This window comes from Triticum aestivum, chromosome 2B (genome assembly GCF_018294505.1).
Source record: "Triticum aestivum cultivar Chinese Spring chromosome 2B, IWGSC CS RefSeq v2.1, whole genome shotgun sequence".
Classification (NCBI taxonomy): domain Eukaryota; kingdom Viridiplantae; phylum Streptophyta; class Magnoliopsida; order Poales; family Poaceae; genus Triticum; species Triticum aestivum.
In genome coordinates, this window is record NC_057798.1 from 733,455,038 (window position 1) to 733,526,416 (window position 71,379).

A 71,379-nucleotide genomic window follows, 5' to 3' on the forward strand; every position below is an offset into this window, starting at 1 on the left:
GAGAATTTCCTAGGGCTGGAATTCTGGCCGCCAGATATTTTGACTTGAAACACTGAGGCTCAACTGGTTGGGGTTACCTAATGTGCGTACCACGCACGCCACCGAAGGACACGAGCTCGGTTTTTATTTTTTATTTTTAGGATCAACACGAGCCAAGGTCTGGCTGGTACGCCGTTGGTCCTACCATTTGAGAATACGAAAGGAACCTTTTAAATTGCCGAGCGAATCTATGTGTATTACAATACCCGTATTTTCCTTGCAAATACTAATCTCAACATGGTAATTGATTTATGACGATTGTTGAATTAGAGTGAGTTTGTGATATAGTGATCTCAACGTGGATTTCACATTTCATGGTATCCCTAGTAAGTTTTCAATGCAAATTCAAATTTAAAAGATGAACAATATGGAGGTGAGAAAACTTTGTATGTATCAAGCATATGACCACACACACACAGAGAGAGACACACACGCACGAACACAAAAACAATCCAATAAGTATAGTGCATCTATTTTTCCAAACCATGAAGGTATGACACGAATTCAAAAATACTCCTTCTATTCCTAAATATCAGTCTTTTAGAGAGTTCAACAAGTGACTACATACGGAGCAAAATGAGTGAATCTAGACTCTAAAATATGTCTATATACATCCGTATGTGCCAGTCCATTTGAAACCTCTAAAAAGACTAATATTTAGGAACGAAGGGATTAAAACGTAAGACATCCATGGTCCTCAGTTCAATATTTAAAATGAACATGAAACTGAAACATGAATATTAACTCTAGTACTACAGTACATGCAAATGTTGTGTTTAGGCGGAGCTATGATTGTCGGGGGTCAACCCCTCGACCTTAGATAAAATTGTGGAGCTCTGTTTAGGGTTGTTTAGATTATATTTGTCCCCACCCTCCCAACCACCGATTGGTTGTGCACCCCCCACCCCTCCTCCTCGGGAGAATATCATGTGCCCCCATGCCTTAGATGCTATATGCCGATACGAGTTGCTTGGAGCCTGTAGATCTGAGATATAGCAGCTCACATGATGTGTCTTAATATTTATGCAGGAAACCTTGATGAGTTTGAGAATTGCACACAATTTGTACAAAAACTACTCAGATGCCCTTTGATCCCATATCAAGATGAAGGAGGACATCATATTCTCCTGTATGTAAGAATATCATGTGCTACCACACCTTAGATGCTTTGGTGATACAAGCTCTTCGGAGGCGTTGGGTTTGTGACCCAACACCTCCTCGGTGGTTCGAATGGTTTTTTGCAGAAAAGCCCCAAAAGAGTTCAGTCACTGCTTACAAGCACAAAGACTGCTCAGATGCCATTGGATCTCAGATCAAACAACCTCCAAGCTTGTATCACCGTAGCATCCAAGCTGCGATAGCACCTTATGTTTTCTCGCATGGGAGAATATGAGGTGCTACCGCACCGTAGATTCTATGGTGATACGAGTTCACTGAGATCTAACGGCCCACAGTAGGGGGTTTGAATGTTTTTGCAATATACAGCTGATAGAGTTAGGGAAATGTGCAGAAAGTAAAAGTACTACGCATGTGCCATCTGATCACTGATCATACGACCTAGATGCTCATATCACCATAGCGGGTAATTAAGATACAGGGAGAACCTAATAAGAGCAACGGGGAGCCATTGGATCGAAGATGAAGTGGCACACACGAGGCCTGAATGTTTTATTTGCAAAAAAAACTTTGGAGAGTTTGGAAATTGCGCATAATTACAACGACTACTCCCAAGCCATTGGATCTCACTTCCAACGGTGTAAAAACTCGTATCACCATAGTATCTAAGCTACGGGGTGGATGTCATTTTTGTTCGTAAACTTGCAAAATAATTGTAATCGTGGTGTTACTTGTCTAACCGTGCAAAGTGTTTGTTCAAAAAAACCATCCTACACTGAAATATCGGAACAACACACGGGGGTCCCATTTGTCATTAATCAAATTCGGACCTAAAACTAACAAATCTGAAAGACGAGATTCGAACTGGCAACTTGGACTACAAAGCGTAAGTCGATAGCCTGAAAAAACAAACGGTTGTTGGCTTTGTCCCATAACTTGATTTTATACAGTACTTGCGTTGAGTAGAGTAGAGGGAGTGCCTCGTTAACACATGCATGACCGTTGTCTCACTTACTGGTGGGTCCCATGTCTGCGATCTCAATCTCTATTCTCTCCATCGTCTAACCTTTGCACGGGCACACACGAAGAGCGGCGCTAGCTTGCCGTGGTGTTATTACAACTAAAAAAGCTTGGAAAATAGAAGAATCGCCTAGAACAAGAGACATTGTGGCTGGTCGAGACGGAGATAACCACATCTATCCTCCGTGCCACGTTTGCATGATGAAGCTGTGTGGCTAGTGGGGTGTTTTCGACCGACTGGCTAGGTCCCGAGGTAGAACCATAGGTACTACGTCTGATACAGTATATTTTTACACGCACATTTTTCCTTCGTGCCGAGACGTGGCACACCCTACCGCACGGTTTCGGGGTCCTCCCGGGTGGTGCACACATATATTCTTCCTGACGTGGGACGCCCTACCGCGCGTTTTCTGGGTCCTCCTCTGTCATAGCACCGAAGCAAGTAAATGAGTCGTCAAATCACGAAAGACCACCTTTCCTGTCGAGTACATCAGTGAAGCATGGTGGCTAGCTAGTTGGGCTAGTTCGACCGATTAGCTAGGCCGCCGCCACATTTATTTTTTCACCCCTTTTTTTATCTACTTGCCGGCAGGTACATTTAAATATCCACCGCAGCGTTGCTCTGGTATTTGACGGGAGCAGGCGCGGCAGCATTTTTAATTTTTTATTGACGGGAGCAGGCGCGGCAGGATTTTTAATTTTTTGATTGACGGGAGCAGGCACGGCAGCAATTAGTCACGATGACTCCGCCTGTAAAACCCACTGCTCCCTGATGTAAGAAGTCGTCGACTGGTGTTTTACCGTGGTGAAAACCAAAAGATTCTCTGCTCCTCGGCTGGCTCCCTCTGCCTTCCCATAGATTGCATTGTCTTTAAGCCGTTTCGCCCCCTTTGCTTCCGCTCCCCATTGCTTCTACCTGGTGCCATGGCGGCGCAGCAGATCATGGAGTCCGAGGTGAGGCACCTGACACAGGAGCTCCATGCCAAGGATGCGGAGCTCAGGGCCAAGGACGTGGAGCTCCGTGAGCTCAAGAAGGAGAGGAGTGCCATGCTCCTCTGTTATGTGCGGGAGTTCATGGAGCTTCAAAAGTGACAGGCGTCCACCACAAAGATGCTCGAGGCGTCGGCGGTGTTGCTGCAGAAAGCGGGAGATACGATAGGCCATCAGGGGAGCCGGCTGGAGCGTGAGCAGGCCAATCGTGACGAGGTCCAGGATTACCTCAGCCACTTGGTGAACCAAGTTGCCACACACGTGTTGCGGCTGCGCGATGCCTACCGTCGTGCCAGCGCGACGATGCCGGTCGTCGGGCTAAACCCGTTCGACCACCCGGTTGACTTCAACGAGCTGCGGCTTCCTGACCTGGTCTCCTTCTTCACCTATATCTCCGAGGACCTGAGCCATCTCCGTGTGATGGTGGGGGCTGAGCTGGACAAGGAGGGGTTGTGGGCTGCCGTCTTCGTTGCCGGGCAAATCCTTTCAGGGCTCCATCACCGGAATCTATTCGTGCCATTGGACGCCGTCTTTGATGAGCTGGCTCCCATCGACCGGGAGCGGGCTCTGCAGGCGGTTGCACCCTGCATCACCAATGTCGTGCGCCTCGAGAAGCAGAGGGACTTCGGTGGTGTTTAGGCGCCCTCTGCATGGGCATGTCCATGTCTCGGCGCAACATGACCGTTGGATCAAACTCAGACGGTGCAGATCAGTCACTGTAGCACAAAGCGTGTGGGTGTGTTTGGTTGCATTCTCATCTCAATATAGTTGTTTCCTCTTTGTGTATTTTTGTCAACCTACTAGTGTGGACTCATGCACCCTTCATGCACTCTGCCAAACACCCAAAATTGGGTCGAGAAGGGAACTTTTTCTCCCATCCCGTGCACCCTTCATACACCCTGCCTAACACTATTCGTGCTTCATATGGTTCATGTTTCATGGAGTACTGTAGCACTGTACTCTCAGTGCGCTGTGGACCTAGTTATGTTAACATTGATCTCACCGTTCATTCTCGACCGGACAGTCGAAAAAACGGTACTATGTTACATATAGGAGTAGTTGACATGCGCACAACATCATTTTTTATCGTCATATCTTACTACACTAGCAACAAGATTGTGTAGTACTGACATATGAACCACTGCACATGCCTAGTAGTAGGAGCACTGTGTATGTTCAAGTGGTTGCCGTGTTTTGCACTCCTCCGTCATAAGAGTGGAAACACTTGCTATAATCATTTTTTTCTTCAGAAAAATAGTGGACACACTCTACCCTGCGGATCCTCCTCCAACCATGCACTAAATTACTCACTTTTGCCGACGTGTGGGACAGCCAGCACCTGGGTCCACCAGCCATGCACTAAATTACTCTTTAGTAGAGTGAAGGTAGACTACCCCGATCGAACCGCCGCAGTAATCCCAATGAGCCATCAAATCACAAAACCCCCTCCTTTCCAGCAGTATGTTGGACAGACGAAGCAACCATCATTTCACTCTTCTCTCTCAGCTTCCTCTCTTGAAGAAAACCCCCACTCGCTTCGCTTCTCCCTCATCTCGTTCCTCCTTTCACTCTTCTCTCTCAGCTTCCTCTCTTGGATGGACGCCAGAGCACCGGCCGACGTGATGTCCATGGCTCTGGCCAAAACCGTCAAGGCTCATGGTACGAAGAAGCGCAAGCACCCCGCCGAGACTACCGTAGACAAGCTCAAAGCCATCGCCCTGTCCAAGCCCCCCTCTCCGGGATCCGTCATTAAGCAAGTCCAGGTAATGTCTCTTGTTGACGATCTTTTTCTCGATCTTGATCGTGTTTTTTCATCTAACACGCAGTACTAGTAGTGGTAGTACAACTTTCTGGGTGATCTTGCATGTGATTTTAGTGTGCCAAATGACGGTTCTAAATTCCTCTTTTGACCAAAACATGCGAGAGGTTGACACTGATTTCTTATAGATTAGTTTCAACTACTCCCACTGTCCCAAATTTCTTGTCTTAGATTTGTCTAGATACGGATGTATCTAATACTGATACATCCGTATCTAGACAAATCTAAGACAAGAATTTTAGGACGGAGGGAGTACTTTATGAACATCAATGCTACCTTTGAAGAGGGTATATTTGCCTCAGTAACTTGTGTTATGGATATTGCAAGTAATCCCTCTACTCTCATGCCTTTGAAGACATGTTCTAGTGTCTTTGTTCACTCATTTTTGTGCGTATATGTAGTCACATATGGAGTATATTTCTGAATGGAGGTAGTAATAAAATATGGTTTTTGTTTGAATTAGAACCAGGTCCACGGTGGAGATGAAGTTCTCAAAGTCATGTCGTGTGAACTGGAAGACTTGATGATGAGTTCTACTGCTTAACTATCCAGCTGTTGTGTCCTTGTCGCCACGTGTCCTAAACTAGTGTTTTCTTGTAGCTTTGTTGTCAGGCGTGTTCTCGAGGCTGTACTTGACCAAAACAATTTCCTGGTTGTGCCTTCGATTACGAAGGGTGTGGTTCTTGTAAAGCTTCCCAACAAATCTGATGCGGCCTGTCTTCATCATCATGTTTATGAGTGGAAAGACCACTCTGTTAGGTTCTCCAAGGTTGGAAAGATGGTGATCGTGCATGTAGACATCTCACACGAAGTCCATGGCCTAGTCAGTTATGCGGGGTTCATCCTGTAGGTCGCTGGCAAGAAATAGTCTGCAGAGTTTAGTTAGTGCAACTTTGCTTGTCTGTAGTAAGTACTATTGTTTAGTACTTGATTTGTGTTTGTGAACCATGTATTGTTTATTAGTACTGTCGCTTTTGGTGTGTGGTCAGTCCTGAGAATGGTTTATGTTAATGTCTGTCCACTCAATTCAGTCTGTATATTTTGAAGTATCCAGATCATATTTTTTGTGAGGGCGGTTTATCAATTATGGTTACACTCCAATATCTGTATGCATTGCAGGGTTTATTGCACCCACCAGGATTTCCAGTCCCATAGATGTTTGGTCCATACGATTTGTCACGACCTTTGGAATGTCCTACTTGTGGGAGTAGGTGGGGCCCCTGCATGCCACGCGTAGTTGGACGATCAATCTTCTGTTTAGTACTTCAACATAGTGATTTCCTGGTAAGGATTCACTCGTGTCACATCAAGTAAATCTTATTGATTTAATGTCATGTTTTCTTCTTTTCTTGCAATTTTACGATGTAGGTTTTGCCATGTGACATTCATCACAGAATAAACCGTTTGGTTTGCTCTACGATGGCTATTTTTGCAGGTTTGACTTCTTATGTCGTGTCAGTAACGAAGGCATTGTCCATCACTTATATTACTAGAAAAAATTGGATCAACCTGTTGTCTGAGTACAAGTTGAATCCCTATGATGAACTGCAGTTTGGTTTAACAAAAATGCCACAATTAGTCCTTCTCGCGCTTAAAAGAAATGAAGAAAAAAACTGGATCACGATCACAGATCCTAGTCAAGTTAGAAAGCTGATCATAGGAGACCAGACACGATCGCCACTGTCTCGCACATCGGTACCACCTTCATCAACGGATCTAGCACCGGTAGTTGCTCTAGAACTGACAGCGGCAGCAGCTCAGTCTGATCCAGCTGAGGATTGGGCACCGACCGCGTTAGCGGATCAGTCCGATCTACCGGAGGATCGGGCATCGACATCGGCACCTGCTCTGACACCGGCACCAGCTCTACAAGGAGCACCATCTCCGGCAGCAGCAGCGGCTTCGACACTTGCACCAATACTTGCACTTGCATCTACTCCGGCCCGTGCAGTTGCACCGGCAACAGACTAGGCTGCAGTTCGCACTTCATATACCAAAGTCCTTACAAAAACCTACATGTCCACCTTCTTGGTAAGCATTGGCCGCCCAAGTGCTTCGTTCTTTTTTCTTTCCATGTTATTTCACATGATTCACTGTGTTGATCTAACTGTTTGGGTATGTCTTCTTGTTTGCAAACAGAGAATTCCTAGAGCAACGAGGGAGTCGTTCAACAATCCGGGCGACCGCGGCCAAGTTTCTCTTACCATGCGCAGCCTTGGTGTGAATGAACCTGCTCAATATACCGTAAGTACAAAGGATGGTCGCATGATGATTGATGCTAAAGGATGGTCAAGGTTCAAATCGAAATCATATCGGTAGGGGATGATGTCAAAATCGAACTTTCTTGGCAAGGAGAGCTGGTCCAAATCAACTTTGAAATTCTTCAGTAGCAGCACGCAACTACCGAACTGATCTATCCTCCGAGAGATTTTGATGTAATAATTTGGCATGGTGAAACAAGTGTCCTATGTGTATAAGTAGTAAGACAGTATTATTTATCACATGGTATATCATTGATAGAATTGCAACTCTGATTGTTGGTTAGGAACTATCGTTCGATTTCATTCCAACAGTTGTCGTGCTTTATTCAATTTTGTGTATTCGCCTTGCGACAGCATCTAAAACCAGCATCGTACCGATCGCTTGCAATATGAAAAGCGCTGAGGTAGAACACATGGGCCCCGAAACATGCAAGGTCGGCCTGCGGCCCAAAGTCCAGAACCGTGAGCCTATCTGAGTATTATATTCTCAGCTGAACCCCCATAAAAAAAGCTTAACCCCCATAATGCCCGTGCCTTGCAGAGGGAGTATATTTCTCGGCAAGGTGAGCCTGTCTGTCATATAAAAGATTTGTATATTTATTTACAGAGGGAGTATCTCTCTGTCAAAAAATATAGTTATGTGTAACTAGTTACTCCTGTCTTTCTACTTCCTTTCGTTGATATGTGGGGCAACCGGCAACGGGGTCCACGTGCCATATGCACAAATTAGAGTGCACAACTTCATGGTAGACACATCCCGGTCGTAGCGCCGCAATAATGTCCAATGAGCCGTCAAATCACACCCCCCCCTTTCCAGCTTTAGCAGTAAGCTGGACGGACGAAGCGGCAATATTTCACTTGGCCTGAATCCCCTTCTCCCTCGTCTACGTGTTCAGAGAAAACCCCCTCTCGGCGATTGCATAGGGTTTTCTCATGGAGAACCAGGTATGAATTCTTCATCCATCCCCGATAAATCCAAGTCCCTTGGTCGTAGGTAATCCTAGGATGGCAATCGCCGCCGTTGATGCATTTTTCTTCCTACTGAATCTAGTGTGTTTCATTTGCAGTGCCCAAAGTGCGAGTACCCTACAGGTTTCTGCGCCCTCGGTGAGACGCCACACTTGTTCCTTCTCAACCTAACACAACATTTTGAAACGCGCCCAGTATGTTCCTAGAATCCTCTTTTCTATTCGAGAGGGTGGGGGTTTTTTTTAACATGCTGTGTTCTCATATTATTTTTCCTGCAGTGTATTATTTGCTCTGCCAGAACACATGTACTCAAGATGCTCGGCCTTGCCATAACTGAATACACTAGTTTAATGGTCACAGTGAAGACAAGCCATGGATATAAGTTCCGAGTTGGGTTCATGAACCAAGAAGATCGCTGCTTTTTTTATGGCCGAACTTGGATAAACTTTCTCAAGTGTTACGGACTGAAAGTTGGCGCACGAATGTCGATGGAAATAGCAGAACCTGGTCTCATCTTCACTGCGATCTTCCACCCCGATGTTGTTCCAATTGTTCATCCATGTTATTTTTGTATCTGGTTCTTGCTTGTTGCCTCGATTACTTCTTAATCCACCTATTCTGTCTAACTAATCACAATTTAACTTTAGAAGTAGCAACGAATCTCTCATGAAGATGCTACTTCTAACTAATATTTTCTTATAATTGGTGGCACGTGTAGGTTTTTTCAGAGTTAAGCAGTCTGCTCGTTTGTTACTCTGTAATAACTCGGCTGTTACTAATGGCACTGAAGTTGACTGGATCGACATCCACAAGTTCCTACACTTTATTGATCGTCTTGAGGTCCTTGTGGGGCGTTTCAATGGTGGAAGGCCACGTGGGATATGTGTGCCACTGCTGCACTCGTTCAACATGTCCAACTGTGTCGAGAAACTTATGGTATGAGCTGTTTTCCGTTATATATGTTGTTCATAAACTATTGCTTATACACAGTTTTACAGTTGTGATCTTCTTGAAACAGGAACTGCCGAGTTCTATTGTTCCTATACAGATGCCTGACCATGGTCGGGTCAGACTTGCGCTTGGTCACAACATGATGTTTATGTCGACCTACTCAATTCCCCTTGGAGGTGAAAAGATACTTATTCATGGGTAGTCTCAAATAATGAAGGCCCATCCATCTTGGAGAATAGGACAGAAGATTATGTTCATGCTTTTCCATGGCTCTAAAGCGAATATCCTGTTTATTGACCATGTTGCGAGATGAAGCCGCTTTCAGAAGGTTGTGGATGCGCAGGGTGGCGCCTAGGCCTTGTCCTGGGGCTTGGCGGCCTCACCCTTGGTTAACTGTAGGCAAAGTAGCACTGTTTGAGGCGTGCTTTATACGGTTGAACCTGTATAAGTACTCATACTGCTTTCAGCTTTGGTTGTTAAGTGCCCCTGTTGGTTTCAGTTAAGGTTGTTAAGTACTCCTGTTGCTTTTATAGTCTGTCGTGTTTCTTCAGTCCTGTCTTCCTCCAGCTGCCAAAACCAAACCAGCGCCGGCGGGGCCGCCTGCTTCCGCCTCCCACGGCTAGCTACGCCTCAGCGCACGCATTGCCGCCCCACCGTCTCCTAAATCGTTAACACCGACGTCCTCCGCACACTTTGGTGCGCTCACCGCGGCGCCGCCCTCTCGCATTGGCAACATGATCAACAAACAACAGCAATCGTCACAAGTACGTGGAGAGGATGACAGTAGGGTCCCACCACGTCAGCGTATGGAAAAATAAAATGCTTCCTCCTAGTGTTTTCCTAACATCTGGGACCCACGACATTGTGAGCGTATATAGTCAATAGACAAGAGAACAGCGCAAGATCGGCTGACACCTGGGACATAGCTACTAGAGAAGTATCTTTTTTGTTATTGTTGAGACGGAGCAGGGTTTAAACTGGGTTGTGGCCCGTCTAGCCCAGGCTTATATTTTATGTTCACCATGTGACCAGCCCAGCTATTTTTTCTTTGTGAATATGATCCCAGTTTATTTTTTCTGAAGAATACCCAATCCAGACCTACTTATTTTTCTACGCCCTGATAGGCTGCAACTCTTTCAAGACGCCTGGAAATCTTGAAAGTAATATGAAATGGGTTGTAAATATAAAAACAGATGACAAATTGGCAATTACTTTATAATTTCTAAATTTTTTCACATTTTCAGATTCCTATTTCACTGGGCATTAACCTAATTTAAATATATCTTCAAAGTACTTTAAATCTGGCTCGACATTTCGGTATTAAAAATAGTTTGGAACCCACAGAAATATGTGAAATTTGCCCTGGCAAACCAAAAAAACGACTGCAATAAATTGCATAAGAAGTTGCCATGAGCTATATATAAATTATTAAAAAAAAGAGGGAGTGGTCTGACTTGTGGGCCTGTTTAGTTGACGCGTATGTAAGATTTTTTTAGTTATTATATACGTCAACAAACGATTCTAGCAGGCGTAACCGTTGGATGTCAATCCAACGGCCGTCGTGTTTCTTCAATCTCTGATCTTCTTGCTCCAGCCGCCAAAGCAGCGCCGGCGGGACCGCCTGCTCCGGCCTCCCGTGGCCAGCTGTGTTGCCGCACAGGCCTCAGCGCCCCTACTACTCCCACCATGGGCCAGGGCATCCCTCTACTCACCCACACCCCCTGTTATTCTGCGGCGACGGCAGCCTCACACCGCAGCCGAACCGATGAACCCTCGTACTCCTCTTCGCGCGGGCATCCACTGCCGCGTCTTCCCCGTCTCCGCGTCGTCCGCTTCCTAGGCCTCACCGTCGTCCACCGTAGTGGTGCTCTCGACGCAGCGTGGTCAATGTGGTCAATGACCAACTTCCATCGAAAGAGTACTGTATGTGGAGAGGCTAACAACTGGGTCCACCGCAGCCGCAAGGAAGTGCCTCCTTATTACGTGGAAAATAATTATTCCTCCACCTGATATCAGGGACCCATCAGACGGGCCACCAGTATTTCGCGAAAAAACATTTCCCCCTGACTGCTGGGACCCACCGGACGGGCCACCGTATTTTGCAAAAAAAAAACGTTCCCCCCGTTGTCAGCTCGGACCCACCGGAAGTGCCTCCTTATTACGCACAAAAAAATGAATACCCCCTGCTAGCTGGGACCCACCTTGGTGGGAGGCTGACTTGTGGGCCTACTAAGTTGACTGGGACGGAGGCCTTTGTCAACTTTAGTCAATATATGAACGATTCTAGCTCCAGTGATCATACGATGTCTGTCCAACGGCCGTAGTGCTTCTTCAATCTCTGGTCTTCTTGCTCCAGCCGCCCAAAGCAGCGCCGGTCGTGTCGCCTGCTCCTGCCGCCCGTGGTCGGCTGTGATGCCGTGGAGGCCTCACCGGCCCCTACTACTCCCACCGCTGGCCAGGCCATCCCTCTATGCACCCACACTCCCTGTTATTCTGCGGCGACAGCAGCCTCACACCGCAGCCCAATGAGTGAACCCTCATACTCCTCTACGCGTGGGCATCCACTGCCGCGTCTTCCCCGGCTCCGCGTCGTCCCTTTCCTAGGCCTCGCCGTCGTCCACCGCCCTGGTGCTCTCAGCGCGGCGTGGTCAACGTGGTCAAGGAACGACTTCCATCGGACTTGGACTGTACGTGGAGAGGCTGACAGCTGGGTCCACAGCCGCAGCAAGGAAGTGCCTCCTTATTACGTGCAAAATAATTATTCCTCCACCTAACAGCGGGGACCCACCGGACAGGCCACCGTATTTTGCAAAAAAAACGTTTCTCCCTGACTGCTGGGACCCACCAGCTACATCTTCGCACGCAAGGAAGTGCGTCCGGGCAAAAAAAAACGATTCGTCCCCCTGACTGCTAGGACCCACCAGCTACATCTTCGCACGCAAGGAAGTGCGTCTGGGCAAAGAAAACGATTCGCCCCCCTGACTGCTGGGACCCATCAGCTACATCTTTGCACGCAAAGGAGTGCGCATGGGCAAAAAAAATGATTCGCCCCCCTGACTGCTGGGACCCACCAGCTACATCTTCGCACGCAAGGAAGTGCATCCGAAAAAAAAATGATTCGCCCCCCTGACTGCTGGGACCCACCAGCTACATTTTCGCACACAAGGAAGTGTCTGACAGTCGGGACCCACCTGGTCGAAGCGTACGTAGCGTTATCATTCTGGTCGCGAACGTGTACGTACATATATACTGGTCGTAGTAGAGGCGCGCACGTGTCGTAGTAGACGCGCGCACGTAGCATGTACACGTACGTACAGCGGACAGTGTGCAAGAAAGAAAATATGACCACGTATGTGTAGTGGGCGGGGTCTCGAACGCTTACTCGTGCATACATACGGCCAGGGCTCGTGTACATGGCTGGGTCGGAACGGAATGCGTCGTCGTGTTCATTGGGAGGGCTTGGACGGAACAGGCAATGGAAACGAGGCCTGGCGTACCGCAGAACGGAGGAAACGGCCTTGTGTTCGACCGGCCACGTTCGAAACGGGATCCTATTCATCGAGAGGGGTCTGGCGTACCGTAAAACGGAGGAAACGGACCTCCTACGGTCGAAACGGGGGTCCTGTTCATTGGGAGGGGTGTGGCGTATCGCAAAACGGACGAAACGGACTTGTGTTGGAGCGCTACGGTCGAAACGGGGGTCCTGTTGATCGGGAGGGGTGTGGCATACCACAAAACGGACGAAACGGACTTGTGTTGGAGCGCTACGGTCGAAACAGGGGTTATGTTCATCGGGAGGGGTGTGGCGTACCGCAAAACGGGACTCCACGAGATACTGTTCATCTCCACCGTCGACCTCCTCCAGCCTCCACGGGCTACCGTCGACCTCCTCTAGCCTCCACGGGCTCCTGCTCATCCAGCCTCCACCGCGAGCTACTCCACCGGCTACTGTTCAACCACCCCTCCACGGGCACCCCTCCACCGTCCACTGTTCATCCAGCCCTCCACACCACGGGGTCCTGTTCATCCAGAGGCAACGCCACCGCTCACTATTCATCCAACCCCCCCCCCCCCACACACACACACAACAATCACTGTTCATCCCAGAGGCAGCATCGATCGGCTTCAGTTAGCAGCAGTAGCGAAGGAATCGCTCGATTGGGTTCAGTTAACAGCCATCGATCGATCGCTCAAGTTCAGTAACGCGTAGCCTGCAGTGCAATCGCTCGGGTTCAGTTAGAGCCCAATGCCTCGCTCGGGTTCAGTTAGAGCCAACGCCTCGCACACACACGCGTACATGTACGAGAGAAACGCGCATCGCTCGGCCCCCGACCTCCCACCGTAACCGGGAACTCCCCGAAATTTTCCTCGTCCTCGCTTCTACCATGGTTTTTTCCGTCATGGACGGCCCAAAGAATGTCATGTAGCTGCGTCTCCGGCCCGTCCAGGACGAAAAGCCCATTTTCTGTCATGATTTTTTGTCATAGAAGTAGAAGCCCACGACATCTATGATGATACCGGGTTTTGTCACAATTATCGTCATAGAAGTGTCATATGTATGATAGAAAAACAATTCGTTCGGCCCAAAATGTCACAGATGTGTCTTTTTTTGTATTGTACTCTCTGGAGACCCGAACTTGGATAAACCCCTCGTATGTCCTCCGATCCATGACTTCCAACTACACTTGGACCGCTACCGAGGGATCTGGCGTAAATCTGCACCATCAGTTGGCGCGCCAGGTAGGGGCGGCGCTGGCTGTAGACCGATCATGGATCGGATATTTCTCGGCTTCCGACGGCCTATGTGAAATGAGATTTGAATTAACCTCAAATCAACTTAGTTACCAGTGTTTGAAGAAGAGATCCCTGAAAGTCATAAGGAATTTAAGGCATAGATCAACAAGAGAACAAAAAGGAAAGAATTTGAATTAGCTTGTCCCTTCCCATCCAATACCTTGTAGTAACAATTTTCCCTAGGGCCTATGTGAAACTTACCAGCCCCATATCGAAGTTGTTACCATGAGAAATTAGCAAAAAACATGTAGTTGTTTTGTTCCCAAAATCAAATCTGTTACCTGTTGTGCAAACTTACTACCCCATGGCTACAATAGGAAAACTAAGAAAAAGAGGAACAATTCAAAACAACATAGAATCGCAATAGGGTTTGTGGTTTTAAGTTTGGTATGTAGGAAGACAAAGTTTACAGAAAGAGAAAAATAATATTGTGTATGAAAAAGTTATCAACTCATGTGTATCAAAGTTACCACGACACTACCATTAAAACTTGTGTCAAGTGTTGAGAAAACTCATGCTACACTGAAATAGTTCCTGAGCAATGTAAAATATGTGTTGTAGAGTTGAACGAAGAGCTTCCCTTCGATCCCTGTGAAAAAAAAACACATGAACAAAACATGTATAAAATCAGTGAACATGTATAATTTTTCTTTTGTTGATAAGAAAAAAATGTGTATATGATGATACTAACATGAGAAGATAAGAAAGCAAGTGCTACAATGGCATCTAACCAAAAGATGATGTGGATGCATATTTGAGTGGTGCAAGATTGAACCAACATGATGAGAATGCGTGCAGGGCAAGCAACAATTCCGTCAACCCTAGAATCCCAGTTACATGTACTTTATCAACAAAAATTTGTGTGTGGTTATCAGCCTTCATGTCTATAAACTACCTTGTTCACAATACATTATTTTCCAATGTTTTTTGTTTAGAAATTACCAACCTTGATGTGTGTAAACTACCAAGTTAACAAAAAAGATAGTTTACCAGTCTCTCTATACGGTTTTTACCAGACAACATGTATATAAATCAACATGTTCACGATGTATCAGTTACCAGTCTTTGTGAATCACTGGACTAGTATGTGTCTAACTACATGTAAACAATATGAAAGTTATCATACATTTTGAATGAAATTACCACATCAAAAAAATATGACAATATGTTTTCAAGTTGCATTGCAGGTGCTCACGATGAGCATACCCCCGTACCTTGCCTAATACATAACCAAGTGCTAGCATGGGGGCAAAGAGCTTTAGGGAGCAAAGAATTAGTGAACCGGCAACTCCGGGATCAGGTGGTATCAACACGGACACGCTTATGAAGGCTCCTACTTTATGAATGAAGTTTGACAACTTGAAAAGCGCTCATGAGCACTACATGGTTTACACACGGAGGCATGGTTTCGGGATAAGACTGGACTATAGGGGACAGAGAGTGGATGGCACTATAAGCACAATGCTTCTAGTGTGTGCAAAATACGGTAAACCGCATGGACAAGGAGGAGCTGCAGAGTGTGCAAAACCCAACCATCATTGTGAAGAAGAGAAAAAGAGAAAGGTTGTGAGGACTGAATGTCAAGCCCACACGTATGTTACTCATAGAGATGTGTGGTGGACTCTCGCCTGTTTCGATGATAAACACAACCATCCCCTCATTAAAAGGCCGTCCCTAATAAAGTTTCTGACATCACATCAAAACTTCCCCGAGGAGGAAAATGACTTCTTAAGAATTCTACACGGATACAACATCGCGACTGCAAGGTAGATGTAGGTCATGGCATGGTTCTACGGGTCTACTCAAGATGTACCCTACACGACGCAAGATATTTCAAATGAGCGAACTAAATTTCACATATAGAACCGTCACACAGATGTGGGAAGCAATATTGCATACTTCCAGAAGATGAGGACCTAGGATTCCTATTTCTAATGGAGAATCAATCTTAATGACGAGGGTAAGGTGGAGAACTTGTTCCGGACAGATGACGCGTCACGCATGGCCTATGCAATGTACAACGTTTGTGTGTTGTTTGAAACTACATACATGGAAAACATGCAACAAGGTGTCGTGTGCACCCTTCGTTGTCATTAATAACCATGGACAATACATCTAGTTCGGTTGTGGCTTTGTTTGCAATGAACCGATAGAGAACTTTGTGTAGTTGTTTAACATGTTTCTGCATGCAATGGGTAGTGTTGACAACGAAAACAACAACACTTATCAAGACTTTATAATGAGGGCTGGCATGGACGAGGTATGCATGGACATAATACACGGAAATTGCCGTTGGCATATTATTCATGTAAAGGACGTTGGAGTTCCAGCCTCCTAGGGGCCTCGCCGCCCAAGAGTGCCCTCCACGCCGTCTACGGCTGGCACACTCTGTGCCATCCGATCTGCCCGTGCACATCACATCTGCCTAGTTTTCTTGGAGGTCCATGAGATCTGGGCTGCGGGTGTGACTAGGGCCACCTTCTTGTGTTATTTTCGATTCCACCCACATGCACTGTCTCGTGCGTTGCCCCGCACGCGACGTGTGTACCCGAGTCGGGGAGCCCCTAGCTGACGCTCGCGTGCGTCAAGAAGATGAGCATTCGTGTAGGAATCGAACTACCAACCCAATGATAGAGAGTTAGCGTTCCTTACCACTTGAGCTGCTGCGTCATTGCAATCAAAACGCTACGTGACTACTTAAGAACTATATGTACTGACTGATCCAAAAAATAAAAAATTGACCATTCGACATTTTTTTCATATACGTTGAACATTTTCGTAATATACGATAAACATTTCCCAAATACCCATTGAACCTTTTTTGTGATATATGCTAAACAATTTGAAAATACATATTTAACATTTTAGTGATATAACCTGAACAATTTAAAAATACACATTGAACATTTTTCTCTGGAGGGCAATTCCATACGATGAACATTTTTGAAAAGATGAATATACGCGCTGAACAATTTTCGTATACGCACTGAACATTTGTGTAATATACAACGAACAAAATTAAGAAACATAATGAACATTTGTATATTCGTTGAAAAAACAAAACCAAAAGAGAAAAACCAAAACCAAAAGAGGAAAACAGGACAAAAACCAGAAGAGAAACAGGAGAAAACCAAACCAGAAGAAACGTGAACAAAATTAGAAGAAGAAAACCATAACAAAACCAGAAAAAAAAAGAGAAAACCAAACGTGGAAGAAAAAAACTAAGGAAATAAACATCAGCGAACGAAAAAGAAGCACGCGAACCCCGAGTGGGCCGGCCCAACATGCACGCGAAAACAGCTGCGAGCGTTTCCTCGACAGCTTGCCGCCCGCGCGCGTCAAATAGGAATTGCCCCCGAGTCGTCAGTGTCGTTGACCCTTCGTATTACATATGAAGAAAAGCAAATCCTTTTGGTGACTGGCCAATTGAAAAATTATCGATCCCGTGGTTCTTTGGGCCGAAGCCGGGTGTCCAAATCCGGCCGCTCATACCTTCCTCTTCTCCTTGGCCAAACATTCCGTGCCCGAGTTATAAACCCAACCAAAGAAAGTAATATGAATATATGGATTTTTTTTCCGAACATTTTGCTCACTTAATAAGACTCCCTCGCAAATGCCTGCTAGTGCTAATTGGATGAGATGCTTAACTGCTCGGACTGCTACCGTTGAGATAAAAAGGAAGGAAGTGAACACCGCACAGTTCGACAGATATCATAAAACCCTTCGCAAAATATAGATGAAAATGAGGGGCGACGCCGAGGAGCAAGGAGCGCTGATCATTTCCCCCCCAAAAAAAGAGAGAGAGAGAGGAGCGCTGGTCCTGCTCCACACAGACATAGGTCATGGGTTACCACCAGCTGCCGCGAGACGATTCCAGCAGAAAATGTCCAAAGATCCCTCGTATTGTGCCGGGTGAAATAAACAAAGCCTTCCCGCTCTGCTTTCCCGTTGCGACAAACCGAGGAAGCATATGGATGCGTCTGCCGAAAACGGCGCGTCCAATGCGCTTCAGAAGAGGCGCTCGGTTTTACTACATCACTAATCTAATCTACACCGTCAAGTTGCCTCTCCCTGATTAGTGCAACTGCCTCTCCAGAGTAATCATCAGTCAGTCTTAGTGCCGTTCTCCCAAGAAAACCTGCTACGCTCTGCACCACTAGCATTGCGCGTTGGAGCTCTGAAATGCTCCAGAGATGTTTGTTTGTTTTCTGCGTGTTCCAAGGTACGGGTTGATGGTAAACTAACGCGAGTAGTGGGTTAGTGTAACTGCCGTGTACCCACAGGGTTTAGTTTTGAGGAGTACATTATTTTAGACAATGAAAGTTAGTTTTACTGGGAAGGCATATGACCATGGCCACGGCTGACAAAGACGACACAGGAAAAGAAGATACTTCTATAGCTTAGGTAGGGTTCAACACAAAACTTCATGCAGAGCTACATTTGATTTCTTCTCTTCGGGATTAAGTTTCAAACGGCGCACAACCGCACTGCATCACTGCATGTTGGTCACTGATGATCTTGGCCTGCTACCTAGCGTAGGGTAGGTAAAGCGGCCGCGTTTCTATGCAGCATGTCCGTGAATCTTGTTTTTCTCTGGTGCCGGGACGTGCGCCTTGGGTACCGGCCGAACCGGGCACAGGGGAAGGTAGGCACGGCCTGGCTAGTCTACCATACCATGCCCATGGGCGCCATGGGTGCTGGACGCAACGAGGCAGCGGCATGTGAGGATGCTTTGGATGGTAGCTGGCCACTGAATCTGCGCGCAAGCAAGCGGACTAGCGCCAGAGATGAGCTGAGCCTGAGCGCCATACTGTAGACATGGTGCATGCGCGATGCAGCCACACCAGTCCATCCCCTTTTGGCCTTTTGTTCCCCGACGAAGCCCCTAGTCACTCCGGCACGCACAGCGAATAATTATAGTCGTTTGTGCTCAAGTGTGTTTTGTTGCTCGATAAAGCTCACCTTACTCTATTACTGTTTTTTTTAGATCACCTTACTCTACTCCTACGAAGTACTCCTAGCTCGGCGTGTAATCACTAGTTAGCAAGCAGTGATTATGGTTGTTTGTGCTCTACTAGCACTAACAAGTAAAATGGATCCCCCGCTGCAAAAAGGAAGAGATAAATCAACGAAAAACGTAAATAAATCCACAAGTGCTCATCGATCAGTTCTGCGCCGAAGGCTGGTCGGACTAAAAAAGTGTTTCAGTTCATCGATAATCGGAAAAGGAAAAAGATACTCCTGCGTCCCATCCATCCGCGCCGAGATTGCAAACGGCTGCTGCCGCGACCGTCTCGGTTCCCGTCATGTTCCCGTTCACATCGCACGGCTCCTTTTTTCCGTCATCTCCGCCGCGCACCAACGGAGCTGACCCACCCGTCCTATATATCCTCGCGAATGCCCCCGCACTTCCCTCCTCGCTCCCGCGCCCCCACGCAAGCGCACACTCGCACTCTCTAGGCGCGCAGCCGGTACAAATCGTGCGTACCGGCGTCAGTCACGCACGGTGCCTTTCGCCCACACGCGCGCGCGCGTCCACGCCGAGCCGAGCTGAGCAGAGCAGGGCTTGTTCGACCGGCAATGGCGAGGGCATTCTTACCCTCCGGCCTCGTGGCGGTGGTCGCGCTCGCGTGCCTCGCCGACGCCGCGACCGCGCAGCTGCGGCGGAACTACTACGCCAGCAGCTGCCCCAGCGCCGAGTCCACCGTGCGCTCCGTCATCTCGCAGCACGTCCAGCAGAGCTTCGCCGTCGCGCCCGGCACGCTCCGCCTCTTCTTCCACGACTGCTTCGTCCGGGTAAGCCGCGCGTCTTTTCTGTTCTTGCTCCACCGTCCTGGCATTGCTGATTGCCGTGACCTGGTCATGACCGTGTTGCTGTGCGCAGGGGTGCGACGCATCGGTGATGCTGATGGCGGCGAACGGGGACGACGAGAGCCACAGCGGCGCGGATGCCACGCTGTCGCCCGACGCCGTAGAGGCCATCAACAAGGCCAAGGCCGCCGTCGAGGCGCTCCCCGGGTGCGCCGGCAAGGTCTCCTGCGCCGACATCCTCGCCATGGCCGCGCGCGACGTCGTCTCCCTGGTACGTGCAATACCACGATTGCCTTCGCCAGTTCACCCGTCGCACCACCGTGTAAACAACGGGCCGTGCCGCGCTATCCCGTGACACCGGGGTACCCGGCGGTAGGGAGCTAGAGCGGGGCGCATGCGCCCCTGTCAGTCGAGCCAGGCTCGCACGGACCCCAGGACTCTGAAATGCGCAAGTCCTGGTTGGCTCATGCAGTCAGGCTCGTTTCCCTCCCTCTCTCCTCCGTGACCCCAGCCGGGCGGGCCACGGTCCGGCCTTGCCTTGTGCGCGCAACCCTTTTGCTGAGCGCGCCCAGCCCCACCAGGCCGGGCGGGGCCGCGGTGACACTGTTCGACCAGCTTGCCCGTCAGTCACTTTTTAGACCACCGCGCCATCCTGCTATGCTGCATCTATAGGCTAGGGTAGCCATGGTCCAGCCACGCTGCCGGCCGGTGATCCGCGCCCATGGCCGGGCCTTGCATTGCAGGGTCAGAGAGATGCAGCAGGGTGGCTCGATCTTTCCGGTCTCTCGTTCCCTCCCGAAGCGCAAAAAGGTGGTGCTTACGGAGGACACAGCGATGCGTGTCGGGCGCGGCCGGATGCCGGCCGGGTCGCGTCGCGACGCACGCATGCGCCGCGCGGTTCCGGGTGTCGTGGTGCCCGCGGCGCGGTGACCGCGCCGGGGCGCCTTGGATGCGTACGAGGGGCGAGTACCGGGGCATGCACAGCTAGCGTACTTCTTTAGCCTCCGGCCTCTCTGCTTTGGGCCTCCGGCGCTTTCAGCGACAGTGACGTGACCCGAAATGAGATTCGAGGAGATCGATGGGAAGCTAGTCGGGTTCCGCGCAACCCCGGGTCACTGTAAGCTCGGTGCCGTCGTCTGTATGTTGCCCGTGACGCTTTCGCAGCAGAGCGTTGGCCGAGTAGGTGCCTGTGAGGACGCTGCCTGCAACTGCAAGAAGGCGTGCCCCCGCCCAGCAGGCAGACAAAGTTTCCATTCCGTAGCGTCGTAGACCACTGACACGCATGACTAGGTATGGACAATTTGGCCTACGTACGATACGAGTGCTCCTCGGAGCACCAGGAGAAAATATCATTGCTGAAACTCTGTCATGGACGGCTCCCGCTAAATCGAAAGGATTACCATGCGATTGCAATACCAATCGTTGCTGACATGTTTCTGATGTTATTGTAGACCGGCGGGCCGAGCTACGGCGTGGAGCTGGGCCGCCTGGACGGCAGGTCGTTCAGCAAGTCCATCGTGAAGCACGTCCTCCCGGGCCCCGGCTTCGACCTCAACCAGCTCAACGCGCTCTTCGCCAGCAACGGCCTCACCCAGTTCGACATGATCGCGCTCTCCGGTACACCACTGCTTTTCCTTCCTTCCTTCTTCGTTAGCGTTTGCACCGTATTATTATATTTCAACATTTCAGTAAAGTAGGTTGATCGCAGTCGCAGCGCAAGCATCTTTCTTTGGCCCTGTGCGCACTTCACGTGACACATCCTGCTGCTTGGAGCAGAGGACAAAGCGGCTCACTGTTTCACACCGCACTGCATTTCTCTGTTATTTTTTCAATGAAAAGAGCCTCCCACTTTCGTTTTGTTTGCTTCGAAAGTAGAAAAACACTGACACAGTGATAATATAGAGGTAATTTCTTTTCCTCGAGGGAAAATGGAGGCCTCTTTTGCACGGTAACAGGCCCGGAATCTACTTTCGTTTGGAAAGACAGAGAAAGTCATGTGCTGTTTTCTGACATAGTACTAGCAAGCAAGTAGACAAAGGAGCCCGTTTGTGTGTTTGTTAACGCTTGTTTTTTGTTTGATTCCATTTTGGGAGTATGATAAACTATCTCAGTTACAGTACACGGGCACACAAGACACTTTGTCTGAATGTTCTTGGTTTCGTGTGAGATCCTATGCTTGCTTTCACATAACCGGAACGCTTGGATTCGGAACCAAGCAAGGCCCACCCTATGATGACACAAAATAGAAACAAAGTACTGCTAGCAGTAACTTTCGACTATACTGGCCAATTTGGCCCATGCAAAGTTGAAAGGACTGTGCGTGCAGGACCATGGGAGCACAACTGTTTTGCATAAAATCTTTCGTCCTTCGAACTGACAAAGTCCACTATCACTTGCATCCGATACTGAATTTGCACTTGCGTGTGCTAGCCTACTTGTTTAGCTATATTTTCGTTAATTTGGCAAAATAATATCCTTCTCATTGCTAAAAATAATTCATCCTGCACACACAAGTTTTGTTTTGACAGAGAAAGCACACAGCAGCTGTCGGTCTTGAACTGCTATTGGGCCAAAAACTCACTGTTGTAGCTTCGAATTTTCTACTTCCAGGCGAGTTAGATGATTTTAGGCCGAACGTGGATTCGATTACTCAGACCAAATGCACACATTACCGTTTATACTAAAATTAAGGATGTGTTTAGGTCTCAGGCTTAATCAAGTCTTAGTCAAATGATATACTACCTCCGTTCCATAATGTAGTGCGCCTGCGCTTTTCAAGATTTAAGTTTTATAAATTTAACCAGCAAGACCGACTGTGGCGGGAACAAAAATTATACCATTGAATTCATATTTTTGATACGAATTCAGTGCAATTCAATGATATAATTTTTGCTCCAGCTGCAGTAGGTCTTGTGGACTAAATTTATAATCACATTAGATCTCGGGAAGCATGTGCGCACTACATTATGAAACCGAAGGAGTAGTATACAAGAAGAAGAAAAACTGAAAAAAATGTATGAATCTCCAGACAAGATCAAAGGAATATAGTATCGACTTAGACATATTGAAATAGACAGTCTCAGTCGACTAACACTTAGCAATATTGTAAAACTGAAGAACTGTTTTTCTCCAGGAAAAAGCAGCAAAAATTTCATCCGTTTGTCATTTTTTAATCAAAATTTGAATCTGTTTCGTGCCTTCATTTGTGTTACATATAATGCAACAGGCGCGCACACGATCGGGGTGACGCACTGCGACAAGTTCGTGCGTCGGATCTACACGTTCAAGCAGCGGCTGCGGTACAACCCGCCGATGAACCTAGACTTTTTGCGGTCGCTGCGCAAGGTGTGCCCCATGAACTACCCGCCCACGGCGTTCGCCATGCTGGACGTGACCACGCCCAAGACCTTCGACAACGCCTACTTCGACAACCTCCGGTACCAGAAGGGCCTGCTCGCCTCCGACCAGGTGCTCTTCACCGACCGCCGCTCCCGCCCCACCGTCAACCTCTTCGCCGCCAACTCCTCCGCCTTCTTCGACGCCTTCGTCGCCGCCATGGCCAAGCTCGGCCGGATCGGGGTCAAGACCGGCAGCGCCGGCGAGGTGCGCCGGGTCTGCACCGCCGTCAACTAGCTAGCGTTCCGTTCTGTTCTGTTACAGCGTGTGTGTGTGTGTGAGAGAGAGAGAGAGAGAGAGGGTTAGGCCGGTTCGGTAGGTTCGTGGATTACATGTGATGCAGCGCAGATGCAGGGTGTTTTTGCTTGTGTGTGTGTTGATACGTTTTGTGGTGGGATTATGTGAGTTAACAATTCTTTGATGGGGGCTGTGGGAGGGAATGGGTCTTAACGGAAAATGAGATTATTGTTGTCAGATGGTTATGCTGAAACAAATGCGATCACTCTGCTTTGTGTGACTTCCACGTTCCAGGTTCAGTGCTCGCTTGTAAGACAGTTCAGGTCAATCAGTTTTTCTCCACAGCAGCAGAACATCATAGAAATCACAGAGCTTTTGCGTAGGTCCAACCTGCAAAGAACAAGCAAATGAAGAATGTAAACGGTGCAGTAACATGTTCACTTTTCCCATGAATCTTCAAATTCAATTCCAATAACCAGCCACTCAGTTTGCCTCTTTGCGTTATTCGTTCACGTACAAGACTGAATACATAGCGGTTTCCAAATTGGCACAGTATCTTTATTTATATATAATATAGACACACACTCAAGGGTTCTTCAGACAATGTGCAGGAGTACAACAGACATCATGGTTTTATTCTTTCTTCTTCACCACAAGAACTGGACACTTTGCGTGGTGGCTACAATAGTTGCTCACACTGCCAAGGAAAAACCTGCAGTAACACCAATAGCAGAGCAATCGCATCAGTTGGAGATGAGAACATTGAACTCCCTCCGACTTGTACTAAATCAGCGACAATTAAAATGGATCGGAGGGAGTAACATCTTGTCAAATGTGTCTCAGATGGTGCATGTGAATATGTGATGGCTGATGAGTACTTGATTTTTCGCTAAGAAGTTAGCAGTAATCATGTTCTTGTTTAGTTGGTTAAGTACATATAGTCTTCATTTTAAACAAGCAAGTACTCCGTACAAGATAGTTTAACTTCTGCGTGCTGCCAACAATCTACCTCTGAGCTGGGTATGACAATTTGGTTGTACAAGGTACACAAAGTATGAATAACGACAGTACACCAAGAACAACATGGAACTCAGGTGATATGTTTTATTTTTCAAAAAGGAGGCCTTTCCCCCAACTCAGATGATATGTAGGTAATCACTTAAGAAGGTGAGCGTAACACACCAAAAAGATAAATTAGGTGATAACCAAGTTTTTTTTCCGACAAAGTGTGGATTTTATTAGCTCAACATGGAGCATCACGGGGATAATCAAGTATTTAGCTTGCACAAATGCTAGAGTGCTTAGAGCTGAGTTCACATGTGAGATTCAACAATACATGCCCAACATAACAAAAAACATTGTTGTTGTAGAGGCAGTTTTCATCGTGAGATGTACAAGGTCATCTGAATGAGGTATGTCTTACCTCGCACAGTGCTATGATCCTTAGAGGTGAGTTCAACACATAAGATTGATTTAACAACACATGTTGTACATAACAAAAGACAGTAGTTCCAGAGGTGTTTCTGGGTTTCATGTCAAGTTGTTTTCTCTGTGACTACCTCACTGTTATTGAATTCTAACATGTAACTTCTCTGAATATTAACTGTCACTCATCATCAGAAATTACCAATCAGTACTTGGTAGTTGGTATCTGACCACTACCCATCTATGTACAGACAAATAAACGGTAGCTTTTGAGTATAATTATTTATCCCTCGTCAATTTAGGTGTCCGTCCCATTGCAAGCACATAAGAACATCATCGACAGGAAATGCATTTCACTACAAAAACGATGAAAGAGGACAACATTCACTAACTGATTTAGCACAGAGCACTACAGAGTAACACATTTCCAGAACTCAAAATGAAATCCTGATGAGCAGAAAAGGATGATGATTGCTACCTTTGTATAGGCCCTCGGCTGTGGCTTCCCAGGATGAGCAGATCAACATTCAACTTCTCTGCAGCTTCGCATATGGTTTCCTTGGGATCACCCACCTCGATGGCGGTCTCTGCTTCAAACTACACACAAAACAAATAAATTAACCGACGAGACATAGCCGATGAACTAATCTGATCTGGGAAAACAAGATCCAGTTCTGCCCCCAAATTACTAATTCTCAGAGTCATGGTCGCGCCCATTGACCAGATCGAGGAAGAAATCAGGCAGGTGAGCGCGAGAATCACATACCCCGTGTTCGGCGCAGATGGCCTTGGCCTTGTCGACGAGCGCCTGGGCGAGCTGCCGCTGGTGCTCGGTCACGGACCTGATGAGCTCCGGCGACGCCACCGACGGGCCGACTGCTCCTTCAGTAGAAGCCAGCAATACGATTTAGTTAGTATAGACTACCAGTAACTGGATGGATGGAAGAGAGCCTGAGAGGTGCGGGTGGGGCTTACGCGGGGAGCCGGCGGGGAGGTAGCTGAGGGGGGAGAAGGGCTGGACGGTGAAGAGGATGAGGCGGCGGGGCGCGAGGTTGCGCAGGGCCCACTCGAGCGCGTAGTGGCTGCACTCGCTCTCGTCGATCGCCACCATCATCTTCTGCTCCGGCGGTGGCGGCGGCGGCGCCTGCGCGGCCATGGTCGGCTGCTGGCGAGACGGGATGGATGATGGATCGAGACGACTTTCGAACTGTCTACAAGGGACGACGGGCCTCGGCTGGTTGCTTCTGCAGTTCTGCTTCTGCTCCTCCTGTCTGTCTGAAGTACTAGTAAAAAGGTCCACGCCGTCGCCGCGTCGCGTCGGCTGAAGGCGACCTTCTTCACTGTTCCGGTTTCTAGACCTCTGCCGTTGTTTTGCCTGAGCCCACGGACATAGCACATGGATTAGTTTCTGGATAAGTGTCGACACAAACACATGTCAAAGTCCGAACGTTTTTTACTCTTTTTTTTAGGGTAACGAACGTTTTTTACTAAGTATGATAAGTATTTTATGATACAGTTTTACTAATTTTCAATCGTCTGAAGACAATTTCGTCTCATGTCGTTTTTTAGTCCGTCCGATTAACACGAATCTTAGCGCCTTTCGTTTGTCCTCAATGTTGGGTGTGTGGTGGACCTTTTTCCTTCTTGTTGGGCTTTCGGGCTTGCGGGTCTGCAATGGATTTCGCTATTTGATCCGTAAATGATAGGCGTTTTTGAATTTTCTATTCAGTTCTGGGGCGGCGTCCTTCCCTTGTTCTATCTGCAGAAGGGGTTGGTGGGGTAGGCCGAGGCGGGGCGGAGACGGCCGAGGGAAGGCGGGGGTGTCCTCGCCGGCGTTTAGCAACGGAGATGGCGCGCGGCGAGTCCTCCGCGTGGAGAGCTTGTAAGCGAGAAGCGTGCTCCATAGAGCCGGCGGCAGGCACGTCAGGTGTTGGTTTGGAGAGGGTCTCGGCGGAGCTGCCCCCCGTGTTCGCCACCGGCAAGCTCTAGTCGGTGGGGGCGACAGCAGTCGCCGGCGCCGTCGGGGTGCAAGGTATCACGCTCCTTCGCGCTGCCCTTTATTCTGTTCTATACTAGTAATATGCCCGTGCTACGCTACGGAATCACAAATAAGTGTCAGGAGCCTATTGAACAATAAAGGATGCATCAAGACATTGATCACAGTGATACTCTCTATTGCTGATAATTATACACTGAGCAAAATCAAACGTATTGTTTCCAATCGATGAACCTCCTTTTCCAAGCCAAACATTTATTTCTCCATTTTTCCTTGGCAAAGACTTGTTGTTCTCTTTACCTCACTTTCTCATTGCCCTCCCAAATTGAGGGGACAGAGAGCAAGTGGCAAATAGAAAATCCATCCACACATTTGGGAACCGTGACAACACCAACCTATGCTAGAATCAGGTAGATGATAGCCTATGCTATGCCGCATGCGCTTTGGCATTAGGTATCTCGGCTTCATTTTTAGTTTAATAACGCAAGGAAGATAGGTAAAAAATATCAATTTGCCCCCATTGACTTCATATTTTGTCGAATGAAGAAAAACATAATGAAAAACATTAACCAAAATAATTGAAAGTGGGGATATCTTCAACACAAGTTCCTGTCTACTATTGTTGATATTTTTTGTAACTACTATTGTTGAAATTGCCAGTCAAAGTAAATTCAAAATTGGTACAATGGTATAAAAGATTATACTGGACAGACATGATCCAGAAAAGGATCCAAAACACACAGAAATTAGCTTTGGCACATGGGAGCGTGCGCTCCTGCCATCCGAAATAATATTTCAAAGTTTGAAAAAAAATTAAACAAAAACTTGGTGCATACATCTCGACATTATAAGTGTGCACATCAAGTTTCAGAGAAACCAGCATTTTTTGTGGCTTGTGAAAAAGACAAAAAGATGTCTTGTGAAAAACACTTTTTAACACTCGATTTTGACCTTTCCACACGCGCCACATAACTTGTCGATTTTTCGTGAAACGATTTTGTGAGCATGTACAATGTCAAGATGTACGCGTCAATTTGTTTTTGTAACTTTTTGACATTTCAAAATACATTTAAAACACATTTTGAAAACCACGAGCGTGTGCTTGGATGCAGATTTTTTGTCCAAAAGGACCCCCTGTCGAACACTATTGCCAAAAAAGACTACCTGTGAGTAAAATTGTCAAAAAGGACCCCCTCACTAGTGGCGGCAGGTGCGGCAGGCGACACGTGGCACCTGCCGCCACGCCAGGAGGCGGCGGGCCCTGCCGCCACTGCAGGAGGTGGCCACCGAGGCGAACGGGAATCCCAGGTACTCAACGCGCCGCGACGGAATGGGGCGGGCCAGGTGGGCCCTGCCGCCAGCGGGCGAGGCGGCGAGCGCTGCCACTGCCGCTCCCTGGCCGACAGCCCCTGCTGTGCGCGGGCTGAGGTGTGGGCCAGGCCACCACGGGAGGAGGCGACATCTTTCCCTGACGCGACAACGGACGCAGACGCCCCGCACTCATTCCCACGCGTGATTGCTTGTTGCTTTGCACGCGCTCATTCCCACGCGCGTGATTTAGGGCGATTTTCCCTGTTGCAAACGGCGCTCATTCCTACGCGCGCGGATGACAATGAATTTGACAGGCGGGAATCACTCCGGCTTTCTTCAGCGGATGCGACGGCACTGAAGGAATCACTCACTCGCTGCGGAACATGTTGTGCCGACACTACAGGGATCCTCTTTCTTTTATCTCTCTCTGCCTCCTCTTCTCATCTCTGAGTGTGTAAGAACAGAGAGAAAGATAAACTCACTAGGCACTTTCACTCGTGATTTAGGGCGATTTAGAGTTGGATTTTGAATATGGTGTAGTTGAAGAAAAGATAGAAGAAGGTAAGGTCTATCCATTTTTGTTGGTTTCTTTCGCATGCATGATGTTTTTACTCTTTTTGTTTAGTTCATAACTATGTGTTCTGTGTTGTGTTAGACATTATTTCATCAATTTTTGGAGTCATTTAGAGCTTCAGCAGTAGGATTTGCCTGGCGAAGTGAAGCACGAAGTTGAAGATCAAGGTATGAGCTTTGCAATACATGTAATTTTTTGTGCATGCACGATGGTAATTAGTTAGTCTTTTAGCTCGTCATTAGCTATGCGATGTTAGTGCTTAGAGGTTAGAAATAATTTCAGACGACAGATACAACATTTATAATATTTTTTTAGAAGAGTAGATTGAACATGTTATATCTATGTTAGGTGCATCCATTAGTATTGACATGCGAGAAATCTTAATATGGTAATTAAGAAAAAAAACTTGTACTATAATTGTTCATTGCATGTGGTATGTTATTTCATGTGGTATGTTTATTAATAAGTCTATAGTTAGGAAGCCGTAGGTCCACTTTGTTATGTCGCAATAATCTAAATTTTATATGTTAAGATTATGTGCTAATGTACTTGATGATGTATGTAATTAGATAAAATAATTCATCTTAGTAGCAAACAAGGAGGAGATGACGTGATTGAAGAAATTGTGTTTCCATCTTCGCTGTCCCTTTTGAGGTGATGACCACATACATGCAAGTGTTATTTTCATACTTTTGATAGCAGAAAGAAAAATCCGTGTGTAATATTGATGTTCATGTGATAATAGGTTGACTCCGTTCATATAGTACTGGCGACGAAAATTTATTCGAACTATTTGGACTCTTAATTTCATTCGCAAGCACATCCATATTGGAGCTAAGGTATAAAATGACACCGTAATTTTGTTAATATTTTTTATATTTGATGTACTATTGTGAATAATGTGCATGCCGCTGTAAATATTATTATTTGTAAATAAATGATTGCTATAGTATGATATGAAAAAATTATATAAAGCCGGAAGAAATTAAATGTTTTACTCATATGACATTAAAATGTTATTATCGTACTATTATGTTTAGTGGTTGTTTGTATAGCGAGTAATTACCATCGGTTTTGTCATAAACTGCTGTAAGAAAATTAATTTGTACTAAGTCATTTTTACTCTTGTAGACGAGTTTGAGAAAAAATAGATCTTTAAATACACTTTAACCAAACTACCCCTTAAAGTCTACGCAAATGATTCTAGAAACAAACCAATATTTGTAACGAAAATACGGTTACTATTTTAGTCGTATGATATGTAAATGTTGTCATCGTTACTAAATGTTCAGTTACTAATTATTTGAAATGTAAACATGTATGGTGGTTAGGTACTATGAAAAATTTAGTAGTGTACTATGGAAACGTCTTACGCGACGGTCTTTTCGAGGTGGATGTGTCCTTGTGCGAGTCACCTACAATTGTAGTGAGAGACCTGGTCAACGTGGGTTACGCAGCAGTTAGAAGGTGCATCCGAGCGGTGTTTGGCCCAGGGATGCAGGAAAAAAATGACAATGGAGGCCTTCGTCGTTGACGGAGGAAATGATGGGACAGTTGCCCGTTGGGGTTTGCGGCCTGTCACAGGTGATCGGTCGTGGGGGTCGTACATGAGGTTTGCAAGCAATCCCAATAACTCAATGTATGGTCAGCCGATGGTGTATGTGGAGTTCATTTCAGTCACTGATGTTGCCGGATGCAGTAGTAGGGGTGGTGAGGTCGAGTTGGCCATCACATCAGCCCCTAGCGTCGGCCCATCAGAACCGACGGGCGGCCAGCCTGTGTATGACACAAGATATTGGTCTGCGGCCGTTGACATGAGCGAACATGTGGAGGGATTGTCAGAGGCGCTAGATGATGATGATCATTCTTCTGCATCTTCGGAGTCAAGCGAAGAAGAAGATGTTCCTCCTCAGAGGGCGGTCGCGGCGACACTTCAACCTGGGTTTTTACATGATATGAGCATCACCAACAAATTTCACTCTGCTTCTGGCCTAGGAGCGGGGAGCCTGGAGGTTGGCAATGGGTAGCTATGTAATCGGCATCCACCGCCAGCATAGAGTGAAGCAGTCTGATAAAAAAGAGTTGAAGGTCATATGCATCCACACCGTGAAAGGTTGCCGCGGAAGAGTTCTCGCTAGACTGAAGGCTGGGGTATGTCAGCCATGGCATATCACAAAAATAGTGGAGCATACCTATGAGCAAACTGGGACTCTTTCAAATCACTGCAATGTGACAGCAAAATATGTGGCACGGACGATGGAAAAGATTGTGCAGGGAAGTCTCAACATTAGTGTTAGGGCTCTGCAAAAAGATGTAGAGGATCAAATTGGCTTCCCTGTTAGCTACAATAAGGCTAGGCGTGCGAAGGAAAATATATTCAAGAACTTGTATGGTACCTATGAGGAGGCCTATTCTTATGCCCCTAGAATGCTTCATCAGATAGCAAGTGCTAATAGGGGGACTCAAGTTTGGCGGAGAGAACGTCCAAACCCAATGAACACGGGTGAACTAATCCTGGACCGCTTATTCTGGGCATTCGCCCAGACTATACAAGCCTTCAGGCACTGTCGCCCGGTATTATCAGTGGATGGTACCTTTCTCACTGGAAAGTACAAGGGCACACTATTGGTGGCGATTGCAGCAGATGCAAATAATCAGCTTCTTCCTATTGCATATGCATTGATCGAGAGCGAGAACAAAGATAGCTGGTTGTGGTTCCTGAGCTACATGAAGATGGGTGTTGTGAAAGAGCGTGAAGGTGTTTGCATCATCTCTGATCGCATCACTGGATTATTAAGCGCTCTTGACATAATTAAGGCGTCGAAAGAAGAGTGGGGCTGGCCCGATCTAGAGGGAAGGTGGTGCATGAGGCATTTGGCAGCAAACTTTTACTCCAAATTCAAAAACAAGGATTGGTTCAAGTTATTCAAGAGGATGTGCATGCAAAAAACTGAAGCCAAAATGAATGCGATCTGGGCAGGTATCAATGGTGAGATCGACCGCGCGGCCTTGCCACAGAGAGAAGACCGGAGGGGTCGTAGGACGCCCATAAATTTGAGCCAGTGGATCGGCAAGAATTGCCCTCATTTGGACAAGTGGGCGCAGGCTCACGACACCGGGGCTCGGTGTGGAATAATGACCAGCAACATGTCAGAGGTGTACAATGGTGTTCTTAAAGGGGTGCGAGCACTGCCTATCACAACCCTAATTGAAGAAACTTGGAACCGGACCTTGTCATACTTTGCAGACAGGATCCGAGAAGATGCAAAGACATCTGGACGAGAAAGCAAAGAAGTCCCAAAGTCATGGCAGCAGGAAAGTGGACGCACTTAGGAATAAGTAGGAGGTCAATGTGCGAGCCAAGTACGTTAAGGGTCACCACAAAGGATAAAAAAAGCAAGCTGTCACCCTCGGCTCAACCTCCTATGAGTGCACTTGTAACAAGCCCAAGCTTGAGGGCTACCCTTGCAGTCATGTGCTCCGGGCGGCTGCTGATCTAAAAATCAGCGTCGAGCCGTACATATTGACGTACTTCAATATATACAATCTGTACAACACTTGGAACTGTGAGTTCTGGGCTTGGGGCATTGATACGAATTACAAAATGTTGTGGCCAGATGGGCCGAAATGGATTCCGAATGCCGACTTGATGAGAACCGCAAAGGGACGACATCAGTCTAGCCGTCATTGCAATGACATGGACCATAGCCAGATGGGAGAACCAAGGCGATGCCGCGTTTGCAGGTGTCCTGGACATTCACGCAGAGAATGCCCGTATCGAGCCAACAACAATGCATTATGTTGATATATATGTACTCGCTATGTCTATTTATATTTCTACTCGTTATGTGTACTTATATTAAATTTAAATTGAATCTCTTCAGATAATAATGTAAATCGCATCTCTTTATATTTTTTAAGTTAATTTTGATTTACATTTGTATTTGTGTCTTCCTCGTAATTTATATTTGTATGTTTGTGTGTGGGTTATGGGTGAAGTGCCAGTGTTTTTGCAGGGGCCCCATGACGCCGGCCACCGTTGCCACCTATTTTTGAATCCAAATACTAAGCATGATTATCGGCCTTTCAGAGTTCGAATCATAAAAAAAACATGGCCATTACACAATTCTTTCCTTGCTCACCTTGACGCATATGGACTACAAGGGTTTGTTAGGCTCATATCGAGCGAAGACCCTTCCCAGTTACGTTTGGACCCATCCCTTTTGACATCCCTCGTTGACCGGTGGAGACCTGAAACCCACACCTTTCACTTTCGTTTTGGGGAGCTTGCACCTACACTGAAAGATGTTTCTATGATCACTGCTCTACCAATTAGAGGTGAGCCGTTAGTCTCTCCACGAGTGTCTCCATCTTGGCCATTAGATATAGCAGCCCATCTTGGGATGGAAATGCCAGAATCACAACGTACTGGTGGCCCTCGGGGCATCCCACTCGTCTGGCTTCGTGATAACTTTCGTTTTTTATCTAGCTTCACCAATAAGGAGACGAGAAAAAGACATCTGTTTGCGTATTTGTTGTGGCTCCTCGGGACTCTATTTCCAAATTCACATGGGGACATAGTTCTCCCTGGTCTCATCTACATTGCATAGAATATGGTAGATGAACCTTTACCCGAGCAGCCAAAATACAGCTTCGGTTCTGCCATGCTATCTCATACATATAGAGGCTTGTGTGATGCCACACAAAAAACCTCTTTCGCACAAAAAGCTCCATTACTTTGTGTCGCCTACGAGTTTCTACAGTTGTGGTCCTGGGAATACCTCCCTGTAGGATGACCTCGTATAGTACAACCCGCACACCAAAACGACTTTAGCGAGGATGGCAGTGCAACTATGGCCACCAGGTGGACAAAGGCACGGAAACGTTGGTCTCCAGATATTGCGAAAAATTGTTACCCTATGTACCGCTAGCAGTTTGAGATACTTGATGAGGCAGAAGTCACATGGAACCCGTGGACTCAGGACCAACTACAAATGGTCTTTGATGCTCGAGCCTTCACACTAGGCATGTTGAGCGAGAGTGCATTCTGGCTGACTCGCTGTAACTTATTGTTCCTGTGGTGTGTTGAGCCTTATAACCCAGAGCGTGTAATGAGACAGTTCGGTCTCTATCAAGAAATTCCACCACCTTTTCCAAGACGCATCGATGAGGAAACCCATAAGTAAGATGTGACCTCCCTAAATAGTTAGTGTCTTTTTTAATTTACTAAACTCACACTTTGTTACATAATTTGCAGGCTAACCAATATGGGCAGGGGTTGGAGTTTATACGATTGGAGGGAACACAACATTCAATGGGTACAGAAGTGGGAAAATGAAGCGCTAGCAGATATAGTGCATCAACTTAGGTATATTTTATTTACATTATTTTATTACGATGATCATACGATGCGTGAAGATGCTTTGCTTTCATCACAACGGTTTATGTAATTATTTAATTTTACAGACCATACGATGGAAGTACAGATCAAGCGTACAAGCAGTGGTACTGCATCAACACACGTGCTAGCCTGGCTAGTCAGCCAACTACTATACCAACACATCTCACACAGGAGGAGCAGGCACGGAGACATATTGAGCTGCATGCAGCTTACTATCGTGACCAGATGGTAATCACTTGTAACTTTTTAGGTCCATCATTTCATAATCATTTGAACCAAATAACATCCAAATATTGTTCAGCTTGCAAGCTGCAACGAAGTAGGGCAGATGGCTACGGAAAGCATGCCGGCCCAGGGCCCAGCTCGCCCGTCATTCAGCAAACGTTTTCAACAATACCTGGTAACAAAGTTCAGATGTGGTAGAGGCGATGATGTTGTCACTGGAGTGTACAACATGCCGGTAGCGAGGTCAGCCAGACTGAGTGCGGCACCGTTGTCTAGACCGAGCGAGGCGCGTACGAGCCATGGGAAGTGGGGGGAGGGTCCGAGTACTAGAACGACATTGCCACGACATGACTCATCTCTACCACTGCATCGCTCTTCTTCGGTGCAGCTTCGTCAGGGGCAGACATCTGAGGACCATGGCACGGGCTTGGATTCAATGCCCGAGCAGACTCTTTCCCCTAACCCATATGTGTACACAGGATATGACGCATACACCCAAGGTGAGGGATCTCAGTCGTATCTCTCCACGCGAGGGATCTCCATGCCCGAGGAGACTCGTGTACCGGATTTAAACCAGTACTACGTACAATGGCCAGACAGTACAGGCGAGGGATCTGATCAGGTAGTCATGTTTACATTTTAATGCATTTACAATGATAACATATATTATCCTCTAACAGTTTGTTAACAATGTTTCTATGTGCAGGGTGGCATACCTAATGTTAATTGGGACGATGAGAACACCCAACGTGGCGTCAACGCAGGTGTCCCGGGAGCATCACATGATCATGGCGACACGGTTACATCATTAGTTACAGAGTTCTTCGGAGGGGACGTTATTGGCCCATCTTTTATCCCCGCGGAGTCACAACCATACGCCTACAATTACACTTCAGGTTCGCAACAAGGATTCCCGACTCCACCACCTACGCAGGAGTCGCAGACACATGAAGCCGAATTGGAGTACGGCCACGGTCTTCGTGTAACTCGGCCACCTAATCGCTTGGAGCTTTCCGATCGTAAGGAAAGGCTAGGTGGTCGTCGTAAACTACGGTGATTCATCTATCCACGTGCGTGACCCATTGTATCTACATATGTCAGTATCAGACTTTTCGATTTGAACATCTATGTATGCTGAAATAAAAATGCACCAGTCTTCGGCTTATGTTTTCGCGCAACCCTTTCCCCTCAATATTTTCCCGCCAACGCTTTCCCTCCATATGTTCCCGCCACCCGTTTCCTGCCAACCCCTTCCCGCCATATCTTCCTGCCACCCGTTTCCCGCCAACCCCTTCCCGCCATATGTTCCCGCCAACCCTTTCCCGCCATACTACAGTCATTCTTTCCCGCCATTTTCTCCTCTCTACCTATAAAACCCCCTTCAGACAGAGGTGGATAAGCATTCGAGTGTAGTGTAGTCGAGATGTCCCATTATCCTTTCGATCGTAGTTTTCACCCTGGGATGAGCAGGACTCTTCTCAGGCTAGCTACCGATTTCAGGATGGACAATAGGATAGTTCCATGGGACGAACTCACCGGTAGTGACACCATAATGAATAAGTTGGCTCACCAATTACGTAGGTCTGGGTGGCCTGAAAGGACCTATGAGGAGGTACGTAAAGAACTTCTTAGGTTGCATGCAAGGTGGAAGAAGGTAGTGGAGCCGAAGAGTGAAACTTTCAGAAGGACTTCAGAAAAGCATCCATTTTATGGACTGAGGAAAGCAAGGACGAAGATGATATCTTCATGCCACCGCTTTCGGGTTATGCATCCTCAAAGGGCAAGAGTACTGCATCCTCGAAGAGCAAGAGTTTTGCATCGTCCAAGGGTAAGAGTTCTGCATCCTCGAAGGGCAAGAGTTCTGCATCGACGGAGGATGACGATGATGCCTTCATGTAGTTTTTAAGCTGTATTCCAGTTCTACCGTTTAATTCAGATGTACTTGCATTATTAGTTTGTACTCTCTTATTGTAGGGCATTATGTTCTATCTTAATTTCATTTTGTAGTTGTTGCACGATGTTCGATATTAGTGGAGGGAAAGAAAATGCCACTACTTTATTCTAAAACTATTTTTTTTCCATTACGACATGGTACAACTGAAAATAAGATACATCGTAGATTTGAAATAAAGCTACATTTAACTACTGAAATAAAGCTACATTTAACTACTGAAATAAAGCTACATTAAACTGCAGAAATAAAGATACAAATGATTGCGAAATTTATAATACTACCACAGGAATCTACTGAGTCCAGCATGGATATTTTCCTTTTCCATCGCTAGCTTCTTCTACTGCCTTGGCCTCACGAGCCCTTTCTTTCTTTCTCTGCCTCTCTGCCTCACGAGCCTCCTTTCGCTGTCGTTCGTGCTCCTCCATGCGACGAGCCTCTTCCCTATTTTTCTTTCCTAAATCCTGAAAAAACGGTGTTGCTCCGCATAATATTCTTTTAACTCCCTCTCTTGCTCTGCTTTCTCCTTAGCTTCCGCCTTCTCACGTCGCTCTTCCGTATAGAAACTATTCCACGCACGGCGACTTCTTTCATGAATCTCAGTCACTGCCCAAGCCGGCATCTCCGTGTCAATCCAATGATAGTACATGCACAGAGGCGGAGGAGACTACAACAAGAAACAAGAATGTTATTAAAGAATATATCAAAATACCGAGAAAACTAAGCGGGAAAATTAAGCGGGAAATTTTAGGATCCCTGTAGTGTCGGCACAACAGCTTCCCGCAGCATCCGATTCCCGCAGCGAGTGACTAATTCCCGCAGTGTCGTCGCATCCGCTCAAGCAATAGCCAGAGCAATTCTCACAGTGCTGTCCCATCCGCTGAGGCAAAAGAAGCTAAAGTAGGACTGATTCCCGGGCGAAAGAACCTAAAGCAGGGCATCAACGTGCATTTTCCCGCGCGTGGGAATCAAATCTGGGAATCACCGCCGCCAGTGTCGCTGTCGCACACGGGAATCAGCGCCATCTGTGTCCCCTTGTCCGTTGTGGCAGAGAGGCCGCCTTAGCAGGTGGCGGCCTGGCCCGCAGTCACGTCGCCACTGCAGCACGGCCTGTCGGCCTGCGAGCGACAGCCGCAACAGAGGCCGCCTCACTGGGTGGCGGCATGGCCCATGTCGGTGTTAAAACCGGTGGATCTTGGGTAGGGGGTCCCGAACTGTGCGTCTAGGTGGATGGTAACAGGAGACAAGGGACACGATGTTTTTACCCAGGTTCGGGCCCTCTCGATGGAGGTAAAACCCTACTCCTGCTTGATTAATATTGATGATATGGGTAGTACAAGAGTATATCTACCACGAGATCAGAGAGGCTAAACCCTAGAAGCTAGCCTATGGTATGATTGTTGTATATGTCTATCGACTAGCCTGGCCTCGGTTTATATAAGGCACCATAGGCCTAGGATAACAAGAGTCCTAGCCGAATACGCCGGTGGGGGAGGAGTCCTTGTCTTGATCGCCAAGTCTTGTGGAATCTTCCTTGTATGCAGTAGCTGTCCGGACTGGCCCATGAGTATACGACCATGGGGGTCCTCGGCCCAATCTAACAGATCGGGAGATGACGTGGTGAATACCCCTTGTCCAGGACACCGTCAGTAGCCCCCTGAACCGGTCTTCAAGTTTAGGGACGCTCCTCGATTCTTCCGAACCGTTCTTCATCTTTAGTCGTCGGTCTTGAAAACTGGTTCAACAAATCTTCTCATCTTCGATCTTGAGGATCGCCGAAATGCATTCGACGAGTTTATACGTCGGGTATCCGAGGAGCCCCTTTAAGTTTCCGACCTTTATCAATGCCTTGTTATTTTTGTGCCACACCTCGGGTTTGAAGTTGTTCCCAGGCGGCAGCGTCCTCTTGCGTCCGAGCTCCAACACCGGACTGCATTCGAGGTATCTTTTGCAGCCGAGCACCAATGCCGGACTGCTTCCCAGTCCTAACGCCGGACTATGTATCCGAGCTCCAACACCGGACTGTATCCGAGGTGCCATAAATCACCTTGGTTCAAAGAAGTTTGAAGGAGTTTAGCCAAGCTTAATACCGGAAATGCCCTCTATGGAGCCAGCCACTAGCGCCCGAGCTTTATGCCGGACTGCTTCCGAGGTGGTGCACCACCCCGAATGTGGGCTGGTTTTTGTCAATATTGGTGCAATTTATTCTCTGCCGAGATACATAGCCAGTAGCCCTCAAGGTGTGTATCGGTCTAAAACCCGAGATGCACATGAAGGATGACATAAGACCGCTGATCCCCGTAGCCGCTGAGACTCAGGTTGATTTGCAAAATCGGTCTGAGGATCAAGTCCTAGCTCGGCAGAATACTTCGGGACACAAAAAGTGGCGTGCTCAGTCCTCAAGACTCAGGTTGGGTGCGGCCGACCAACCTGAGGATCAAAATCTCCTCGGAGACTGTATTACACTTAAAAATTTTCTGCATTGGACAGACAATGCAGTAGCCCCCGAGACACTGGTCGGGTGGCAACACCAGATCAGGGGATCAATGTGCCCCTTTAATATTTGTAAATAATAAGCCTGAAGCCCAGTAGCCCCCGAGCCTTAATGCGGGCACGGGTGGCCGAATTAAGGATTGATATCCATAGTAAAATCACAAATTATGTGTAGTGACTCTATGTATCCAAGTACTTTACGTCATTAATGCTCAGATCCGCATTGTACAAAACTTTGTTGGCCGACCATTGGCTTCCACCTCCTCGGCCAATAGCCGAGGAGTGTTTGTCCTACTTTACAAAGCCTTTATGAGGGCAAAGATTTACAACAAACAAGGCAATCTGGCCATACGGTTTTATAAACAAAGGTACACAGAGAGATATGTTATATTACTGTTTAACAGAAGAAATGTCTTCCAAAGAAAATAGTCCCGCTATCGATTCCTTTCTTTGGGTTGTCATGCTAAGCATGATCATGAAACCCCAACTCCTATGTAAGAGCAAAATATCGAGGATTTAGTTTGGGAGGCCAGTTAATAGCCCCCGGTAGTGTTCGGCGACAGTCAAGGTCAAGCCGTAAACACTTCGGCCATTGTTATGAATGGCCCGTCATTTAACACCGGCATCGGATCGCTGACCAGTTTATGCTTATTGTGACAGTCAGTTTTCGGCTTTCTCCACTGAGGTGCTTAACCATGTGAGCTGGAAGCACAATCGCAGTGGTTCTCCCTTTGCACACCTAGCCGAACAAAGCGAAACGTAGGAGGCAAGCGCAGGAGCCGGGCAACCCAACTATTGACCGAAGACACAATTCGAAACCGATGCACATATAGCAATATCCGAGAATGTTTTTGCCGAATATCTAAAGGTGTCCGGCGTTGCACTGCGAGACTCGTGCTGAAAACACACAATAGTTTAAAAGTGCCATGGGCTCGAAAAGCCAAAAAGCTTATTCAAAAGGTTAATGTCCGAACTAGATCATGTGTTTGGTGCCAATCCGAAAATTGGACTTTGGAGAAAAAAAAGGTGCTTATGCCGTGCTTTAACATGACACATCCTATCTCAAAACTTCAAGCGGGCCAGCCTACGGCTTCAACCTCCTATCGCGAAGGCGGAGTACTTCTTACTAGGCCAGTTTAGCAAACTAAACTCTAGCGGCTTTGAGAGAGAAATTAGGCTCCCCGGCTAGTGACCGCACACTTGTGTCGAAAAAAGGAGTGATAGACAATAATAATAATAATAAAACTTTGCAACGACTAAGAAGAAGAACACTTATCATAAAACGACTCATATACATTTAAGAGCCCCCAAGTTACTTGGGTAAAAGAATGATTGCATGTACCGAAGTACTTATATCATATCTATGTTCAACCAAACTTTAAACGCGTCTTAACCGACCGTCGGCTTCTCCCTCTTCGGTCAAGGACCGAAAAGTGTTATGTACTCCATCTGTCGAGAATATTGACAGTGTTTCCAATAACCAGACAATCAGGCCATAAGGCTGTAACGGACAAAGCGCTCAGGGAACTTATGCTATATTACTGTGAAGTGTAAGAAGCATCTTCGAAGAAAATAGTACCCCCACCGATACCTTTCTTCGGTGCTCATTGTTATTATGAGACTTGTGCAATAGATTTTTTATACTCATGAGTTCCGTTGTGTGCCGACCATCATTGAAAACTATAAGAGCGCTAGCTTTCGGCTTCAACCAGTCTGAGGTTCGGCTCGGATGACCCGATCGTGACAATCGCAGAGGTGCTCCCTTTACTCCTTAGCCGAACAACCGGGAACGTAGGGGTAAGCACAGGAGCGAGGCAACCCAGCTTGCAAATCGCTTAAGTCAATATGGTGCATATTGTGGTGTAATACACGAACCAGAAACGAAGCCGTACAAGTATAATCATATGCAAGAGGAAAAAGCTTCATGGAGGAAGCCCCAAATAAACGGGGTATTTGAATTTGCGCGTCACAAACAAAGTTTGGACAAAGAAATTTTTACAAGCAACTTTTTTCCAAAAAAGTATAATGCTTGGTCAAGCCGAACACAAGTTAAAAATTTAAAACTTTGAGCATGAAGGCAACTTAGCTGGTTAATGTGTTCGATATTGATGACGCGGTTCGAGCTTGATGCGGGACAAGGTTCCATCCCCCAAGCCGGTCTCGAGGTGGCGGAGCAAAGAGCTCGGCACTCCGAAGTGGTGACATAGCACGGTCAATGTAGGATGGCAGGGTGATGCCGAAGTCCCCGGCATGGGATAATGAAGTGTTGACGAAGCCCCCCGTCCAGCCGAGGTGACGCCAAAGGATATAGTCCGGCTGGATCATTTTCCTGTACACAAAAAATAGTGCAAATCGGAGATAATAGTAATAATAATGATAATAAAAAATTCGTTGCATAACAAATAATTTATGCAAAGTGAGTAATAAAAGAAATATGGCCTGGCGCCAAAGTCAATGTCGATGCAGGGCGGCGGCGTGATGCGGTCAAGGCTTGGCAAGGCCTGAATTCACATGTCGGTTCAAGCTCCAGATGCGGCGTTCGTCGGACTATGTACGGAAACTGACCGAACCAACATGCGACCGTCATTAATGCGGCCACCATTTGATAGACCTGCGTACATATGATGGACAAATCGGAGTAATAATTCATTGGGAAAAATGAACCCCAACAAGCAAAAAATACTAGGATTAATAGCACCTGGCTTATTTGTTGTAGCAATCCGAAGAAAGGTGATTCCCAAAATTGGGACTCGATCCGCACACCTATCGCCTGATGGGCGATAAAGCAACGGCATGGCGATGCTGGCAAAGATTGGCTCGCCGAGGCAAAGCCCTCGGTCCAGCTAACGTGACGGAGCTGGTCGGCCAGCGACGCCGAAGTCTCCGGAGTAGGTTGATGAAGAGATGATGAAGCCCCCGGTCCAGCTAACGTGATGAATCCTGGGTGTCAGCCGATGAGTCGAAGTAGGTCGGCGTGATGGACACCAGCTTGAAAAAGCAACAGTGCGGCCCTGCAGATGCAGGTCATGACGTGGTCGATGCCGGCTTGATGAAGTGACCGTGCGGTGATGCAGGTGTGCCCGCTCCGTGTAATCCGTGGGGCGGCGATGTTGGTGATGATTTATCCTTCGCGATGCCGGACTCTTGTTCGGCTTGCCGAGATGATGATCCGAAGAAGTTGAGCTCGGCTCAACAAAGTGACGACGTGTCTAGCGCAGGTCAGCAGCCGTGGAGCAATATTGCCGGACTGGTTTGACACCAGCATGATGTTGAAGATCATGTTCAAAAGATTTTAAAGTTACTGGGATGTGTTCGGGAACAAAACACAATACCCCATACAAAACTTCCTTCAAAAAGGATGTCCGAAATCCCGTTCTAAAAAGGACGAACTCGGGTCGGATTTGTTTTCGCGCAGAAGACAGATCCGAAAAGTGATGCACTAATCGGAAGGTTCCGGGAGTTTGGACGGTCGGATCGAGCTGAAATTTTGAGGGGTGGTAGACATAGGAATTCCGCAGTCGATCAATGGTTGGATCTTCCAAAGGAGGTCCGAGCTAGAAGCTGGACACCACGCCCTAAACTCGTCCAGATTCTCGTCCAGATTTGACAAGGCTCCGGTAATATCGTAGATTGTCGGAGATTCCTCCATCGGAACTCGATGAAATTTAGAGTGGCTGTTGTAGACATAATTCCGCACTATTCCACCGAAGCAATCGTCAAACCGACGCTCGAGGAGGCGGTGATGGCGGATACAAGTTCGCTGTCCAGAAAAACAGCACGGTCGCCCGAGGGCAATGTTGACGTTGAGCCCCCGGGCTCCCTGGATGATTCCTCCATGATCTTGATAGAGATCGGAGCTGATGTTTACGAAGGCCCTCATCCAAACATGACGATCGGAGGTAGGGCGCAGTCCTTGGTCGAACTAAGGTGACCAGTCGAGCTGGTGATGAAGATGCCGAAGTCGCTGTTGATCTGCAGGCGAGCCAAGGACCTTTTGCCGAACACACAGCGGAACTCTCAATGAAAGCACCAATGTCGGTGTCAAAACCGGCAGATCTCGGGTAGGGGGTCTGGAGCTGTGCATCTAGGCGGATGGTAACAGGAGACAAGGACACGATGTTTTTACCCAGGTTCGGGCCCTCTCGATGGAGGTAAAACCCTACTCCTGCTTGATTAATATTGATGATATGGGTAGTACAAGAGTAGATCTACCACGAGATCAGAGAGGCTAAACCTTGGAAGCTAGCCTATGGTATGATTGTTGTATATCTCTATCGACTAGCCTGGCCTCGGTTTATATAATGCACCAGAGGCCTAGGATAACAAGAGTCCTAGACGAATACGCCGGTGAGGGAGGAGTCCTTGTCTTGATCGCCAAGTCTTGCGGAATCTTCCTTGTATGCGGCAGCTGTCCGGACTGGCCCATGAGTATACGGCCATGGGGGTCCTCGACCCAATCTAACAGATCGGGAGATGACATGGTGAATACCCCCCTAGTCCAGGACACCGTCAGCCCACATAGCCTCGCCCGTTACGTCGCGGCTACTGCGCTGTGGATAACCCGTTACAACGAGCGCTGCCGCCTCCTGCTGTGGCGACCGGGCCCGCCGCCTCCTGGCGTGGCGGCAGGTGCCACGTGTCACCTGCCGCGCCTGCCGCCACTAGTGAGGGGGTCCTTTTTGACAATGTTTTTACATGTGGCCTTTTTTGGCAATTCTGTTGGCCAGGGGGTCCTTTTGGACAAAAAATCCTTGGATGCAGGGCCTCGTTGCTGTCAGAAAGAGATGTATCGTACGGCACACGACGCGACAGTGTGTGTACTGTGTAGCGTAGTACTACCCGTCGTCCCACGACATGGCCATGGCCACGTGAAGGTTTGGCATTTCTTGGCTGCTCCGGTGAAAAATCTAGAGTAGATACGACAAATCTAGATCACTCCCGTCCCCTGCGCTTGGCTCGATGCACTACACACTGTGCACTGCATCCCCGCGTCGCCTCCTCTGAGGCGACTCGGGGGCCAACCCTAGCGCCGCCGCCATGTTTTCCCCCTCTCCTCTCCTTCCTACGCCGCCGCCTGAGGGCCTCCGAGGCGCGGGTGCTCAGCCCAATGATGGTGGCGGCGGGATCTGGCGTCTCCTCTCCTTTGGAGGGCCTTGATTCCCCAGGGCGGCGGCCCCGGCCGATGGGCGCGGTGCAGCCGGCGGGTTGCGCCGGCGGGCTCTGGCGGGCAGCCTCCCACGGCCGCGCGGGCGGCATGGGGGTAGCGGACGCTGGTGCAGTGGCGGCTCCTCGCAATCTGCCATGGCTTCATGTGGAAGATCCGCCCCTCCTCCGATCTGTCCCGATCCATGCTGGCACCAGTCCTTGGAGGATGCTTTCGGCGTCCCCTATTGCCGACCTGGCGGATCTGGCATGCGGGTGAGGGTCCGGGGGAAACCCCTGGCTGGCGCGGCGGCCTCCCCAAAGTCGACGCCTTTGGCGCCAATCCCCTTCCTGGAGGCTTTGGGGTGGATCCTCTTCCTTCCGCCTCCTCCTCGAGCTATGGCGAAAGCTTTTGTTCCCCTGTTCTGGGCGTCGACGACACCATGGTGTCGTGTTCCTTCTTGAAGGCGGCGGCTGGGAACAGCTCTTGGTGGCAGGGCTGCTGGTGGTATGGTGGCGGTGCGACTTTGGCCTTCTACTTGGTGCTGCGCCTTGCTTCACGGGACCAACGGACGGTTTCTTTGGTGGAGCGGTGCTTCACCCATCCATTGATGGCGACGGATCTTGACAGCGTGGCGTAGTGCAGATTGAGTGTTCGATGTGGGAGGATGGACTCGCGCAGGAGGACGGCGCTGTCTGGCGTCGTGGTGGCGTCGATGGCAGAGAGACCTGGGAAGTTAGATGCAACAGTACAACTCTGAGGATGGACTCGTGGTAGGTGGCTGCGGCGGCCTCATACCCGGCAGGCGTCCTGGTTGAGGAGTGCACCAGACTTGTAGGTGCCCCATACCAGGCAGGCGTCCTGGTTGGGACCTCAGGTCTTAGATGTTTAGGTTTGGCCGCGATGTCTGTTTGGTATTAGGCCCAGGCTATCAGCGCCCCTTCATCAATTGGATAGGTGTAGCGACAGTTGTTGCTTAGATGGTGGCTTTATTCTTGCTGTTGTATGACTTTGTAAGGTCTTGTGAGAATAATTAATAAAATGGTCATATGCATCGCCCAAATGCAGAGCCCGGGGGTCATCCTCCTTTACTAAAAAAAATCTGCATATCTACAAAGAAAGTGAGCAAGATTCATAGAATCGTCAGCACCATCCATTCTAATCCATCTTTGCTTCTCCTCTCCTTGCTGCAGTTGCGAGTATGTCTCTGTATAGATGAGCATGGCGACGACGGCAGTGGCGACCACCAAGCCACCTCCTCCATCCTCACACCTCGCATTCGCACCAGCCACCACGCCAACTCCCAACACCCACACCGTGCTCTCCGCTCCGGCTCCGTCGACTGCGCCCTCACGCTCCGGCTTCCAAGGCCGCGCCCGCATCTTCAGCCCCAGATCCCGGGACGATGCCTTACCGCCTAGCAGGAGGCAGCCGGATCCATCAACCACTTCCACAAGAACGAAGCAACCATCTCCCCCGTCCTCCTAGAGCAGACCACCTCCGACGCTGCGCCGAAGCGCACCACAGAAATGAAGCTGCTCCATATGCCTGTCCTCCACAAGCCTCCCACCAGCGCAGGCGAAGCCTCCGGCGAGCAGGAGCAAGGGCTGGGGGACTTTATTCCCTATAAAATCCGCCGACCACCGCTCCACCAAGAGGTCGACGAAGGGACCAAATATCGACAAAAGGAAACTTAAATCCCCACCACTGATGAGGAGCTAGGGTCTGTGATGCCTCCTGGGGCCATAATGGCCACCGGATCCAGGGAGGACCGGCGGGCACGCACCGCACGCTGGCAGATGGAGAGCTACTCGAAAACGCCTATCGGTTGCCTGGGTCAGTGTGAGAGATCTAACATGAGCCTTCTGGAGGAGAGGATGTGGCTGTGTTGCGCACATGCGAAATCTGTCTAGGCAGAGAGGCTACCCCGGGCTTTCAACTTTAGTGCCATCTAAACCGTTCGTTTTAGATCTGATGGTTCAGATTGTCAGGAGGCAGGCACACCATCACCACCAACTGTGCTTTTTATAGGTGTAGAGATGTGTTTGCTCCCCGCGTTCGCGCTGAATTTCAGTTTGTCGTCACTGTCGCCAGTAACAGACCTCCAATAGCCGGGGGGTGGTTCAGATTTTTGTGGATTTCGGCCAGGAAGGTGTGTGGTAGAATAGAAACGCCTCTGAATTTGTTCAATGGTGGGGAGTATTTTGAATGGTTTCATCAGAGAACACCCCTGAATTTGTCTCAGGCTCCTTGTACGTGTTTGTTCCCCAATTCTCCTTTACTAAGTCTGCCTCAACTTTGTGTTGAATGTAATTGTCTTTTGTTCTGGATGTAGAGCTCATGTTCACTGTCATTGATTTTCCCACTGTAGTGTGTCCCCTGTAAGATTTTTTTAGAGGCCCAAGGAATGTTTGTAGATGGTCAGAGATAGGTAAATGAATGTATGTGTTTTTTTGCAGGAGTACTAGTGTGGAGAAATTGTAGAGTTCCACTATTTTTGTTGTTAGTTTGATTTTGATGGCTTTTAGTAATGGATGTGTTTTTTTTCCTGAGCATCGAGTGATTACCTGGACAATGGTTAGGGATAATATGAAAGCAGTGATATGCACCAACTAACCAGGCAGTAGATGTCTCTGAAACTCATGTACGCAATGGAATTTGTTGCAGTCACCCCTCTTTTTTAATCTGAATAAGTGAGAAGTGAAAAGTTTAGATATATGTGCTCATACATGTGTTTTTGGATCTATGCTTTTTTCCCTTATACACATGTTTTTTGAATGCTTTTTTTATCTAAATTTAGTAATGAAGTCTGTTTGGCTATCTGAACCTGAACAAAGAACTTGCTCGTATTTTTTTGTTCTGTGCATCGATGAGTTGCAGGACAGTATAACCGTTTTTCCTTTTTTTGCATCACACCGATGATAAAACATAGTGACAATGATCTGTCCTTGAAATGCAAAATATTCCTTTTTCCCTAATGATTGTTAGCTTAAAATATCCCTTGGCAGCGTCAAATTTCACATTCAGTAGTCTGTTTTTTTGCCCCCTTCGAACCTGAATGAATAGATGTTAAGACGCTCCTTCAGTTATGAGTTACTCCATAACAGCAGCAGTATGTTTGATGTCCAGTTTCCAGATCATTTTGAAGGGCCTTATGATGACCACATGTTCTTTGTTTAGTCATATGACGAGAGAGTTATCCTAGTTCATACTATTTCTTCAACCATGGGTGTATTCACGTGCATTTTTTCAAATGTTCTATGTTTGATCATGTGTCACTGCCTATGTTTGTTTTCGTGTTCTTTTTGTATGGGGAAATTGATATGGGTGTAGATTCAAGATGGTTTTGAATTTAGTGCTTTTGCATGCTGCGAGCATGATCTAGCCCACGGTCATCTTGTAGAAGTAGTTAGTTATTTTTTACTTTTTAGCTTTGCTGCGAGCACAACATTTTTGTCTGATATTCTTTCAAGGAAATTTTTTATTAGCTTTTTCATTCCCCCATACATGTAGGTGTGCAGATTATGCAAGTTATAGACCTTCCAGTGTGGGCTATGACGACAGCTACGATCCTGATAATGAAATGTAAAATAATGACAGTCTGGAGGAGAGTAGCACATCCAGTGATGATGTATGGTCATGTAGATTTTAATCGGCCTTTTTCACACCTTTTTATGTGTTTTATTTTCTGTCTTATATGTGTGTAACAACTTTTTTTCTGTTTGTTTGCTCTGAAAGGAATCTGTGTCCAGGAGGAAGAAAATGTTAGAGGATGCTCTATTTGGCTTTTTCAAGGAGGAGGTATGTTTTATCTTCTAGTTTTCAGTTTATTTTTTCTTTTATTTTTATGTTGATGGTTTCTGTTTGTTGGTTTCCATCTTACCCAACAAGCTCTCAAATCTCTCAAGAGGGAATTCTCAGTTTTTTGTCACGACGCTAATATCAAAGTCGAGGTTGTTGAATCTCTTGTACCAACTCTTTAATGTTTTTGCATCACTGAATTTACTTTTTTTGTTAGTCTTAGTCTTCTTTTTCAATGTGGTTTTTCAGAATAAAAGGCTAAAAGCAACAGGGCTAGGAAGGGATGCGTACAATGTGTATGCTACCAAGTACTTCGCTGAGATACTCAAGCATATGGCTATTAGCCGGAAGGATGTGATCTCAAAATACGGGTTTGAGCATCTCCTGAAGTTTGAGAAGACTGAACTCCCTTCTCAGTTCACCAGATGGATTGTTGGTTGCGTAGACACAATATCTTCCCAAATCATTATTGATGATCAGAAGATCATCTCTCTTTCTAAGGAGTCTGTCCATCTTGTGTTGGGTCTGCCGAACAGCGGCATTATAGCGCTGCCTAATAAGGAGAGAGGGAGGAGTTTCATTATGTCTAGGTTCAATCTTTCAGAAATTCCAAATGTCACTTTCTTTGGAAATTTGCTCACATCATCAGAAGATCTTAGTGATGAAGACATCTTCATATGTTTCATGGTGATTGTTATGTCATGCTTTCTATTCCCTTCTTCAAATGATCATATACACACGGACTTCCTATTCCTTCTGGAGGATCCTACTATCACAAGGGGATTCGACATGTGTCTTCTTGTCTACGAATGGATTTTGGCTGGCATCAACCAATATGTGTTGTTTGATAGGGAAACCGGCAGAAAACCAAAAGCGTTTGATTTCTGCATATATTGCTTGGCTGTAAGTGTTCAGTATCTCTTTTGTTCTTTTGGTTTTTTTTTGTCACACATACCCCCGTCTATTGTTTTGTTCCTTTTCCTTCTCTAAGTTTTTGGGTGTTTTTTAAGGTGCTATATTTGGACAAGCTTGACTTTGGTATAAGGGTGGTCGAGCAAGGCGTCCCACAGATTCTTGCATGGAAAGGTAATTTGATTAAACATTTCTCGGAACTTTACTAGAAGAAGCGCAACTTGTTTGGAAGGAGCCCGTTCAAAAAGGAGGTGTGTTAGATGTTTTTCATTTTTGCGTTGAGCAATTTTTCTTCTGTAGTTCAAAAGGGAGTTAGGCACATGCATCTCTTTCTTCTTTTTTTTCTGTAGTTAGTCATTATTTTTGACTATTTTCCCTTTTTTCCGCACCAATTATCTTTTTATGGCAGCATGTGTTTGCAACTGAAATTGGTGCTCCTCATGGCATTATTCAACAAGGATCAATATCAGTATATTTCAAAGAGGAGATGATGTCATCTTATGCTAATATTCTACATCCGCAGGTTTTAGTTTTGCCTCACTATGTTGGTATCTTTCATCTTAAAAAATTTCAGGTTTTCTTGTCATTTCAGCATTGTTCTTTTTCTGTTATTTATATTTTTGTTCTTTGTCAGATCATTCAGGGCATCATTGACATCGCAGACTGCGGCAACATAAAGGAGTCTGGTTTGCAAAATGTTTAGGAAGCAATAACATAAAATGTGTTGAAGTTTCTATCTGGATCCAGACTATCATCTCTTTTCGTGGTTAGTGATCGGGACACCTCTTCAAAACTAGGACCAGTAGCGAAACAGAACATGGGCATAATGAGCAAGGATGATAGAACTCAAAAGAAAAGTTCACACGGTATGCATTTTTGGTGTGTGTTGAGGCTCCTTTTTACTTGAGAAGCTCATCAGATACTTCCTCTGTTTTTTTAATTCAAAGTTATTTTGATCATTTTGTCAAGTTATTTTTCGTTTTTGTGGTCTTCGAATAAATGTGTTTTTATTGCTTATGTGAGTATATGTGTGTTTTTCTTGGTTGGAAGTAGAGTATGGTGAATGCAGCAAAGTGAATGAGAACCTCAAGCACGTTAAGAGCAACATCAACCGCACAATTGTCAAGATCAACGAAAACATAGTTTCATAATTGCAGCTAGTAAGCCTTTAGTCATCGGAATGAGGAACAACAAGCTCCCATTGCAACCTATTGATGAGAACAGTTTGTCGTTAGTTCGTAAGGGCTCACACGATGCTTTAGGTTCATTCATGCAACTTTTCCTCCATGTTTCTTTTTTTATTTCCTCCCATTTTCTGTGTTCTTTTCCTTGTTTTTAGTAGTGGCTTACATCTGGATTTTTTGTGTTTTTTCTGCAGCAACCCCAGATTGTATGATTACTAAAATTGTTGAACACACCAATGAAAAAGGTAAATCTATTTCTTCTTTTTCTTTGGTTCTTAAGTTTAGTCTTTTCTATGAATTGTACAGTCAAGTTTCATTTTTTATTTTCTATTTTTTCCCCATCCAAGTGCCTGAAGTGGGAGTAGTGAAGAAGGTCAGGGCTAGGGTGTTCAACACAATGCATCATGAGTAGGAGTTTCCTTTGATTAACACATTCCCAACAGGGTTGAAGGAGCACAACTCTTTTCTGCAGTTTAGTGTGCAAAATGGCCAGGGCACTTTCACACGCTCCACCAGTCTAACCGGCACAAAAAGTGATGTTGGAGGTTACATTGCACCTCCTGAGGCTGGGCAGAGCAATTACCAAATGATTAGCCACATGTCACCAATAGACCGTACAAAGCTGTTCAGTGAGGTGGTCAGCTTTTATGCATCTTTTTTGTTTGTCACATTTCTTTTTTTTGTCACTATGTTTTTTTTCATCTAAGATCACATGCACTACAGGGTTGCAAGATTGGCACCAGCAACAACCCTCCTAAGCTCATGGCATTAGTAGACAAGAATTTTGAAAAACTAGCCAAATCATTGGCACAAAACAAGCACCAATCCCAGTGGCCGATCTTTCCCCCTCTATGGTTAGTGTTTAGTTTTTTTTACTCCCTTTTTATTATTTGTTATGAGGCCACGAGGGATATAGGGAGATGAGTGCGTCTTGTTATACCTTTTGTATTTAATATTTTTTTGTCTTGTCTTCTTAGTACTTTTATTGAAACAACTTTTTCTTGTCAGCATATTTTTGTAGCTGGACAACCCTGAAATCTAAAACCAGTTAGGCAGGAAATCTTCAATCTATCTTTTTTCGCATATGTGGAGCCATTTTTGGTTCAGTTTTTACATGTTTTTTTGCATGTTAGCTTTCACCGAAGCTTTTTTATTTTTGTTTTTGGCAGCCAACTAAGAGGAAGGCAGACATTGTTGATATCAGTCCAACAAGTTTTGGTGTCAGGCAAATCGAATTAGCTAAGAATGCAGATCATCTATACAACAATCTGATCGGACCAATTGCGAAACGTCAACGCCAATCTATAGTAGGGGTAGAAGAGGTTGTTGATGTGCCAGACGACACTGATAATCATATCATTATCGATGAACTTGCACCGGACACCATTGTCAATCAAGGTGGACATGATGATTTGATCATTTTGCGACCAAAAATTCTCCTGGAACTCCCATTCAAGGAAAACGAAAGGTTCCTTGTGTCAAACAAAGAGTGCATGCATTACAACTCAATAATCGAACTTGCCTATACAAAAAGAATTCAGAGGTACGTTAATCAGTTTTTAGCCTATTTTATTTAAGTATTTTTACATACTGGTCTTTTTTCAATCTTTAATATGTGTGTACTATATCATAATTTTGTAGTATATCATTTTGAAGCTGTCAAACGTGTCACTAGTTTTTTAACACTTTGATTGACTGATCAAAATTCTCTGCCTCCAACACCAGGCACACCTCCTGGGATTCCGTCTAAGATATACTATTAGAGGTCCGGCAAGCCATTGTACGATTTACAAGGCTGTGGCAGTTAAACATCTTTATTTTCTGCATTCTTGAGTGTGTGTGTTGCTGGTGACTCATTCTCAACATCTTGTTGTTAGATTGATTGCCCCGTATCAGGGTAGTCCTCATTTTCATTGGTGTTCTTTTTTGTATCATAGTTCTTTGACTGAGAAAAAAATCATGTGTATTTTTGTTCTTTTCAGCCTGTGAAAAAAGTTACTAGTGTTCTTTTGGCTTTCTCGTTGTTGATTTTGCTATAGTGTCACCTCAAAACAACTCAAGTCAGTGCTTCACGCTGAAATATCTTAGTTCAAGTTTAGGGCTTTTAGACTGTATATACACCAGTTAAGGTCTGATACTTTGAGTTACTGACAATATAAACATTAGTGAATAAGTAGGCAAAGAAGGTTTTAAATCTTACTGTCTTGTGATATGTTTTTGCGCACTACAAAAACCTATGTTCCTAGTGCTACTTGAATAGCTCATGGTAAGCATGTCAGCATACAAAATCCATTTTTCTACAATATAGCTTAAAAAATGATCAAATGTTGTTTCATCAGAAGATGGCAATCGCCAAGACCAGGAACACCGACTAGATTATTCCTGTTCGCCCATAGAAAAGTATGGCTATGCCTGATTAGTTTTTTTGGTTCTATGTGGCAACAAACAGCAAGTATGCGTTGACGTACTCCATGGTTCATTGTAATTATGTATCACTTGGACAAAGCCTTATGCCAACCGGGCACGTCGACAACTTCTTGATCCCTTACTTTTGTCGAAAGTTCTTCGAGGACTGTCATCCCTCAATCTCTGGAAGGCACCATTTCTTTCCGAATATTGGTGTATGTTTTTAGTTTGGTTCAGCATTTATCATTTTTTTCTTTTGCTAGTTTTTACATCATTTTTTGGTGTACATTACCCTGCCTCTACTTTGCCATTTTGGTCATGTATTTGTATGTTCCCCGCAGGAGAACATACTGAACTACCAAGACGATAAACTACGATCAATTGCCACTTCGTTTTTGGGGGCAGCATCAGCAAGTAGGGGTAAACGTCTAGATTTGTCAAATACGGTGTGTTCTTCTTTTGTCCTTCTTCCTTTCTTTTTTTGTGTTCTACTTTTTCCCGTTTTGATTTTTTGTTCTAACTCTTTTTATGTGTTTTTTTCTTCTATTTTTGATCAACTATTCTTCCCCACATGCCTCGACAACCATTGGATAGTGTTTGCTGTCGATTTCAAGTGGCAACTTTTTGCTTTCTTGGATTCTTTTTATGACAAGGTCTCATATCTTCACAAGACTATCAGAGAGAAATTTGTAAGTTGTTCATCACCTTTTTTCTTTTGTTTCTGTTCATCACACTTTATTCATCACATCTTTTTTTGTCTAAATGCCTTCCTCCCATCTATATGATTTTATTTTTTTATGTTTATTTTTTTCATCATTTTTTATTCACATACAGATCAAGAACTTCATCAAGTTGTGGGAAATCATTTTCCAAACAGACCAGCATAATTTCAAGATTTTCATAAGGATGTACCCTCACGTGCCAAAGCAGACTAATGAGTAAGGGCTCTCTTTCCCCACCTGCTGTTGTTTTTATTTTTGTTTCCCCCCTTTTTTAGCTTGTTTTTTGAACATCACCTCTTTTTCCAGAAAGGATTGTGGAGTGTTTGCAACAAAGATAATGGAGATATGGGCACCACCCTTGGATCTGCGCAAGATTTTCTCACATGACGACATCCACCACATAAGAATTCAGTACATGAACCAACTTTTCTTTTGGAAGAAAAACACTGCAGACAAGAGCCTTGTCACTGGTTTCAACTTATAGGTTCTTCTTCTCATTCATTCATTTTAACTCTTCATTTTTTCACTTTTTTAAATTTTATTTTTCGCATCTTTTTTATTCTTTTTTGCATTTTTTTTCTAACTGTGTTATGATGTGTGTTTTTTCCTTTGTTAGGGTGACTTCGTCAGCAATCCTCCATGACAGCGGTGGCGTTTCTCTGTTTCTAAGCTTGTTGGACGGGCATCAAGAGAAGAAGAGAGCTCATTTAAAACAATTTTGTAGCATCATCTAGATCATTTTTTGTGTAGTGTAGTGGTCGGTTGAACTGTTGAGGAAGTTGTCGTTGGTTGTACGAGCATATCATATTTGTTGTAAATGGTGGCCACTTCCTTTTTCATGTAGATACAAATCTTATCTTCTATGTCAGATGTATTCATTCATAGACAGACTATTATTTACCTTGTCATTTTGTTTGTTCTCCCTTAATTTCCAGTAACTTAAGTGTCAGTTTTTCTAATGTTCTGTCAGTTTAGTGTCTGAACCCGTAGGTGTCTAATTCATTCTGCGGTGTGTACCACTTTTTCCATCGATGTGATTTTTTTAAAACCTCACTCTATGCGCCACTCTTTTTTTGAGAGACGCCATGCTCAGTCTCACTACTACAATGAAGACTCTAACAAAGATGTCTAGAATCAGTCCGGTTCGCATCTATATCAAATAACATGAACACATCACACTCATTTTTGTTCATATTATTTGCTTCTAATAAGGTTTTCCACATACTACATTCTTTTTTCTCTCAATCTTTTTTTCTTACATGAAGTTTTGTGCAGTCAGAAAATATAAATAGTCCTAACTACTCCTTTGTTCTCTATCCATGCAGGGTACGAGCAGAGGGAGTTCGAGTTGCAGGGTAGGAGCCACGTCATTGCTGCAGTTGGGAGACTTCATCGATAGGTATGTTGGTGGCGCTGATCTCTTTGTTGGTAGCGTTCTGTCGTCCTCGCCCTGTTACATGCATGAAGAGAGTTATTTTGTTAGTCGATAACAATACCATTTTCCACAGTTTTTATATGAGTGTGTCAATGGAGTGCTATGTTCATTTTCTAGTAGTTTTTTATAGGGAATCACCTGCATCAGCTGATCTTGGCTGGCTTGCCTTCCTAGATCTCTTCTTTTTTGGGATGTCGTATACTTTATCCAGATTAGTGCATTTCCTTTTTGTGTGACCCAGATCATTACAGTGGCTGCACTTGTAGAATGTCTTGTTTTTTATGCGTTCTTGCATGGTCATCATTCATGGGCGCCCTTTTGTGTGCGCCTTATCAGGATTCAATAGCTCAATAGTTGAATTGCTGCCACCACTCTGCGCCATAGTTGTCAGTGTGCCTAGTGTCTTGTTGGATCTGTTGCTCTCCTCTATTTGTTCTCCTTGCCCATCCATCTCTTCTTCTCCTTCTCTATCCATATCAATTAAGTGTTGTTGAATACTGAACATTTCTGATAGCAGGTATTCAAACTTCCTTTGACACTTTGACGCGTTTGAGCCAAGCTCCACTAGCTTCACACCTAGGACATTGTATCTCAGTTTGTCATTATCTAATCTAAGTGGAATCGCCTTGGGTTTATTCATTTTCTGGCCTTGTTTCCTCCACCTGTCTATTATGTATTTGTCTGGTATCTTATCGACCTCAAGGTGCAACATCACTTTTAGAATATAAGAGCACAAAATGCCATCCTTTCCAAACTTGCAACAAATGCAGGAGTAATCTTCTTTCTCAGTATTCACTTGCACCACATAAAGCCTTGTCATGTGTTCTTGTTTGTAGTAGTTCTTTGCTTGGTACACCATGTATAGTTTCACTTTTTCCTCTTCTCTGATCTGCAATCTTGTTACATCATTGAGAATCAGCTGAAATTTTCTGAAGATGCTTATGTTGTACAGGTTGTGTGCTTGTCTCTCGATGTAGTACTTAGTGTTGAATGATTTCCAGGAAACTTTTTTGTGCTTTGCATTATGGTCAAGCTCATCCTCATTTGCATGGATGTTGTCTAGTATTCTCTGGTATTCTCGTAGGAAGCTTGTCATGCTGAACTATGCACCAACCCCCTTCTTGAACAAAGCATTTGTGCCCTCACTCCTAGCTGTTGTTTGGATGAATAGGAAAAACTTTGTCTTGTAGTACACTGGAACAAATGTTTTCCTTGCATCCCACATGTCTTGGAAAATTTTGACCTCACCCACATTGTAAGTTTCAATCATTGTTTGCCATAGTGTTTCAAACTCTCTCTCTGTCAATGAGTTATTCACTATGTCATGAAAGTCCTCATATAGCCCTTGATTCAGTTGAAACACTCTGCACCCTTTCTCTTCGGCTTTTTTCATCACACGGAACAAGCATGTCTCTGTCTTGTGGAAACACAACTTTTATTGCCTTTTCCATTCCTCTGTCTTGGTCAGTTATTATTATTTTGGGTGCCTTGCCTCCCATTGCTGCTAAGAACTGCTGGAATAACCACTTGAATGTGTTAGCAGTCTCATCGATAATAAGGGCACAAGCAAACAAGTATGTCTTCCCATGTGGAGAAACACCAACGAATGGTGCAAACGGCAAGTTGTACTTGTTTGTTAGGAATGTTGTGTCAAAGCTGATGCAGTCCCCATACTCTTGGTACATTATTCTAGATCTAGCATCTGTCCAAAACACGCTCCCGACTTGTTTTTTGCATCTACTTCCATTGAGTAGCAAAATCCGGGGCTCTCAGCTTGTTTCTTCTGGAAGTATTGCTGCACTTCCATGACATCACTGTTTTCCAATTATCTATTTATTGTTGTACCATAGTTACTCACTTTCCTTTTGTTGTATGGTAACTTGTCCATTCCTCCTCTTATGTACGCCAACACTTCCACTATCTTCCTCGTAGGTATGTTGCACTTTTTCATTGGTCTGATCAGTGATTTCTCTTCATCAGACATGTAAACATGAGATCTAAAAAACCTACTGCCAGGGTTGAGCTCATGGTTATGATCAAGATTGAGGTTAGTTATACGCCATCTTCCATCTTTCAAAGCAATTACATTTGTGCTTTGCAGTCTTTCTTCGCTATGACAGTCCTTTTTCTTTGTACAAACAAGCTTTCAATTTTAGCCTCTGTATTATGCCCATACTTGTTGCATTTTAGTGTTATCCTTGTAACTTCTCTGTCCCTTTTTTTGCTGGTTGTGCAGGCAATCGACACAACAGATATGGAGAAACCAGCTACAAAGGCAAAGAAGTTTAAGAACTTTTGAGCTTCTTCCCTTGTAGCAAAATGCATCCCTGTTTCAGGTTTCAGCTCACTATCAATTGTTCTGTCGTTCCCTCCTTCTGCGGCCCGTCTTTCATTTTCCAAAAAATCTTCTATTGTTTCTTCATTGATTTCATTATCTTCATTCTTGTTGTCTTGCACTTGCAGATGGCATGCATCAGTTGATGTTCCCGCATCTCGAGACTGTCTGAAGGAACCAGCTTGCACACATGTCGGCGAATCGAGATTCCAGGTATGATTTTGCTCCCTCTTAGAAGACCCGTCTCTTCCTTCATTGTTTGTATCAACCTGCAGGTGTTGTAGTGACAAGTTAATCATTAAATGTGTGTTAGTTTATCTCTTTTTTTCCATGAGCAGTATGACAGGTTTCTATTTTTTTGTTACTGATACCCTTTGTGTTTTTTTCTCTAAGTTTCTTCACTAGAAAACATTTTTGCTCACCTGATCCAAGCTAATAACATCTAAGAGGGTTGTCCTCCATGGATCTCCTTGACAGTCATCAAACGATATATCATCCCCTCCCTTGAACAATTGAAAATCTGTTGTTTGTGCATCTAGATCCTCCATTTGCACAGGAGAATTGTCCTGGTCAACAACAAAGTCACCCATCATGCCTAAATCCTGAAAAGAAAAGGAACATTGAAACCTATCACATGTCCATTCTGATAATTTTCATCATATGTTTTAAGTTTGTCACTTTTTTCCTCTTTCCGCATTTTATTTTTTAGTTTTCTTCCCATACTTTTTTACCTGAAGGCTTGGTGTGCTGTTGGACGTGTTGTTGCCACCCAAGACTTGAGCCGCCTTTTTTTATTGTAAATGTAGAAGAAGTTCACCCGCATCACTTGTTTGACCAATGTCAGCAGCACACAAGCATGACTCCTGCCACTGCACATCAGTTTGAGGAAAGTTGATCTATTTTTTTTCATTTTTTTCATTTTCTTTTCTTTTTTAATCTTTCTCGCACCTGGGTATTGATTGTATGAGAGCCAGCATTTAGGTCAATATAACCCTTCAACAGCGCCATATAAGAAAAGTTTGGTTGTTTCATGCACATAATTACTTTTTGTTAGTTTGCACACAAGTTGTAAGGCATAAAAAATATGAAGCATTTTTCTCCTTCCCGCATCAACCTGCATGAACAGAGCTTCTTGGCTTCCAAAGCACATATCTTGCATATCCTCATTCACACAACTGTTTACCTGTAAAATCCATTCTCTTTTTCAGATACAATATAGAAACTCAACAAAAAATATGTGACGAAGAAGTAGTTAATTCTATCATTACTCTCTTTTCAGTCTCTTCAGTCTATGCTTCTTATTTCTTAAACCACAACGTGTAAATCGGAACGGAGGGAGTATCAGTCATTAGTTTTCTTCAGTTCTATGTACGTGTGTGCTTCGATCAGCGAAGAAATTCATCGTCAGTCTTCTGCAGGTGTGTTTAATTTTGTCCTATGGTGTTCAATCTTTCATTAATCTTTTTTTCACTAGCTTGCCTTCAGTTTAAGGGTTCTATGTTGCCCACTGTTATTCAGTATTTTCCTTTTCAGTCAATGTCTTCAGTTAATTCTATCATTAGTCTCTTTTCTTCAGTGTTTCATTTTGAGTCAATTTGTATTCCAGTCCAAATTATTTTAGTCTTGTCCTATGATCTTTTCTGTCTTCTTCTTAGTGGATTGTTGTTCGGTAACCTTGTTTTTCTTTAGTTATATATCATTTTAGTCTGTCATTTAGTCCAGTATCTCAGTTTTAGTTTCATTGTGTCCAGTATCTCAGTTTTCTCATTAGTAATTGTTGGGGAATGTAGTAATTTCAAAAATTTCCTACGTACACGCAAGATCATGGTGATGGCATAGCAACGAGAGGGGAGAGTGTTGTCCATGTACCCTCGTAGACCGTAAGCGGAAGCGTTATGACAACGCGGTTGATGTAGTCGTACGTCTTCACGATCCGACCGATCCAAGTACCGAACGTACGGCACCTCCAAGTTCAGCACACGTTCAGCTCGATGACGATCCCCGGGCTCCGATCCAGCAAAGCTTCGGGGATGAGTTCCGTCAGCACGACAGCGTGGTGACGATGATGATGCTCTACCGGCGCAGGGCTTCACCTAAAATCCGCGACGATTTGACCGAGGTAGAATATGGTGGAGGGGGGCACCGCACACGGCTAAGGAACGATCCGTAGATCAACTTGTGTGTCTATGGGGTGCCCCTGCCCCCGTATATAAAGGAGGGAGGGGGAGGCCGGCCGGCCCTTGTTGGGCGCGCCAGGAGGAGGAGTCCTCCTCCTAGTAGGAGTAGGACTCCTCCTTTCCTACTCCTACTAGGAGGGGAAGGAAGGGGGAGAGGAGGGGAAGGAAAGAGGGGGGCGCCGCCCCCCCTCCTAGTCCAATTCGGACCAGAGGGAGAGGGGGCGCGCGGCCCTTCCTGGCCGCCCCTCTCTCTTCCCACCAAGGCCCATGTGGCCCATTAACTCTCCGGGGGGGGTCCGGTAACCCTCCGGCACTCCGGTTTTCTCCGAAATCACCCGGAACACTTCCGGTGTCCGAATATAGTCGTCCAATATATCAATCTTTATGTCTCGACCATTTCGAGACTCCTCGTCATGTCCGTGATCACATCCGAGACTCCGAACAAACTTTGGTACATCAAAACTTATAAACTCATAATAAAACTGTCATTGTAACGTTAAGCGTGCGGACCCTACGGGTTCGAGAACTATGTAGACATGACCTAGAACCATTCTCGGTCAATAACCAATAGCGGGACCTGGATGCCCATACTGGTTCCTACATATTCTACAAAGATCTTTATCGGTCAAACCGCATAACAACATACGTTGTTCCCTTTGTCATCGGTATGTTACTTGCCCGAGATTTGATCGTCGGTATCCAATACCCAGTTCAATCTCGTTATTGGTAAGTCTCTTTACTCGTTCCGTAATGCATCATCCCGTAACCAACTCATTTGGTCACATTTCTTGCAAGGCTTATAATGATGTGCATTACCGAGAGGGCCCAGAGATACCTCTCCGACAATCGGAGTGACAAAACCTAATCTCGAAATACGCCAACTCAACATGTACCTTTGGAGACACCTGTAGTACTCCTTTATAATCACCCAGTTACATTGTGATGTTTGGTAGTACCCAAAGTGTTCCTCCGGTAAACGGGAGTTGCATATTTCTCATAGTTACAGGAACATGTATAAGTCATGAAGAAAGCAATAGCAGCATACTAAACGATCAAGTGCTAGGCTAACGAAATGGGTCATGTCAATCACATCATTCTTCTAATGATGTGATCCCATTAATCAAATGACAACACATGTCTATGGTTAGGAAACATAACCATCTTTGATTAATGAGCTAGTCAAGTAGAGGCATACTAGTGACTATATGTTTGTCTATGTATTCACACATGTATCATGTTTCCGGTTAATACAATTCTAGCATGAATAATAAAGATTTATCATGATATGAGGAAATAAATAATAACTTTATTATTGCCTCTAGGGCATATTTCCTTCAGTCTCCCACTTGCACTAGAGTCAATAATCTAGATTACATAGTAATGATTCTAACACCCATGGAGTCTTGGTGTTGATCATGTTTTGCTCGTGAGAGAGGCTTAGTCAACGGGTCTGCAACATTCAGATCCGTATGTATTTTGCAAATCTCTATGTCTCCCACTTGGACTTGGTCCCGAATGGAATTGAAGCGTCTCTTGATGTGCTTGGTCCTCTTGTGAAATCTGGATTCCTTTGCCAAAGCAATTGCACCAGTATTGTCACAGAAGATCTTCATTGGTCCCGATGCACTAGGTATGACACCTAGATCGGTAATGAACTCCTTCATCCAGACTCCTTCATTTGCTGCTTCAGAAGCAGCTATGTACTCCGCTTCACATGTAGATCCCGCCACAACGCTTTGTTTAGAACTGCACCAACTTACAGCTCCACCGTTTAATAAAAACATGTATCCGGTTTGCGATTTAGAATCGTCCGGATCAGGGTCAAAGCTTGCATCAACGTAACCATTTACGACTAGCTCTTTGTCACCTCCATACACGAGAAACATATCCTTACTCCTTTTCAGGTATTTCAGGATGTTCTTGACCGCTGTCCAGTGATCCACTCCTGGATTACTTTGGTACCTTCCTGCCAAGCTTATTGCTAAGCATACGTCAGGTCTGGTACACAGCATTGCATACATGATAGAGCCTATGGCTGAAGCATAGGGAACATCTTTCATTTTCTCTCTATCTTCTGCTGTGGTCGGGCATTGAGTTTGACTCAACTTCACACCTTGTAGCACAGGCAAGAAACCTTTCTTTGCCTGATCCATTTTGAACTTTTTCAAAAATTTGTCAAGGTATGTGCTTTGTGAAAGTCCTATTAAGCGTCTTGATCTATCTCTATAGATCTTGATGCCCAATATGTAAGCAGCTTCACCGAGGTCTTTCATTGAAAAACTTTTATTCAAGTATCCCTTTATGCTATCCAGAAATTCTATATCATTTCCAATTAATAATATGTCATCTACATATAAAATCAGAAATGCTACAGAGCTCCCACTCACTTTCTTGTAAATACAGGCTTCTCCAAAAGTCTGTATAAAACCATATGCTTTGATCACACTATCAAAACGTTTATTCCAACTCCGAGATGCTTGCACCAGTCCATAAATGGATCGCTGGAGCTTGCACACTTTGTTAGCACCTTTTGGATCAACAAAACCTTCTGGTTGCATCATATACAACTCTTCTTCCAGAAATCCATTCAAGAATGCAGTTTTGACATCCATTTGCCAAATTTCATAATCATGAAATGCAGCAATAGCTAACATGATTCGGACAGACTTAAGCATCGCTACGGGTGAGAAAGTCTCATCGTAGTCAACCCCTTGAACTTGTCGAAAACCTTTCGCAACAAGTCGAGCTTTATAGACAGTTACATTACCATCAGCGTCAGTCTTCTTCTTAAAGATCCATTTATTCTCAATGGCTTGCCGATCATCGGGCAAGTCAACCAAAGTCCATACTTTGTTTTCATACATGGATCCCATCTCAGATTTCATGGCCTCTAGCCATTTTGCGGAATCTGGGCTCATCATCGCTTCCTCATAGTTCGTAGGTTCATCATGGTCAAGTAACATGACTTCCAGAATAGGATTACCGTACCACTCTGGTGCGGATCTTACTCTGGTAGACCTACGAGGTTCAGTAGAAACTTGATCTGAAGTTTCATGATCAATATCATTAGCTTCCTCACTAGTTGGTGTAGTTGTCACAGGAACCGGTTCTTGTGATGAACTACTTTCCAACAAGGGAGTAGATACAGTTATCTCATCAAGTTCTACTTTCCTCCCACTCACTTCTTTCGACAGAAACTCCTTCTCTAGAAAGGATCCGATTTTAGCAACGAAAATCTTGCCCTCAGATCTGTGATATAAGGTGTACCCAATAGTCTCTTTTGGGTATCCTATGAAGACACATTTCTCCGATTTGGGTTCGAGCTTATCTGGTTGAAGTTTCTTCACATAAGCATCACAGCCCCAAACTTTAAGAAACGACAACTTTAGTTTCTTGCCAAACCACAGTTCATAAGGCGTCGTCTCAATGGATTTTGATGGTGCCCTATTTAACGTGAATGCGGCCGTTTCTAAAGCATAACCCCAAAACGATAGCGGTAAATCAGTAAGAGACATCATGGATCGCACCATATCTAGTAAAGTACGATTACGGCGTTCGGACACACCATTTCGTTGTGGTGTTCCGGGTGGCGTGAGTTGCGAAACTATTCCGCATAGTTTCAAGTGTAGACCAAACTCGTAACTCAAATATTCTCCTCCACGATCAGATCGTAGAAACTTTATTTTCTTGTTACGATGATTTTCCACTTCACTCTGAAATTCTTTGAACTTTTCAAATGTTTCAGACTTATGTTTCATTAAGTAGATATACCCATATCTGCTCAAATCATCTGTGAAAGTGAGAAAATAACGATACCCGCCGCGAGCCTCAACATTCATTGGACCACAAACATCAGTATGTATGATCTCCAACAAATCAGTTGCTCGCTCCATAGTTCCGGAGAACGGCGTTTTAGTCATCTTGCCCATGAGGCATGGTTCGCAAGTACCAAGTGATTCATAATCAAGTGATTCCAAAAGCCCATCAGTATGGAGTTTCTTCATGCACTTTACACCGATATGACCTAAACGGCAGTGCCACAAATAAGTTGCACTATCATTATCAACTCTGCATCTTTTGGTTTCAACACTATGAATATGTGTATCACTACTATCGAGATTCAATAAAAATAGACCACTCTTCAAGGGTGCATGACCATAAAAGATATTACTCATATAAATAGAACAACCATTATTCTCTGGTTTAAATGAATAACCGTCTCGCATCAAACAGGATCCAGATATAATGTTCATGCTCAACGCTGGCACCAAATAACAATTATTTAGGTCTAAAACTAATCCCGATGGTAGATGTAGAGGTAGCGTGCCGACCGCGATCACATCGACTTTGGAACCATTTCCCACGCGCATCGTCACCTCGTCCTTAGCCAATCTTCGCTTAATTCGTAGTCCCTATTTCGAGTTGCAAATATTAGCAACAGAACCAGTATCAAATACCCAGGTGCTACTGCGAGCATTAGTAAGGTACACATCAATAACATGTATATCACATATACCTTTGTTCACTTTGCCATCCTTCTTATCCGCCAAATACTTGGGGCAGTTCCGCTTCCAATGTCCATTCTGCTTGCAGTAGAAGCACTCAGTCTCAGGCTTAGGTCCAGACTTGAGTTTCTTCTCTTGAGCAGCAACTTGCTTGCTGTTCTTTTTAAAGTTCCCCTTCTTCTTCCCTTTGCCCTTTTTCTTGGAACTGGTGGTCTTGTTAACCATCAACACTTGATGCTCCTTTTTGATTTCTACCTCCACAGCCTTTAGCATTGCGAAGAGCTCGGGAATAGTCTTGTTCATCCCTTGCATATTATAGTTCATCACAAAGCTCTTGTAGCTTGGTGGCAGTGATTGGAGAATTCTGTCAATGACACTATCATCAGAAAGATTAACTCCCAGTTGAATCAAGTGATTATTATACCCAGACATTTTGAGTATGTGTTCACTGACAGAACTATTCTCCTCCATCTTGCAGCTATAGAACTTATTGGAGACTTCATATCTCTCAATCCGGGCATTTGCTTGAAATATTAACTTCAACTCCTGAAACATCTCATATGCTCCATGACGTTCAAAACGTCGTTGAAGACCCGGTTCTAAGCCGTAAAGCATGGCACACTGAACTATCGAGTAGTCATCAGCTTTGCTCTGCCAGACGTTCTTAACGTTGTCAGTTGCATCAGAAGCAGGCCTGGCACCCAGCGGTGCTTCCAGGACGTAACTTTTCTGTGCAGCAATGAGGATAATCCTCAGGTTACGGATCCAGTCCGTGTAATTGCTACCATCATCTTTCAACTTTGCTTTCTCAAGGAACGCATTAAAATTTAACGGAACAACAGCACGAGCCATCTATCTACAAACAAACATAGACAAGCAAAATACTATCAGGTACTAAGTTCATGATAAATTTAAGTTCAATTAATCATATTACTTAAAACCTCCCACTTAGACAGACATCTCTCTGGTCATCTAAGTGATCACGTGATCCAAATCAACTAAACCATGTCCGATCATCACGTGAGATGGAGTAGTTTCAATGGTGAACATCACTATGTTGATCATATCTACTATATGATTCACGTTCGACCTTTCGGTCTCCGTGTTCCGAGGCCATATCTGTATATGCTAGGCTCGTCAAGTATGACCTGAGTATTCCGCGTGTGCAACTGTTTTGCACCCGTTGTATTTGAACGTAGAGCCTATCACACCCGATCATCACGTGGTGTCTCAGCACGAAGAACTTTCGCAACGGTGCATACTCAGGGAGAACACTTCTTGATTATTAAGTGAGAGATCATCTTAAAATGCTACCGTCAATCAAAGCAAGATAAGATGCATAAAGGATAAACATCACATGCAATCAATATAAGTGATATGATATGGCCATCATCATCTTGTTCTTGTAATCTCCATCTTCGAAGCACCGTTGTGATCACCATCGTCACCGGCGCGACACCTTGATCTCCATCGTAGCATCGTTGTTGTTACGCCATCTATTGCTTCTATGACTATCGCTACCGCTTAGTGATAAAGTAAAGCAATTACAAGGCGTTTGCATTTCATACAATAAAGCGACAACCATTTGGCTCCTGCCAGTTGCCGATAACTTCGGTTACAAAACATGATCATCTCATACAATAAAATATAGCATCACGTCTTGACCATATCACATCACTCATGCCCTGCAAAAACAAGTTAGACGTCCTCTACTTTGTTGTTGCAAATTTTACGTGGCTGCTACGGGCTTAGCAAGAACCGTTCTTACCTACGCATCAAAACCACAATGATAGTTTGTCAAGTTGGTGCTGTTTTAACCTTCGCAAGGACCGGGCATAGCCACACTCGGTTCAACTAAAGTGAGAGAGACAGACACCCGCCGGTCACCATTAAGCAACGAGTGCTCGTAGCGGTGAAACCAGTCTCGCGTAAGCGTACGCGTAATGTTGGTCCGGGCCGCTTCATCTCACAATGCCGCTGAACCAAAGTATGACATGCTGGTAAGCAGTATGACTTATATCGCCCACAACTCACTTGTGTTCTACTCGTGCATATAACATCAACGCATAAAACCTAGGCTCTGATACCACTGTTGGGGAACGTAGTAATTTGAAAAATTTCCTACGTACACGCAAGATCATGGTGATGGCATAGCAATGAGAGGGGAGAGTGTTGTCCACGTACCCTCGTAGACCGTGAGCGGAAGCGTTATGACAACGCGGTTGATGTAGTCGTACGTCTTCACGATCTGACCGATCCAAGTACCGAACGTACGACACCTCCGAGTTCAGCACACGTTCAGCTCGATGACGATCCCCGGGCTCCGATCCAGCAAAGCTTCGGGCATGAGTTCCGTCAGCACGACGGCGTGGTGACGATGATGATGCTCTACCGGCGCAGGGCTTCGCCTAAAGTCCGCAACGATATGATCAAGGTGGAATATGGTGGAGGGGGGCACCGCACAGGCTAAGGAACGATCCGTAGATCAACTTGTGTGTCTATGGGGTGCCCCCTGCCCCCATATATAAAGGAGGGAGGGGGGAGGCCGGCCGGCCCTTGTTGGGCGCGCCAGGAGGAGGAGTCCTCCTCCTAGTAGGAGTAGGACTCCTCCTTTCCTACTCCTACTAGGAGGGGAAGGAAGGGGGAGAGGAGGGGAAGGAAAGAGGGGGGCGCCGCCCCCCTCCTAGTCCCATTCGGACCAGAGGAAGAGGGGGCGCGCGGCCCTTCCTGGCCGCCCCTCTCTCTTCCCACCAAGGCCCATGTGGCCCATTAACTCTCCGGGGGGGGGGGGGGTTCCGGTAACCCTCCGACACTCTAGTTTTCTCCGAAATCACCCGGAACACTTCCGGTGTCCGAAAATAGTCGTCCAATATATCAATCTTTATGTCTCGACCATTTTGAGACTCCTCGTCATGTCCGTGATCACATCCGGGACTCCGAACAAACTTTGGTACATCAAAACTTATAAACTCATAATAAAACTGTCATCGTAACATTAAGCGTGTGGACCCTATGGGTTCGAGAACTATGTAGACATGACCTAGAACCATTCTCGGTCAATAACCAATAGCGGGACCTGGATGCCCATACTGGTTCCTACATATTCTACGAAGATCTTTATCGGTCAAACCGCATAACAACATACGTTGTTCCCTTTGTCATCGGTATGTTACTTGCCCGAGATTTAATCGTCGGTATCCAATACCCAGTTCAATCTCGTTATCGGTAAGTCTCTTTACTCGTTCCGGAATGCATCATCCCGTAACCAACTCATTTGGTCACATTGCTTGCAAGGCTTATAATGATGTGCATTACCGAGAGGGCCCAAAGATACCTCTCCGACAATTGGAGTGACAAAACCTAATCTCGAAATACGCCAACTCAACATGTACCTTTGGAGACACCTGTAGTACTCCTTTATAATCACCCAGTTACGTTGTGACGTTTGGTAGTACCCAAAGTGTTCCTCCGGTAAACGGGAGTTGCATATTTCTCATAGTTACAGGAACATGTATAAGTCATGAAGAAAGCAATAGCAGCATACTAAACGATCAAGTGCTAGGCTAACAAAATGGGTCATGTCAATCACATCATTCTTCTAATGATGTGATCCCATTAATCAAATGACAACACATGTCTATGGTTAGGAAACATAACCATCTTTGATTAATGAGCTAGTCAAGTAGAGGCATACTAGTGACTATATGTTTGTCTATGTATTCACACATGTATCATGTTTCCGGTTAATACAATTCTAGCATGAATAATAAAGATTTATCATGATATGAGGAAATAAATAATAACTTTATTATTGCCTCTAGGGCATATTTCCTTCAGTAATTAGTTATTAGTCTTATTGTGTCCTCTATGTTAGTTAGTTCATCAGTGAATTTCGTTTTCAGATATTAATCATTTTATGAGTTCCTTTTTCTATCATGAATTTAGTTTCAGTATATGTCATCTTTAATTCACTGTAGTTCATTGTTCCTTTCATTCTTATTCTTAGTCTCAAGTCTCAGTTTTCCTCACATGAGGATTTGCTTCTTCAGTTTCAGTAGTTCCATTGTTAATCATTTTATGAGTTCCTTTTTCTATCAGATTTTAATCATTTTAGTTTTCAGATTTTAATCATTTTATGAGTTCCTTTTTCTATCAGTGAATTTAGTTTCAGTATATGTCATCTTTAATTCACTGCAGTTCATTGTTCCTTTCATTCTATTCTTAGTCTCAAGTCTTAGTTTTCCTCACATGAGGATTTGCTTCTTCAGTTTTAGTAGTTCCATTGTTAAGTGCCATTTTATTCAGTTTCATCAGTAGTTTCAGTGTTAGGTGTCATTTCTTTTCAGTTTTGTCAGTAGTTTCATTGTTAGGTGTCATTTTCTTCCGTTTTCAGTGTGCTGTTTGTCTGTATTCAGTTTTGTCATAGTTTTCAGTCATGTAGATGATTTAGTCATTTTGGGCTTGACAAATAGTCTTCAGTATTCAGTTTGATTATATATTCATTCTAGTATTCTGGTGTAAATACCATCCAATCATTTTCTAGTCTTTTTTATTCAGTCATCTTTCTCTCTATCAACGGCTTCCAGATTTATTTTGGGGGATATATACAAAGTCCTTTTTTCTTTTTGTCATGTAGCTTCTCTTAGATGACCAATCATATTTATACTTAAGGCAATCAACAGTCTTACAATTAATTCAGGTTTTTTTGTCATGAAGAGCCTGTTTGGTTCACGCGCAGTCTAGTCCCGCCAAAACCGGCCATGCCAATATATTGGTAGGATTTCTGCGCTGAAGTTTCGCCAGCGCATGGGCGTGCAAAGTGAATCGGCTACCAAACCTTTGGCGTGGATCTGATTTATCGGTATCTCAGTTTTAGTTTCATTATCTCATGATTGCACAGTAAGGTGATTACATAAATGCAGCATGTAGGTATAAATGAATATTTCTGGGGATGGCAGTGAGTTAGCTTCTTTAGTTTCTCTTAAGTGTTTGTATATTCAGTGATTGATCAATTATCAGTTATTTATGTAGGAAGGTGATCATGGTTTTATTGAGTTCATCTCTGCCAAGTGGAACAACGGGGACACAAGCCTTATCTAACTAGTACATTTTCTTTATGTATAAAATGATTCACAAGTAAGGTGATCACATTAATGCAGCATGCATGTATAAATGAAATTTTCAAGGGAGGGAGGACAGTGTGTTGTTACCTGAGATGATTCCCCTTGGGGTGGCTCCAGGTGGTTGTGCTATGAATCATAAGCGGCATCACCCTCAGATGCTTCCTCCGGCTCAGCCTACATGCTTGTTTCATTTGATTGAGGTGTGTGTTCTCCACCTGTAGTAATTGAACCCTGTGTTGCATGTTTTTTCAGTTTTCATTAGTCTCTATCTTAGGAAGTAGTTTCACTTGTGCCTCCTTTCTAAAAGAATGGAAAGTCACATATTGTCAAGCGTTCCTTTTTTCAGCTCAATGCCAGTCTTCATTCTTTATATGCAAGTAAGATTCTAATCCTCCAACCATTTTATTTAACACCTATTAGATTTTTCAGGGTCCAATAGGTGTCATTCTCTACATTTTTAGTATATTCCACCTATCAGATTTTACAAGGATTTGGTATTTTTAGTTCTTGAGCTATCAATACATACAAGGATTGGTCTTATCGAATGTCACATTATCTCAACTTTTGTCCTATTTAATTTTTGTGGCATCTACTTACAATCACAAGGTTAATCTGCCACAAGCACTTTTTCAGTCAAGTTCTTCTTTGGTAGTTAATTTTGCATCCCCCTCCCCATGAATGAGAACTGGAACACATTCAGTCACCCCCTACATTTCTTTTCTAGGTAAAATATGAACACAGAGCACCTGTCTTCTCTGACTTTTCAGCTTTTTATTTCACAGTTTGAAAGATTCTTCAAAATATGCAACTAGTGGGGTGGGGTGGGGCGAGAAGGGTGTACCTTAGTTTGGGCAAGGGCAGTCAACGGTGGCTCCATGTAGACCAAATTTGGATCGCAAGGTCCATCCATGTCTTCTCCCCCATCAGCCGCCATCGCGCCCCCTTACTTGAAGAAGAAGAAGGTGATCGAGATGGAAGGAGGAGGACGAAAAGGCTTGGGTTGGGGTTGGGGCGGGTGGAGGTCGGGGGCCAACCCAGCCCGCTAAACGGGTGAGAGAGAGGGGTGGGTGGTGGTGGCAGCCTGGTTTTTTTGTTTGTCAGCCTCGTGTTTTTGTATTAACGGGTCCGGTAGGCGGCCCATTTCAGGTGCGGGTTCTTTTTGCGTAAAGTAGAAGGAGCCCAAGAGGCTTGGGGCAGATTTTCGACTTGAAGCAAGAAAGAAAACAGACGTTTTTTATTTACTGATGAATTTCCAGACAGAGTACATACTCACACATGTCAATCATCTACTGGAACAAAAAATGGCAGGACACCAATTTAAAAACAGATGACTGTTCATTTGTCACTCCCTAATGATAAGTATAGTGACATGAGGGTGACACCTTTAATTGTTAAGTATGATGAGTTTAGAGCATTTACAGCTGGGCGCTTCAAACCCTCCTCAAACGCCCAGGTGGGTCGCCCGGGTGCTGACCGGTCACGCTTTTTTGAGCCAGACGGATGCCTCAAATGGGCCTCAACGCCCGGGCTGACCGGCACCCCTCACATCCAGCCAAAATATGGGGCAGATATGGGGTGCTCGGGCACGCCCGCCACGTCGGACTGACGAAGGGGTCCCAGCCGGAAACACCCTGAAACCCGGTGGTCCGAAGCTTGTCTCCCCCGCCGGACCGATGGCGCCGCGTGACGCAGCTCCGGCGGGCCGCATAATAACTAGCCCGACTATTTAAGTCGACTGACGGCATCGAAACCCTATCATCCATCCACATTTTCCTCCTCCTGTCCGCAGCTGCCTCCACTTTCCACTCTCCCCGTTCGCCTAGTGGCCATACCCCCATGTCGCCGGGTGAGGAACGAGACCTTTTTTTTATGCCGGAGCGCCTGCTCGAGCTCCTTGGCAAATCCGTGCTAGGCGCAAAGCCCGGATCACCGCGGGGCTACCTCCGGATGCAGTGGATCCGGAGGATGAGTTGGAGGAGGAGGACGAGGACGAGGACGAGGACGAGGAGGATGAGCTAGAGGAGGAGGATGTAGGGGGCGCTGGCGACGCGGATCTGCAGGAGGAGCAGCAGGCCATCCTTGATTCCTTCCAATCGGAGTCGGCTGTAGAGGCCAGATGCCATCGCCAGCGGAAGATGGACGCGCAGTAGGCCACGAAGGAGGCGGAGATGCTCGCCTACATGGATGAGGTCGAGCAGGAGGAGGATGAGCTGGAGCCCTCCTACCCGCTCATCCAGCCAGTGCCCGGCACCGTCATCATGGACATCTCCGACGATGAAAAGTAGTTAGGGGTAGTACATAGTATGTAGTACGTAGGATTTCTTTTGCATGCTTTGTATAGATCTAGGGGAGGAACTATGAGAGAGATGGATGCAAAGTGGCTAATTTAAGGCATGACCGGCCACTGTCCGTGCCGCTTATGTCCGCGAATGTTTGAGGGGTCGGATTTGCAAAGTTAGACGCTCTTAAGTTTTTTGGGTTTGTTTTTTCTTTTGGAATGACAACTTTAGTTCAAAAAATGTTCAGGCAGGATTGCTTCATGCCAGCACTTTTATTTGGATAGTTTTTTTCTTTAAATAGTAAGTAGGGTCCAGAAAAACCATATCTCCAAGGGTTAGCATACGTTTCTAGGAGGAAGTTTTTTGTTTTAGTTCATAGCGACAAATCTTAACCCTACTCCGCATATCTGAGTCATCAACATTACCCAACCACAAAGTTGGGGGGGGGGGGGGGGGGGGGGCACTACTATTAAGTTTCAACACAGTAATAAATAAGAGAGCCAGCAAATTAGGCGTGATATTTCTTTATCACCAAATTTCAAAGTATGCGTATACCAAAAACTGATTATGTGGCATAA

The 71,379-nt window shown here is 45.5% G+C and overlaps 3 protein-coding genes and 2 long non-coding RNA genes across 6 annotated transcripts; 4 read left to right on the forward strand and 1 right to left on the reverse strand.

Moving 5' to 3' along the window:
- Positions 1–19,365: 19,365 nt before the first annotated feature.
- Positions 19,366–23,587, forward strand: LOC123047021 (peroxidase 50). Its single transcript, XM_044470502.1, has 4 exons — positions 19,366–19,755; positions 19,844–20,041; positions 21,222–21,387; positions 22,997–23,587. The coding sequence occupies exons 1-4, from the start codon at positions 19,540–19,542 to the stop codon at positions 23,401–23,403; spliced, it is 987 nt and encodes a 328-aa protein (XP_044326437.1). The 5' UTR covers positions 19,366–19,539; the 3' UTR covers positions 23,404–23,587.
- A 240-nt stretch (positions 23,588–23,827) lies between these two features.
- Positions 23,828–26,136, reverse strand: LOC123047022 (universal stress protein A-like protein). Of its 2 annotated transcripts, none has more exons than XM_044470503.1 (4): positions 25,804–26,136; positions 25,595–25,710; positions 25,307–25,425; positions 23,828–24,115 (listed from the first exon to the last, which is right to left on the reverse strand). In XM_044470503.1, the coding sequence occupies exons 1-4, from the start codon at positions 25,982–25,984 to the stop codon at positions 24,037–24,039; spliced, it is 495 nt and encodes a 164-aa protein (XP_044326438.1). In that variant the 5' UTR covers positions 25,985–26,136; the 3' UTR covers positions 23,828–24,036. The 2 variants fall into 2 exon arrangements, with proteins under 2 accessions (XP_044326438.1, XP_044326439.1); XM_044470504.1 differs by having other exon boundaries at positions 25,595–25,704; positions 25,804–26,128.
- Positions 26,137–26,600: 464 nt separating this feature from the next.
- LOC123042349 (uncharacterized) lies at positions 26,601–29,758 on the forward strand. The gene is made up of 4 exons (XR_006418760.1): positions 26,601–26,860; positions 28,791–28,876; positions 29,279–29,363; positions 29,455–29,758. It is a non-coding gene; the product is annotated as an uncharacterized lncRNA (long non-coding RNA).
- Positions 29,759–32,625: 2,867 nt separating this feature from the next.
- On the forward strand, positions 32,626–35,491 carry LOC123042350 (uncharacterized). The gene is made up of 5 exons (XM_044464825.1): positions 32,626–33,891; positions 33,967–34,077; positions 34,176–34,338; positions 34,412–34,957; positions 35,042–35,491. Exons 1-5 carry the CDS (start codon positions 33,704–33,706, stop codon positions 35,390–35,392), a joined length of 1,359 nt encoding a protein of 452 aa, XP_044320760.1. The 5' UTR covers positions 32,626–33,703; the 3' UTR covers positions 35,393–35,491.
- A 13,373-nt stretch (positions 35,492–48,864) lies between these two features.
- Positions 48,865–49,493, forward strand: LOC123042351 (uncharacterized). Its single transcript, XR_006418761.1, has 3 exons — positions 48,865–48,886; positions 49,045–49,158; positions 49,270–49,493. It is a non-coding gene; the product is annotated as an uncharacterized lncRNA (long non-coding RNA).
- The last annotated feature ends 21,886 nt before the right edge of the window (positions 49,494–71,379 follow it).

Bases quoted from the DNA above. Each gene is read 5' to 3' on its own strand.
- LOC123047022 (XM_044470503.1), bottom strand. From the start codon at position 25,984: ATGGCCGCGCAGGCGCCGCCGCCGCCACCGCCGGAGCAGAAGATGATG. The intron at 25,426-25,594 runs GTATGTGATTCT...TTTTGTGTGTAG, and splicing joins CCATCTGCGCCGAACACGGG to TTTGAAGCAGAGACCGCCAT. The intron at 24,116-25,306 runs GTAGCAATCATC...GTGTTACTGCAG, and splicing joins AGCCGAGGGCCTATACAAAG to GTTTTTCCTTGGCAGTGTGA.
- LOC123047021 (XM_044470502.1), top strand. From the start codon at position 19,540: ATGGCGAGGGCATTCTTACCCTCCGGCCTCGTGGCGGTGGTCGCGCTC. The intron at 20,042-21,221 runs GTACGTGCAATA...ATGTTATTGTAG, and splicing joins CGCGCGACGTCGTCTCCCTG to ACCGGCGGGCCGAGCTACGG. The intron at 21,388-22,996 runs GTACACCACTGC...ATAATGCAACAG, and splicing joins CGACATGATCGCGCTCTCCG to GCGCGCACACGATCGGGGTG.
- LOC123042350 (XM_044464825.1), top strand. From the start codon at position 33,704: ATGGTCTTTGATGCTCGAGCCTTCACACTAGGCATGTTGAGCGAGAGT. The intron at 33,892-33,966 runs GTAAGATGTGAC...CATAATTTGCAG, and splicing joins ATCGATGAGGAAACCCATAA to GCTAACCAATATGGGCAGGG. The intron at 34,958-35,041 runs GTAGTCATGTTT...TTCTATGTGCAG, and splicing joins CAGGCGAGGGATCTGATCAG to GGTGGCATACCTAATGTTAA.